Source organism: Homo sapiens, chromosome 10, assembly GCF_000001405.40.
Source record: "Homo sapiens chromosome 10, GRCh38.p14 Primary Assembly".
NCBI lineage: Eukaryota > Metazoa > Chordata > Mammalia > Primates > Hominidae > Homo > Homo sapiens.
Genome location: NC_000010.11, coordinates 95,031,871 through 95,093,504, shown reverse-complemented (window position 1 = coordinate 95,093,504; position 61,634 = coordinate 95,031,871). Strand labels below are relative to the sequence as shown.

The 61,634-nt window shown below is 37.6% G+C and overlaps 1 protein-coding gene across 4 annotated transcripts, besides 12 other annotated features; it reads left to right on the top strand.

The window, feature by feature from the left end:
- Positions 15,216-15,633: an enhancer, noted in NCBI's record as "-8.9 kb to -8.5 kb enhancer fragment". NCBI's record gives the evidence for it as "EXISTENCE:reporter gene assay evidence [ECO:0000049][PMID:15933212]".
- Positions 15,296-15,315: a protein binding site, noted in NCBI's record as "-8806 site". NCBI's record gives the evidence for it as "EXISTENCE:protein binding evidence [ECO:0000024][PMID:15933212]".
- Positions 15,296-15,315: a protein binding site, noted in NCBI's record as "-8806 site". NCBI's record gives the evidence for it as "EXISTENCE:protein binding evidence [ECO:0000024][PMID:15933212]".
- Positions 21,136-24,103: a promoter, noted in NCBI's record as "-3 kb promoter fragment". NCBI's record gives the evidence for it as "EXISTENCE:reporter gene assay evidence [ECO:0000049][PMID:15933212]".
- Positions 21,305-21,325: a protein binding site, noted in NCBI's record as "-2796 site". NCBI's record gives the evidence for it as "EXISTENCE:protein binding evidence [ECO:0000024][PMID:15933212]".
- Positions 21,305-21,325: a protein binding site, noted in NCBI's record as "-2796 site". NCBI's record gives the evidence for it as "EXISTENCE:protein binding evidence [ECO:0000024][PMID:15933212]".
- Positions 21,812-21,829: a protein binding site, noted in NCBI's record as "-2289 RORE". NCBI's record gives the evidence for it as "EXISTENCE:protein binding evidence [ECO:0000024][PMID:19164466]".
- Positions 21,972-22,002: a protein binding site, noted in NCBI's record as "DR1-B". NCBI's record gives its function as "positive regulation of promoter activity" and the evidence as "EXISTENCE:protein binding evidence [ECO:0000024][PMID:26467040]".
- Positions 22,055-22,072: a protein binding site, noted in NCBI's record as "-2045 RORE". NCBI's record gives its function as "positive regulation of promoter activity" and the evidence as "EXISTENCE:protein binding evidence [ECO:0000024][PMID:19164466]".
- Positions 22,173-22,193: a transcriptional cis regulatory region, noted in NCBI's record as "GRE". NCBI's record gives its function as "necessary for induction by glucocorticoids" and the evidence as "EXISTENCE:site-directed mutagenesis evidence [ECO:0005528][PMID:15933212]".
- Positions 23,918-23,937: a protein binding site, noted in NCBI's record as "-181 HRE". NCBI's record gives its function as "positive regulation of promoter activity" and the evidence as "EXISTENCE:protein binding evidence [ECO:0000024][PMID:20086032]".
- Positions 23,948-23,966: a protein binding site, noted in NCBI's record as "-154 HRE". NCBI's record gives its function as "positive regulation of promoter activity" and the evidence as "EXISTENCE:protein binding evidence [ECO:0000024][PMID:15933212]".
- CYP2C8 (cytochrome P450 family 2 subfamily C member 8) lies at positions 24,008-56,733 on the top strand. Of its 4 annotated transcripts, NM_001198855.1 has the most exons (10): positions 24,008-24,308; positions 24,877-24,938; positions 25,814-25,976; positions 26,148-26,297; positions 28,545-28,705; positions 34,994-35,170; positions 47,554-47,695; positions 50,428-50,615; positions 54,467-54,608; positions 56,196-56,733. In NM_001198855.1, exons 3-10 carry the CDS (start codon positions 25,856-25,858, stop codon positions 56,375-56,377), a joined length of 1,263 nt encoding a protein of 420 aa, NP_001185784.1. In that variant the 5' UTR covers positions 24,008-24,308; positions 24,877-24,938; positions 25,814-25,855; the 3' UTR covers positions 56,378-56,733. The 4 variants fall into 4 exon arrangements, with proteins under 4 accessions (NP_001185784.1, NP_000761.3, NP_001185782.1 ...); NM_000770.3 differs by lacking the exon at positions 24,877-24,938 and having other exon boundaries at positions 24,008-24,270; NM_001198853.1 differs by lacking the exon at positions 24,877-24,938.

Here is a 61,634-nt window from a genome sequence, read left to right as displayed (position 1 = left end):
ATATGCACCACATTTTCTTTATCTAGTCCAGCATTGATGGGCATCTGGGTTGACTGCATGTCTTTGCTATCGTGAATAGTGCTGCAATGCATAAAATGCATGCATGTTTTAGAGAGAACAATTTATTTTCCTTTGGGTATATATCCAGTAATGGAATTCCTGGGTTGAATGGTTGTTCAAAGTTCCTTGGGAAATTTCTACACTGCTTTTCAAACTGGCTGAGCTAGTTTATATTTCCACCAACAGTATATAAACATTCCCTTTTGTCCACATCTTCACCAGCATCCCTTGGTTTTGACTTTTTAGTAGGAGCCATTTTAACTGGTGTGAGATGGTATCTCATTGTAGTTTTGATTTGCATTTCTGTAATAATTAATAATGATGAGGAATTTTTCATATATTTGTTGGCTGTATCTATGTCTTCTCTTGAGAAGTATTTATGTCTTTGCCCATTTTATTTTTAAATTATTTATTTTTAATTAAATAAGAATTAGACATATTTATAGGGTACAACATGTTTTCATATATGCATACAATGCAGAATGATGAAATCAAGCAAATTAGCATCTCCATCACCTCACCTACTTTTCTTTTATTGGTGAGAACATTTAAGATCTTTTCTTTTAGCACTTTCAAAACATACAATACTGTTTGCCCTTAGTTTCCCACTCAGGTTTAGAAAAATTCAGTGACAGGCTCAGGAGTAAGGCATGAAGATAATAAACGATCACTGTTATTACTCTCTAGTACTGGGCTGAATATCAGGAATCTAGAAATGGTCTAGATTCTGATCCTGATGCTACTGAGTGGCAGATTGAGAATTATACAGCCACCAGCTGCATTGAATGAATTTAGGCAAGTCTCTTAGGCGACCAGCCCCTTTAAACTTTGAGCATGGAGAGGCAGAGTACAGTGAATGCCCTCTGTAGGCAGAAAGGAGGACAGGGAAGAGAAATTGTGTCAAGATGAACAAGTATCTTCTCTTAGATTCACCAGTAGTTCAGTCCCCTCCCTCTATAGAAGAGCAGAGAAAGACCAGGAATACGGCTTTAATGGACTATGTCCCCAAATGTCAAGCCACATTAGGAGCAATAAATAAGTATTCTTGCTTGACAGTGTCATGAACTAAAAATGCTGTCAGTAATCTGGCCATCACCCAGAAGTTAGAAGATTTAAAATGAGAAATATACCATCTGGAGAAAAGCAAAAACAAAAAAAAAACAAAACTTTTGTACAAGTAATAATGGCAATAATAGCTATTGGCTTTTGAGTGTTTATTACATGCCAGGCTGTGTTCTAATGAAAGTATTTCATTTAACCCTCACATAACCCTATGATATAGGTATATTTATTATCTCCTTTTTACAGATGGGGATAATGATGCAAAGACAGCCTAAGGAACTTGCCCCATGATACATAAGATGGGATGAAATTTGTATCTTTTCTGGCTTGTTTCCATCCAAGAGTAAGAAGTGTATTTTGAGGGATTTATGTAGTTCACATGGATGGATTTGTGTGGTTTGTAGACTTACCCTAGAATGCAATTTGAAACTTCTTCTGTTGGTGATCACTTATTTTTTCTTATTATACAAACACTGACTACCATAAGCTCTAATTTAATTCAGAGATTAGTTCTTTTCTTCCATCTAAGACATTCAATCCAATGCCCTGTTTGATTTTACTGAGATATAGTTTCTAGACAAAAGCTTTCTATTTAACTGTCACTATGGCTCATCCAATCAGTTACATGCTGTTTTACCTATAGTCCCCTTTTCTTTACCCCATTGTAGATAGATAATCAGAACAAAAGCTTGAAAAGTTTGAGGCAACCATTACAGTTTGAAAAATTTGTCAGAAGCAGACTCACCCTAGGATGCAATTTGAAATCTCTTCCTAGATTCTGTTGTCATTTATCTGTTTTTCTTTTCTTTTCTTTTTTTAATTTATTTTATTTTTTATTATACTTTAAGTTCTAGGGTACATGTGCACAACATGCAGATTCGTTACATAGGTACTCATGTGCCATGTTGGTTTGCTGCACCCATCAACTCATCATTTACATTAGGTATTTCTCCTAATGCTATCCCTCCCCCAGCTCCCCACCTCTTGACAAGCTCCAGTGTGTGATGATCCCTGCCCTGTGTCCAAGTGTTCTCATTGTTCAGTTCCCACCTATGAGTGAGAACATGTGGTGTTTGGTTTTCTGTCTTTGTGATAGTTTGCTGAGAATGATGGTTTCCAGCTTCATCCATGTCCCTACAAAGCACATGAACTCATCATTTTTTATAGCTGCATAGTATTCCATGGTGTCTACGTGCCACATTTTCTTAATCCAGTCTATCACTGATGGACATTTGGGTTGGTTCCAAGCCCGCTATTGTGAATAGTGCCACCATAAACATACGTGTGCATGTGTCTTTATAGCAGCATGATTTACAATCCTTTGGGTATATACCCAGTAATGGGATGGCTGGGTCAAATGGCATTTCTAGTTCTAGATGCTTGAGGAATCACCACACTGTCTTCCACAATGGTTGAACTAGTTTACAGTCCCACCAATAGTGTAAAAGTGTTCCTATTTCTCCACATCCTCTCCAGCACCTGTTGTTTCCTGACTTTTTAATGATCACTGTTCTGACTGGCGTGAGATGGTTTCTCATTGTGGTTTTCATTTGCATTTCTCTAATGACCAGTGATAATGAGCATTTTTTCATGTGTCTGTTGGCTGCATAAATGTCTTCTTTTGAGAAGTGTCTGTTCATCTCCTTTGCCCAGTTTTTGATAGGGTTGATTTTTTTTCTTGTAAATTTGTTTAAGTTCTTTGTAGATTCTGGATATTAGCCCTTTGTCAGATGAGCAGATTGTAAAAATTTTCTCCCATTCTTTAGGTTGCCTGTTCACTCTGATGGTAGCTTCTTTTGCTGTGCAGAAGCTCTTTAGTTTAATTAGATCCCATTGGTCAATTTTGGCTTTTGTTGCCATTGCTTTTGGTGTTTTAGTCATGAAGTCCTTGCCCATGCCTATGTCCTGAATGGTATTGCCTAGGTTTTCTTATAAGCTTGTTATGGTTTTGAGTCTAACATTTAAGTCTTTGATCTATCTTGAATTAATTTTTGTATAAGGTGTAAGGAAGGGATCCAGTTTCAGCTTTCTACATATGGCTAGCCAGTTTTCCCAACACGCTTTATTAAATAGGAAATCTTTTCCCCATTTCTTGTTTTTGTCAGATTTATCAAAGATCAGATGGTTACAGGTGTGTGGTGTTATTTCTGAGGGCTCTGTTCTGTTCCATTCATCTATATATCTGTTTTGGTACCAGTACCATGCTGTTGTGGTTACTGTAGGCTTGTAATATAGTTTGAAGTCAGGTAGCCTGATGCCTCCAGCTTTGTTCTTTTTGCTTAGGATTGTCTTGGCAATGCAGGCTCTTTTTTGGTTCCATATGAATTTTAAAGTAGTTTTTTCCAATTCTGTGAAGAAAGTCATTGGTAGCTTGATGGAGATGGCATTGAATCAATAAATTACCTTGGGCAGTATGGCCATTTTCACAATATTGATTCTTCCTATCCATGAGCATGGAATGTTCTTCCATTTGTTTGTGTCCTCTTTTATTTCATTGAGCAGTGGTTTGTAGTTCTCCTTGAAGAGGTCCTTCACATCCCTTGTAAATTGTATTCCTAGGTATTTAATTCTCTTTGTAGCAATTGTGAATGGGAGTTCACTCATGATTTGGCTGTCTGTTTGTCTGTTATTGGTGTATAGGAATGCTTGTGATTTTTGCCCATTGATTTTGTGTCTTCAGACTTTGCTGAAGTTGCTTATCAGCTTAAGAAGATTTTGGGCTGAGACAATGGGGTTTTCTAAATATACAATCATGTCATCTGCAAACAGGGACAATTTGACTTCCTCTTTTCCTAACTGAATACACTTTATTTCTTTCTCTTTCCTGATTGCCCTGGCCAGAACTTCCAACACTATGCTGAATAGCAGTAGAGAGAGAGGGCATTCTTGTCTTGTGCCGGTTTTCAAATATGGTGATTTGGTTTTTGTTGAATTGTTTAATTTCCTTATAGATTTTGGATAACAGGCTTTGTTACACGCATCTTTTGTGAATATATTCTCCTATTCTCTGGTTGTCTGTTTATACTTAGTTTTGTTTTTTTTTTTTCCTCTGCAGAAGCTCCTTAATTTATTCCACTTATCAATTTTGGTTTTTGTTACAATTGCTTTCGGGGTCTTAGTCATAACTTCTTCACCAAAATTGATGTCCAACATGGTATTTCCTAAGTTTTCTTATTTTTTTTTTAGGTCTACATTTAAGTCTTTAGTCCATCTTGAGTTATTTTTTGTATAGGGTGAAAAGAAGGGTGCCAGTTCTAATCTGCTGCATATGGCTAGCCAGTTATTCCAGCATCATTTATTCAACAGGAAATATTTTCCACATTGTTTGTTATTGTTGACTTTGTTGAAGAACATGTGGTTGTACGTGTGTGGCTTTATTTCTGGGTTATATAATACGTTCCATTGGTCTACGTGTCTGTTTTTGTGCCAGTACCATATTATTTTGGTTACTATAGCCTTGTAGCATATTTTAAAGTCAGTTAATATGATGCCCCTAGCTTTGTTCTTTTGCTTAGAGTTCCTTTGGCTATTCATGCCCTTTTTTTGTTCCATATGAATTTTAGAATAATTTTTTTAATTACTGGAAAAATGACATTTTAATTACGGGAAAAATGACATTGGTGGTTTAATAAGAAAAATAGTGAATCTTTAAATTGTAAGGTCATTTTAATGATATTGATTCTTTTTATCCATGAGAATGGAATGTCTTTCCTTTTGTTTTCATTACCGCTAATTTCTTTCAGCAGTGTTTTGTAATTTTCATTGTAGAGACCTTTCACTTCCTTGGTAAGCTGTATTTCTAGGTATTTTATTTTTTGTGGCTTTTGTAAATGGCATTGTATTCTTGATTTGGCTCTCAGCTTGGAATTTATTGTTATATAGAAAAGCTACTAATATTTGTACACTAATTTTTTATCCTTAAATTTTACTGAAATTGTTAGTCAGTTCTACGAGCCCTCTGACAGAGTCTATGAGGTTTTCTAGGTATAGAATCATATTGTCTGTGAAGAGAGTTAGTTTTACTTCCTGTCTTCTTATTTGGATGCTTTTTATTTCTTTCTCTTGCCTGATTGCTCTGGCTAGGACTTTCAATACTATATTGATTAAGAGTGGTGTGAGTGGGAATCCTTGTCTTGTTCTAGTTCTCAAGAGTAATGGTTCCAGCTTTTGCCTGTTCAGTATAATGTTGGCCACGGATTTTCATATATGGCTTTAATATTTTAAGAAGCCACTATGTTAAACTAAATTCATGCACTAGGCCTTAACAAACCAGACCAAACCAAAAAGAGTCACTCATACTAACTACAACATAATCAAACTAAAAGTTAAAAGAAAAAAATATCAAAACAGAACAAGTTTTTTTTTTCTCTCTCTCTTAAAAATACTGGAGGGAAGGTGGAACAATATGACAACATAGAAGGCTCCAATAATCATCCCCCCTGACAGGACACCAATTTAACAACTATCTGTTAGAAAAAAAAACAGTCTTGAATAAACAATACCATCCCTCCCCCATCTCTTGCCCCTACCTCTGCAGCTACTGTGTGCTGCAGAAAGCATTTCCGAGAGCTGGGGGAGAGAACACACAGCAATTGTGAGGCATTGAACTCAGTGCTGTCCTGTTACAGCAGAAAGGAAAGCCAGAACAGACTCAGCTGATACCTGCCCACAAATGGAGCATTTAAACCAGCCCTAGAAAGAGAGAATTGTCAATCCAGGAGATGGAACTTGAGTTCCCGCAAGCCTCTCCCCCATGGGCTAACATGCTCCAGAGTATCTAAATACTCTTAAAAGGCAGCCTAGATCACAAGGACTCCAACTTTTAGGTGAGTCCTAGTGCTGAACTGGGCCCAGAGTCAGTAGACAGGGTGGGTGGGGAACGTGACCTATTGAGACATCAGCTGGTGATGGCTAAGGGAGTGCTGGCACCTCCCCTCCCCAAAACCTCAGGCTGCACAGCTCACAGCTCCAAAAGAGATCCTTTCCTTCCACTTGAGGCAAGGAGAGAGAAGAGTCAAAAAGACTTTGTCTTGCATTTTGGATACCCAGTCACCCACAGCAAGATAGGGCACCAGTCAGAGTCATGAGGCCCTGGTTCTAGTCCCTAGCTCCCTGATGATATTTCTAGACAACTCTGGCCCAGAAAGGCTGTGTTGAAGAGAAGGACCCAGTCCTAGCAGCATCCATCACCTGATGAATAAATAGTCCTTAAGCCCTGAATAATCAACGGTGATACTAAGATACTAAATTGCAAACTTTGAGTGAGACTCTGAGACTTGCAGGCTTCGGGTACCAACCTGGCCACAGAGGTGCAAAGTTCAGGACGAGAGGGGAGCCCACTTCCCTAATAGTGAGTTATAGGCCAGGCAGCATTAAATACAAGCTGCCTGAGGCCCTTAAGCCTTAATGGACCATCAGTGGTAGTCTTGTAGAACTTCCCAGGGGTCTGTCATGGTGGTGGCCATGGAGTGAGACTCTTCTGCCTTTGGAAAGGGTAGGAAGAGTGGGAAGGACTGCATCTTGTAGTTTGAGTGCCATCTCAGCCACAGTACCACAAAACACCAGGTATACTTCTAAAGATTTTGACTCTAGTCCCTGGCTCCTGACAGGACTTTTGGACTCACCTATGGCCTAGAGGACCTCACCATCCTGGAGGGAAGGACACAAGCTCGGCTGGCGTTGCCACCTGCTGAGTGCAGAGCCTTAGGGTTTTGAGCAAACATATGGTATTGTTTATTCAAGACTGTTTTTTTTCTAACAGATAGTTGTTAAACAAAGCATAGTTACAGAAGCCCATGGGTGGGATCAGGTGCTGTGTTGGCTTCAGGTTTGAACCAGTGCAGTCATAGTGGTGGAGGCCACAGGGTTGCTTGTGTCACCCACCTGCAGCTTCAGATGGCTCAAAAGAGAGAGACTTTGTTTGTTTGAGAGAAAGTTTGAAGAAAGAACAAGAGCATCTGTCTGGTAATGCAGAGAATTCTCCAAAATTTTGTCCGAGAACATCACGATGGTAACTCAATGAATCTGCAAGAACTGCAGCATTACTGAGATTTCATTATCACCTAAAGCAGATACAGCTTAGACAACACCCAAATTCTTTCAAATAACTGAAAAACCTACCAAGAAGGACTGGTACATACAAGCTCAGACTGCAAGGACTACAATAAATACCTAATTCATCAATGCCCAGATACAGATGAACAAGTATCAAGAAAATCCAAGAAAACATAACCTCACCAGATACACTAAATAAGGCACCAGAGACCAATCCTAAAGAAACAGAAATATGTAACCTTTAAGACAGAGAATTCAAAATAGCTCTGTTTAGGAAGCTCAAAGAAATTCAAGATAACACAGAAAAAGAATTCAGAATTCTATCAGATAAAGCTAACAAAAAGATTGAAATAATTTTTTAAAAATCAAGAAGACATCTTGGAGTTTAACAATCCAATTGGCATGCTGAAAAATGCATCAAAGTCTTTTAATAACAGAACTGATCAAACTAAAGAAGAATTAGTGAGCTTAAAGATACGCTATTTAAAAATACACAGTCAGAGGAGACAAAAATAAAAATAAAAAGCAATGAAGCACTGCTATAAGATCTAAAAAACAACCCCAAAATGGAAAGTCTAAGAGTTACTGGCCTTAAAGAGGAGGTAGAGAAAGAGATAGGATAGAAAGTTTATTCAAAGGAATAAAAACAGAGAACTTCTCAAACCTAGAGAAAGATATTAGTATCTAAGGTTATGGAACATCAAGCAGATTTAATCCAAAGAAGACTACCTCAAGGCATTTAAGGATAAAACTCCCGAAGGTTAAGGATTTTTTTAAAAAAAGTATTCTAAAAGCAGCAACAGAAAAGAAAGAAATGATATACCATGGAGCTCCAGTATGTATGGCAGCAGACTTTTCAGTGCATACCTTGCATTCCAGAAGAGAGTGGCATGGCATATTTAAACGGCTGAAAGAAAGAAGATTTTACCCTAGAATAGTGTATCTGTGAAAAAAATAAATAAATAAAAATAAAAATAAAAATAAATCCTTCAAAAATGGAGAAATAAAGACTTTCTCAGACAAATGGTGAGGGATTTTGTCAACACAAAGCCTGTCCTACAAGAAATGCTAGAGGGAGTACTTTAATCAGAAAGAAAAAGAAATAAATAAGCAATAAGTAAGCACCTCAAGATACAAATTTCACTGGTAACAGTAAGTACACAGGAAAACACAGAATATTACAACACTCTAATTGTTGTGTATAAACTACTCTTTTTTTATGCTATCCCTCCCTCCTCCCCCACCCCACAACAGTACCCAGAGTGTGATGTTCCCCTTCCTGTGTCCATGTGTTCTCATTGTTCAGTTCCCACCTATGAGTGAGAATTTGCGGTGTTTGGTTTTTTGTTCTTGCAATAGTTTACTGAGAATGATGATTTCCAATTTCATCCATGTCCCTACAAAGGACATGAACTCATCATTTTTTATGGCTGCATAGTATTCCACGGTGTATATGTGCCACATTTTCTTAATCCAGTCTATCATTGTTGGACATTTGGCTTGGTTCCAAGTCTTTGCTATTGTGAATAGTGCCACAATAAACATATGTGTGCATGTGTCTTTATAGCAGCATGATTTATAGTCCTTTGGGTATATACCCAGTAATGGGATGGCTGGACAAATGGTATTTCTAGTTCTAGATCCCTGAGGAATCGCCACACTGACTTCCACAATGGTTGAACTAGTTTACAGTCCATCCAACAGTGTAAACGTGTTCCTATTTCTCCACATCCTCTCCAGAACCTGTTGTTTCATGACTTTTTAATGATTGCCATTTTAACTGGTGTGAAATGGTATCTCATTGTGGTTTTGATTTGCATTTCTCTGATGGCCAGTGATGATGAGCATTTTTTCCTGTGTTTTTTGGCTGCATAAATGTCTTCTTTTGAGAAGTGTCTGTTCATGTCCTTTGCCCACTTTTTGATGGGGCTGTTTGTTTTTTCTTGTAAATTTGTTTGAGTTCAGTGTAGATTCTGGATATTAGCCCTTTGTCAGATGAGTAGGTTGTGAAAATTTTCTCCCATTTTGTAGGTTGCCTGTTCACTCTGATGGTAGTTTCTTTTGCTGTGCAGAAGCTCTTTAGTTTAATTAGATCCCATTTGTCAATTTTGGCTTTTGTTGCCATTGTTTTTGGTGTTTTAGACATGAAGTCCTTGCCCATGCCTATGTCCTGAATGGTATTGCCTAGGTTTTCTTCTAGAGTTTTTATGGTTTTAGGTCTAACGTTTAAGTCTTTAATCCATCTTGAATTGATTTTTGTATAAGGTGTAAGGAAGGGATCCAGTTTCAGCTTTCTACATATGGCTAGCCAGTTTTCCCAGCACCATTTATTAAATAGTGAATCCTTTCCCCATTTCTTGTTTTTGTCAGGTTTGTCAAAGATCAGATAGTTGTAGATAAGCGGCATTATTTCTGAGGGCTCTGTTCTGTTCCATTGATCTATATCTCTGTTTTGGTACCAGTACCATGCTGTTTTGGTTACTGTAGCCTTGTAGTATAGTTTGAAGTCAGGTAGTGTGATGCCTCCAGCTTTGTTCTTTTGGCTTAAGATTGACTTGGTGGTGCAGGCTCTTTTTTGGTTCCATACGAACTTTAAAGTAGTTTTTTCCAATTCTGTGAAGAAAGTCATGTGTAGCTTGATGGGGATGGCATTGAATCTGTAAATTACCTTGGGCAGTATGGCCATTTTCACAATATTGATTCTTCCTACCCATGAGCATGGAATGTTCTTCCATTTGTTTGTATCCTCTTTTATTTCATTGAGCAGTGGTTTGTAGTTCTCCTTGAAGAGGTCCTTCACATCCCTTTTAAGTTGGATTCCTAGGTATTTTATTCTCTTTGAAGCAATTGTGAATGGGAGTTCACTCATGATTTGGCTCTCTGTTTGTCTGTTGTTGGTGTATAAGAATGCTTGTGATTTTTGTCCATTGATTTTGTATCCTGAGACTTTGCTGAAGTTGCTTATCAGCTTAAGGAGATTTTGGGCTGAGGCAATGGGGTTTTCTAGATATACAATCATGTCATCTGCAAACAGGGACAATTTGACTTCCTCTTTTCCTGATTGAATACCCTTTATTTCCTTCTCCTTCCTAATTGCCCTGGCCAGAACTTCCAACACTATGTTGAATAGGAGTGGTGAGAGAGGGCATCCCTGTCTTGTGCCAGTTTTCAAAGGGAATGTTTCCAGTTTTTGCCCATTCAGTATGATATTGGCTGTGGGTTTGTCATAGATAGCTCTTATTATTTTTAGATACGTCCCATCAATACCTAATTTATTGAGAGTTTTTAGCATGAAGGGTTGTTGAATTTTGTCAAAGTCCTTTTCTGCATCTATTGAGATAATCATGTGGTTTTTGTCTTTGGTTCTGTTTATATGCTGGATTACATTTATTGATTTGCGTGTATTGAACCAGCCTTGCATCCCAGGGATGAAGCCCACTTGATCATGGTGGATAAGCTTTTTGATGTGCTGCTTGATTCGGTTTGCCAGTTTTTTATTGAGGATTTTTGCATCAATGTTCATCAAGGATATTGGTCTAAAATTCTCTTTTTTGGTTGTGTCTCTGCCCGGCTTTGGTATCAGGATGATGCTGGCCTCATAAAATGAGTTAGGGAGGATTCCTTCTTTTTCTATTGATTGGAATAGTTTCAGAAGGAATGGTACCAGTTCCTCCTTGTACCTCTGGTAGAATTCGGCTGTGAATCCATCTGGTCCTGGACTCTTTTTGGTTGGTAAGCTATTGATTATTGCCAGAATTTCAGCTCCTGTTATTGGTCTACTCAGAGATTCAACTTCTTCCTGGTTTAGTCTTGGGAGAGTGTATGTGTCGAGGAATGTATCCATTTCTTCTAGATTTTCTAGTTTATTTGCATAGAGGTGTTTGTAGTATTCTCTGATGGTAGTTTGTGTTTCTGTGGGATTGGTGGTGATATCCCCTTTATCATTTTTTATTGCGTCTATTTGATTCTTCTCTCTTTTTTTCTTTATTAGTCTTGCTAGCGGTCTATCAATTTTGTTGATCCTTTCAAAAAACCAGCTCCTGGATTCGTTAATTTTTTGAATGGTTTTTTGTGTCTTCTATTTCCTTCAGTTCTGCTCTGATTTTAGTTATTTCTTGCCTTCTGCTAGCTTTTGAATGTGTTTGCTCTTGCTTTACTAGTTCTTTTAATTGTGATGTTAGGGTGTCAATTTTGGATCTTTCCTGCTTTCTCTTGTGGGTATTTAGTGCTATAAATTTCCCTCTACACACTGCTTTGAATGCATCCCAGAGATTCTGGTATGTTGTGTCTTTGTTCTCGTTGGTTTCAAAGAACATCTTTATTTCTGCCTTCATTTCGTTATGTACCCAGTAGTCATTCAGGAGCAGGCTGTTCAGCTTCCATGTAGTTGAGCGGTTTTGAGTGAGATTCTTAATCCTGAGTTCTAGTTTGATTGTGCTGTGGTCTGAGAGATAGTTTGTTATAATTTCTGTTGTTTTACATTTGCTGAGGAGAGCTTTACTTCCAAGTATGTGGTCAATTTTGGAATAGGTGTGGTGTGGTGCTGAAAAAAATGTATATTCTGTTGATTTGGGGTGGAGAGTTCTGTAGATGTCTATTAGGTCCACTTGATGCAGAGCTGAGTTCAATTCCTGGGTATCCTTGTTGACTTTCTCTCTCGTTGATCTGTCTAATGTTGACAGTGGGGTGTTAAAGTCTCCCATTATTATTGTGTGGGAGTCTAAGTCTCTTTGTAGGTCACTCAGGACTTGCTTTATGAATCTGGGTGCTCCTGTATTGGGTGCATATATATTTAGGATAGTTAGCTCTTCTTGTTGAATTGATCCCTTTACCATTAATTAATGGCCTTCTTTGTCTCTTTTGATCTTTGTTGGTTTAAAGTCTGTTTTATCTGAGACTAGGATTGCAACCCCTGCCTTTTTTTGTTTTCCATTTGCTTGATAGATCTCCCTCCATCCTTTTATTTTGAGCCTATGTGTGTCTCTGCCCATGAGATGGGTTTCCTGAATACAGCACACTGATGGGTCTTGACTCTTTATCCCATTTGCCAGTCTGTGTCTTTTAATTGGAGCATTTAGTCCATTTACATTTAAAGTTAATATTGTTATGTGTGAATTTGATCCTGTCATTATGATGTTAGCTGGTTATTTTGTTCGTTAGTTGATGCAGTTTCTTCCTACTCTCTATGGTCTTTGCATCTTGGCATGATTTTGCAGCGGCTGGTACTGGGTGTTCCTTTCCATGTTTAGTGCTTCCTTCAGGAGCTCTTTTAGGGCAGGCCTGGTGGTGACAAAATCTCTCAGCATTTGCTTGTCTGTGAAGTATTTTATTTCTCCTTCACTTATGAAGCTTAGTTTGGCTGGATATGAAATTCTGGGTTAAAAATTCTTTTCTTTAAGAATGTTGAATATTGGACCCCACTCTCTACTGGCTTGTAGAGTTTCTGCCAAGAGATCCGCTGTTAGTCTGATGGGCTTCCCTTTGAGGGTAACCCGACCTTTCTCTCTGGCTGCCCTTAACATTTTTTCCTTCATTTCAACTTTGGTGAATCTGACAATTATGTGTCTTGGTGTTGCTCTCCTCGAGGAGTATCTTTGTGGCGTTCTCTGTATTTCCTGAATCTGAATGTTGGCCTGACTTGCTAGATTGGGGAAGTTCTCCTGGATAATATCCTGCAGAGTGTTTTCCAATTTGGTTCCATTCTCCCTGTCACTTTCAGGTATACCAATCAGACGCAGATTTGGTCTTTTCACATAGTCCCATATTTCTTGGTGGCTTTGCTCGTTTCTTTTTACTCTTTTTTCTCTAAACTTCCCTTCTCACTTCATTTCATTCATTTCGTCTTCCATCGCTGATACCCTTTCTTCCAGTTGATCGCATTGGCTCCTGAGGCTTCTGCATTCTTCATGTAGTTCTCGAGCCTAGGTTTTCAGCTCCATCAGCTCCCTTAAGCACTTCTCTGTATTGGTTATTCTAGTTATACATTCTTCTAAATTTTTTTCAAAGTTTTCAACTTCTTTGCCTTTGGTTTGAATGTCCTCCTGTAGCTCGGAGTAATTTGATCATCTGAAGCCTTCTTCTCTCAGCTCGTCAAAGTCATTCTCCATCCAGCTTTGTTCTGTTGCTGGTGAGGAACTGCATTCCTTTGGAGGAGGAGAGGTGCTCTGCTTTTTAGAGTTTCCAGTTTTTCTGCTCTGTTTTTTCCCCATCTTTGTCGTTTTATCTACTTTTGGTCTTTGATGATGGTGATGTACAGATGGGTTTTTGGTGTGGATGTCCTTTCTGTTTGTTAGTTTTCCTTCTAACAGACAGGACCCTCAGCTGCAGGTCTGTTGGAGTACCCGGCCGTGTGAGGTGTCAGTCTGCCCCTGCTGGGGGTGCCTCCCAGTTAGGCTGCTCAGGGGTCAGGGATCAGGGACCCACTTGAGGAGGCAGTCTGCGCATTCTCAGATCTCCAGCTGCGTGCTGTGAGAACCACTGCTCTCTTCAAAGCTGTTAGACAGGAACATTTAAGTCTGCAGAGGTTACTGCTGTCTTTTTGTTTGTCTGTGCCCTGCCCCAAGGTGGAGCATACAGAGGCAGGCAGGCCTCCTTGAGCTGTGGTGGGCTCCACCCAGTTGGAGCTTCCTGGCTGCTTTGTTTACCTAAGCAAGCCTGGGCAATGGCAGGCGCCCCTCCCCCAGCCTTGCTGCCACCTTGCAGTTTGATCTCAGACTGCTGTGCTAGCAGTCAGCAAGACTCTGTGGGCGTAGGACCCTCTGAGCCAGGTGCGGAATATAATCTCCTGGTGCGCCGTTTTTTAAGCCCATCGGAAAAGCACAATATTTGGGTGGGAGTGACCCAATTTTCCAGGTGCCGTCTGTCACCACTTTCTTTGACTAGGAAAGGGAACTCCCTGATCCCTTGTGCTTCCCGAGTGAGGCAATGCCTCACCCTGCTTCGGCTCGTGCACGGTGCGTGCACCCACTGACCTGCTCCCACTGTCTGGCACTCCCTAGTGAGATGAACCTGGTACCTCAGATGGAAATGCAGAAATCACCCGTCTTCTGCGTCGCTTACGCTGGGAGCTGTAGACCGGAGCTGTTCCTATTTGGCCATCTTGGCTCCTCCCCCGATTTCTCTTTTTTTTTTTTTTTTTGAGACAGACTCTCACTCTGTCGCCCAGTCTGGAGTGCAGTGGAGCGATTTCGGCTCACTGCAAGCTCTGCCTCCTGGGTTCATGCCATTCTCCTGCCTTTGCCTCCTGAGTAGCTGGGACTACAGGTGCCTGCCAACATGCCCAGCTAATTTTTTGTATGTTTTAGTAGAGATGGGGTTTCACTGTGTTAGCCAGGATGGTTTCGATCTCCTGACCTTGTGATCCACCTGCCTTGGCCTCCAAAGTGCTGGGATTACAGGCATGAGCCACTGTGCCCAGCCATAAACTACTCTTATCTTATGTAGAAAGGCTGAATGATGAGCCAATCAAAAATAATAACTACAACAACTTTTTCAAGAAATAGGCAGTGCTGTAAGATATAAATAGATACTACAAAGAGTTAAAAAGCAGGTGGAGGAAGTTGAGGTGTAGAACTTTTATTAGTTCATTTTTGCTTGTTTGTTTGTTTATCTAAACAGTGTTACATTTTTATCAGGTTAAAATAGTGGGTACTGAGACAGTATTTGCAAGTCCATGTGGGAATCTCAAGTCAAAATACATAAAATGGATACAAAAAAAATAGAAAGCAAGAAACTAAACTGTATCAACAGAGAAAATCACCTTCACTAGAAGGAAGACAGGAAGGAAAGAAGACCACAAAACAACCAGAAAACAAATGAGAAAATGGAAGGAGTAAGTCCTTACTTATCAATAATAACATTGAATGTAAATGGAATAAACCATCCAATCAAAACACAGAGTGGCTGAATGGAGGAAAAAGCAAGATCTATTGACCGTTGCCTGCAAGAAACACACTTCACCTATAGAGACACACATAGACTGAATGTAAAAAAATGGAAAAATATATTCCATGCCATTGGAACCCAAAAAAGAGCAGGTGTAGCCATACTAATATCAGACTAAATAGATTTTAAGACAAAAACTATAAGAAGAAAAAAAAACTGTAAGAAGAAACAAATAAGTCAACTTTGATGACCCCATTTAATGATAATGGAGACAATTGAGACAGATGATATGAGAATTTTTAATATATATGCATCCAACACTGGAGCACCCAGATATGTAAAGCAAATATGATTTTAGATATATAGAAAGGTAAACTTTAATACAATAATAGCTGGAGATTTCAACACTTTACTTTCAACATTGGATAGGTCCACTTGACAGACAGTAAACAAAGAGGCTGGGTACAGTGGCTCACACCTGTAATCCCAGCACTTTGGGAGGCCAGAGTGAACAGATTACTTGAGCTCAGGAGTTTGAGACCAGCCTGGCAACATACTGAGACAATGTTTCTACCCAAAAAAAAAAAAAAGAAGAAGAAAAGAAAAAGAGGGAAGGGAAGGGAAGGGAAAGGAAGGGGGAGGGAGAGGGAGGGGAGGGCAGGGGAGGGGAGGGGAGGGGAGACATCTGACATAATCTGCACTACACATCAAATGGATATAATAGATATTTACAAAAGGTTTTATATAATCACTCTAGAACACATACTCTTTTCCTCAGCACATGGATTATTCTCAATAATAGACCATATCTTAAGTCACATAACAAGTCTTAAAACATTCAAAAATAATTGAAATAATATAAACCAACTTCTATGGCCACAGTAAAGTAAAACTGGAAGTCAATAACAGAGGAATCTTGGAAAATATACAAATATATGAAAATTAAACAGTGTGCTCCTGAATGACCAGTGGGTCAATGAAGAAATTTAGAAGAAAATTGAAAATTTCTTGAAATAAATGATAATAGAAACACAACATAACAAAACCTATGAGATACAGCAAAAGCAGTACTAAGAGGAAGTTTATAGCTGTAAGTGCCTACATCAAAAAAAGAGGAAAACCTTCCTATAAATAATCATAACAATGCATCTTAAAGAACAAGAAAAGCAAGAGCAAATGAAAGCCAAAACTAGAAGAAAAGAAATAATAAAGATCAAAACAGAAATAAATTAAATTGAAAAGAAAATAATATAGAAGATGAATTAGCAAAACATTGATTTTGGAAGGTTAAACAAAACTGAAAAACCTCTAGCAAGATTAATTTTAAAAAGAGAAGACCCAAATAAATGAAATCAGAGATGAAAAAAGAGACCTAACAACTGATACTGCAGAAATTTAAAGGATCATTAGTGGTTACTGTGAGCAACTATAAGTCAATAAATTGAAAAACTTAGAAAAAGTGGACAAATTCCTAGACATATACAATCTATCAAGATTGAAACATGAAGAAATCTAAAGCCTGACATGTCAATAACAAGTAATGAGATCAAAGTTGTATTAAAAATCTTCCTGTAAAGAGAAGCCCTGGACCCGAAAGCTTCACCACTGCATCCCACCAAACATTTAAAAAACAACTAATACCAATTCTACTCAAACTATGCCCCCCCAAAAAAAATAGAGCAGGAGGGAATACTTCCAAGCTCATTCTACAAAGCCAGTGTAACCCTGACAATAAAACCAGGCAAAAACATATCAAAAAGAAAAAACTATAGGCCAATTTTGCTGATGAATATTGATGCAAAAATTCTCAACAAAATGCTAGCAAGCTGAATTCAGCAATATTTTAAAAGGACCATTCATCGTGATCAAGTGGGATTTATCCCTGGGATGGAAAGATAGTTTAACTTATGCAAGTCAATTAATGTGATACATCCTGTCAACAGAATGAAAACTATGTGATCATTTCAATTGATGCTGGAAAATCATTTGATAAAGTTCAACATCCTTTCATGATAAAAACCCTCAAAAAACGGGGAATAAAGGAAATAAAACTCAACACAGTAAAACTCATATATGATGGAACTATTAATTATGATAGCTATTATCTTACTTAAAGAGGAAAAATTGATAGGTTTTTCTCTAAGATCTAGAGTTTAAAAACAATGCCTATTTTTATTTTCACCACTGTTATTCAACATAATATTGGAAGTCCTAGCTAGAGTAATCAGACAAATGAAAGAAATAAAGGGCATTTGAATGGAAAAGGACAAATTCAAATTACCCTTGTTGCAGATGGTATAATCTTATAGTTGGAAATACCAAAAGATTCCACCTAAAAAAGCTATTAGAACTGATTTAGAAATTTAGTAAAGTTGCATGATACAAAATCAACATACAAAAATAAGTAGTCTTTTTATATGTCAACAGTGAACAACCTGAAAAAAAATTAAAAAGTAACCTCATTTACAATAGTCACAAACAAAATTAAAGATCTAGGAATTAACTTAATAGTATGAGAGAAAGATCTCTATAAAAAAACTGTAAAACTCTAATTTAAAAAATTGAAGAGAACAGGGAACAAATGAAAAGATATTTCATGTTCATGGAATGGAAGAATCAATATTGTTAAAATATTCTTGCTACCCAAAGAAATCTACAGATTCAATGCTATCACTACCAAAAAAAATGTCATTCTTCACAGAAATAGACAAAAAAACTATCCTAAAGTTTATAAGGAATTACAAAAGACCTAGAATAGCAAAAGCTATTCTAAACAAAAATAATAAAATCAGAAGAACCACATTACCTGACTTCAAATTTTACTACAAGGTTAGAGTAACCCAAACAACATGGTACCGGCATAAAAAAAGGACACATAAACCAATAGAACAGAATAGAGAATCCAGAGACAAATTTACACAACTACAGTGAAGTCACTTTTGACAAATGTGCTAAGAACATACACTGGGGAAGAGACAGTTTTTTCAATAAATGGTGCTAGGAAAACTGGATATCCATATGCAGAAGAATGAAACTAGACCTCTATCTATAATCATATACAAATATCAAATCTAAATGGATTAAAGACTTAAATCTAAGACCTCGAACTATGAAAATACTACAAGAGAACAATGAGGAAAATCTCCAACACATTGGTCTGGGCAAAGATTTCTTGAGCTATACCCCACAAGCACAGACAACCAAAGCAAAAGTGGACAAATTAGATCACATCAAGTTAAAACACTTTTGCATAATAAATAAAACAATCAACAAAGTGAAGACACAGCCCACAGAATGGGAGAAAATATTTGCAAACTACCCATCTGACACAAGATTAGTAACCAGAATATATAAGGAGCTTGAACATTTCTGTAGAAAAATATTTAATAATCTGATCAAAAAATGGGCAAAACACTCGAATAGATATTTCTCAAAAGAAGATGTATGAATGGCAAATAGGCATATAAAAATGTGCTTAACATTGATCATCAGAGAAATGCAAATTAAAACTACAATGAGATATCATCTCACTTCAGTGAAAATGGCTTATATCCAAATGACAGGCAATAACAAATAAAGAGAATGTGGAGAAAAGGGAGCCCTCATACACTGTTGGTGGGAAGGTAAATTACTACAACCACTATGAGAGAACAGTTTAGAGGTTTCTTGGAAACTAAAAATAGAGCTACCATATGATCCAGCAATCCCATTGCTGGGTGTATACCCTAAAGAAAGGGAATCAGTGTGTCAAAGAGATAACTGCATTCCTATGTTTGTCACAGTACTGCTCACAATAGCCGAGATTTGGAATCAACCTAAGTGTCCATCAACAGACGAATGGATAAAGAAAATGTGGCATATATACACAAAGAAGTTCTATTCAGCCATAAAAAAAGAATGAGATCCAGTCATTTGCAACAACTTAGATGCAACTGGAGATCACTATGTTAAGTGAAATAAGCCAGACACAGAAAGATGAACATTGCTTGTTTTCACTTATTTGTGGGTTCTAAAAATCAAAGAAATTTAACTCATTTCATACCCCCCATTCTCCCACTACCCTTCCCATCCTCTGGTAACTCTACTGTCTATTAGAGAAGTTACTCTCTCATAGTTACAAAAGGCTGGGAAGGGTAGTGGGAGGGTGGGGGTATCTGGGGTGCTTAATGAATGCAAAAAAATAGTTAAAATAAAAGACCTACTATTTGATAGAAAACCAGAGTGATTATAGTCATTAATAATTGAATTGTACCTTTTAAAATAACTAAAAGAGCATAATTATATTGTAACTCAAAGGATAAATGCTTGAGGGGATGGATATTCTATTTTTTGTGATGTGATTTTTACACATTACATGCCTGTATCAACACATCTCATATACTCCATAAATAAGTACACTGACTATGTACCCACAGAAATTAAAAATTAAAGAAAAAAATTAAATGAATTCAAAAACAAAGAGAGTCTCTCTACTGTAAACCTTACAAAAAATAATGTGAAATCCTTACTCCTATATTAGAACAGAATAGAAAACCCATAGATAAAGCCACATACCTATGGCCAACAGATCTTTGGCAAAGTTAACAAAGATATACACTGTGGAAAGGACACCCTATTCAATAAATGGTGCTGGGAAAATTAGCTCGCCATAAACAGAAGAATGAAATTGGGCCCCTAATTCTTACTACATATCAAAATTAACTTAAGATGGATTAAAGACAAATATGAGACCTAAAACCATAAAAATCATAGAAGAAAACCTAGGAAAAATTCTGACATTGGCCTAGGCAAATAATTCATAACTAAGACCTCTAAAACAAATGCAACAATATCCTGTGACAATTGGAACTTTGCCCAGTTTTTAATGGGGTTATTTGTTTTGTCTTATTGACTTGTTTGAGTTCCTTATAAATTCTGGATATTAGCTCTTTTTTGAATGCACAGTTTGCAAATATTTTACTCTATTTTGTAGGTTGTCTGTTTACTCTGTTAATTATTTCTTTGCTGTGCAGAAGCTTTTTAGTTTAATTAAGTCCCATTTGTCTTAAAATGTTTTAGCAAAAATAAGAATCTAGATGTAAATCTTACACTTTTCACAAAAGTTAACTCCAAATTGTTTATAGAACTAAATGTGAAACACAAAACTATAAAACTCTGAGAAGATAACATAGGAGAAAATATAGAAGACCTTGGCAATGGTTTTTCAAATACAACAACAAGTGCACAATCCATGAAAGAACAAATCAATAATCCGAACTTTGTTAAAACAAAAAAAAAGTTTTACTCTGTAAAAGACACTATCAAGGGAGGGAGAAGTCCAGCTAAAAGAGGAATAATAGTTCCAAAAGATACAAGAATATATCTTTATAAGAATAAAACACTGTCATCCAAAATACCCAAAGAACTCTTAAAGCTCAGCAACAAAAAAGTGGACACCCTCAATAGAAACATGGGCAAAAGATTTGAACAGACACCCCACCCATGAAGATAAACAGATGTCAAATAAGCATGAAAACTGTTCAACATTACACATAATTAGGGGCCTGCAAACGAAGACAACAATGACACATACCTTTATAATAATGAACATCTAAGGCACTGATAAAACCAAATGTTGGCAAGGATTTGAAGCAATGGGAACTATTAGTTATTGCTGATATGAATGCAAAATGTCACAGACACTCTGGAAGAGAGTTTGGTGGCTTTTACAAAACTAAAATATGCTTACCATATGATCCAGCAGTTGTGCTCCTTGATATTTGCCAAATGAGTTGAAAACATATGTCCACACAAAACTTGCACAAGGACATTTATAGCATCTTTATTCATTATTGCCAAAATTGGAAGCAACCAAGATATCCTTCACTAGATGAACAGATAAACTGTGGTACATCAATGCAAGGGAATATTATTATATTACTATTTGGTGGTAAGAAGAAATGAGCTTTCAAGCCATGAGACGACATGGAGAAACCTTCTGCATATTAATAAGTGATGGAAACCTGCCTGAAAAGGCTACATACTGTGTGATTCCAACTATATAACAATCTCTTATAGTAAAGGCAAAACCATGGCAACACTAAAGTGAACTGTGGTTCACTTGTTACCAAGGACTTGCATGGAAGGGAGAGAATACGCAGAGCATGGGGGGTTTTTAGGACAGCAAATCTATTCTGTATGATGCTACGATGGTGGATATATGGCATTATACATCAGTCAAATTTATAGAATGTACAACACAAACAGTAAACCCTATGTGAACTTCGAACTTTGGTTGATGATTATGTCTTATTGTTGGCTCACTGACTGTAACTAATGAACCCCACTGATGGGGGTTGTTGATTGTGGGAAAGACTATTTGTAGGTGTGGTGAAGGGGTTTGTGGGAACTGTTGCTCGGAGCCTAAAATTGCTATAAAAATAAATTCTATTAATTAAAAAAAAACCCCGCTCTAATTCACAACCCTATCCAAGCTGAGGTGGGTGTCAATCTGTGACTGTAGAGGGCTTAATTAATGCTAATACACTCTTGATCATTTGGACTTAGGTGGGAATTCTATAGGATAGGGTATTTCACTGAACCACCAAGCAGGAAAACTGGGATTCTAATACAAAATCTTTTACTGGTGCATTGATAATGCTCTAACTCACTGAGTCACCAATTGCTCATTCCTGAAAAACAAAGCAAAATTAAATTAGTAGATCTCAGAGATCCCGTCTGTCTTTAAATTATCTATGTTCCTTTTATTCTATAAAAAGAAAGGTCAAGGCAGGAGCCTCAGCTCAGGAGAAGAAACAAGGAGCAGAGCAAGGGCAACTGTTTCTCAAGGAATAAAATTATTGCTCTAAAGAGAGAAAGTGAACTTATTTTATCCAAATAAACTAGCTTATACCTACGTGAGTGAGGCAGCAAATTACTACTTCCCTTTGCCCTGGATAAAGGGTTCACCAGGACCTGGACTCACTCACCTTTTAAAGGTTATAAAACCAAACACGTCTGACCCACATTTTACTCAACTGGTGCTAGAATTATTAACTAAATTAATGTTTATTTTGAAAGTCACTGATTAGATTAATCCACAAGTATTGAATTTTAGTCAATCTTGGTGGCCCGGTTTAACTGGATGTTTTGCTTAAAAGGAAGGCAGCAAGATGCAGGGGTTATGGTTTCCAGCCCCAGCTTGGTCACTTGCATTCTGTGTGTCCTTAGCTAAAGTACTGAATCTCCATGGTCTAACTTTCTCCTCTCTAAACTGGGAATAATTTTACAGTGGGCAAAGATAATTGAGAGAATAAAAAGAGATGTGATGAGTGTGAAAATTCTCTGTAAATTTGTCATAATGTCTATAAACATAATCGATAAAACATTGTATAACTGGGTCTTAATATTTTCTTAATGAAAGAGCTGGAAATAACTGTACTGGTCAATTTAGAATAAAGGTAATCTTTTCAGAGCATGCCTTTGTATACACACTTTGTTATTAGTGATCTAGTAATGTTCATAAATCCAGTTGTATTTAGATCTTCATGACCATTGACTATCAGTTCCCATTTCAGGTCTGCACATTGCAGTGGTTCTGTGCCCTGGGTCCATTCAGTGATTTCCCTGTGTTCCATCTTCTGTTGAATCCACAACTGTTGTTCTGTGTATAATTTCTCTTCCTTGCTGTGTATGATTACATTCTATTATTTGTAACAATAACAGACCAAAAACAATAGAAGCAGCCATGTCTGGAGGTGACTGGAAGGTGGAGAAGCCATAGATTTTCAAGCCCTGTGCCATAAATTATGTGAGATTGGCCCTTTCCTTAATAGTGCTGAACAACTTTCACTTGTGAGGTGATGCAGAGGGGAGAACTCTAATTTTTATTTCTTCTTTTGAGCGTCTCCGGTCCTCTTATCCTTATAAACAAATAACGGACTTCTATTTAATGTGAAGCCTGTTGCTTTCTGAACAGAGTCAAGGTGGCGTATCTTCAGAGTAACTAATGTCTGGGGTTTGTTTTGTTTTTCTAAAATTGTTCTTGAGCCAGCTGTGGTGTAAGTGGTAATGAACCCCAATGGGTATCAGAAGATCTCTGCTCAAATCCCGGTTTTACCGGCAATGAGCTGTGTGGCACTGACAGGTGTCCTGTTCTCCCAGAGTTTCTTTCCCAATTTGAAAAATAAAAAATGATAATCTTTATACTCCAGTCTCTTTTAATGATGAATATACATTTATATATATACTTTTATATATTTAATATAATATTTAATAGTATAAATATGTATTTATGTTATTATTATGTAATAATGTATGTAACACTCCCTGCTAATTCAGTTTGTCTCTTTGACATGTAAAGTAAATAATCACCTATTATTATAATAATGTAATAATAACACAAATATTATTATGTAATAACATATATATTTATGTATATTGTTTATATACATTTAAATATATATAAATATACATTTATTAGCTAATAATTTGATATATGTATGGTAATTCAACATGTATGAGTTATATTCACTATTTCATGTTTAGGCAGCTGTATTTTAAGTGAACTATACTAAATATTTGAAAGGCTTTTGTTATCAAGGGCTAAGTCTCCTATTTTTTGATATAGCATTACAATGTACATTTTTTATACACAAAATATAGAATACACTGATTTCCCTCAAGGTCATAAATTCCCAACTGGTCATTAATCTGAGAATATTGAATTTTGAGTATATTCTAACATAGAATCATTTACTTCAGTGTTTCTCCATCATCACAGCACATTGGAACAACCAGGGACTTTTAATTAAAAATACCTGGGCTCCAATCCAATACAATTAAACCAGAATCTCCTAGATTGGCACTGGAAAGAAGGAGTAGGACAAAAGAACATTTTATTTCTATCCATGGGCCAAAGTCCACTCAGAAAAAAAGTATAAATTGGATCTAGGTGATTGTTTACTTTACATGTCAAAGAGACACACACTAAATTAGCAGGGAGTGTTATAAAAACTTTGGAGTGCAAGCTCACAGCTGTCTTAATAAGAAGAGAAGGCTTCAATGGAACCTTTTGTGGTCCTGGTGCTGTGTCTCTCTTTTATGCTTCTCTTTTCACTCTGGAGACAGAGCTGTAGGAGAAGGAAGCTCCCTCCTGGCCCCACTCCTCTTCCTATTATTGGAAATATGCTACAGATAGATGTTAAGGACATCTGCAAATCTTTCACCAATGTAAGTCTGCCTTATGTTCCTCCAGCCAATTGCAAAGGGTAAGTTATTTGACTGCTATTTTTAGACAAAATATATTCCTGGAAGCACACTATTATAATAGATCATTGTAAAGCAAAATACTCCCTCTGAACTTCTTTGATGTTTCTTTTGTCTTCCTATTTTTTTTTTTTTTGAGACGGAGTCTCGCTCTATTGCCCAGGCTGGAGTGCAGTGGCACTATCTCCACTCACTGCAAGCTCTGCCTCCCAGGTTCACACCATTCTCCTGCCTCAGCCTCCCCCGAGTAACTGGGACTACAGGTGCCCTCCACCATGCCCGGCTAATTTTTTGTATGTTTTAGTAGAGACAGGGTTTCACCGTGTTAGCCAGAATGGTCTCAGTCTCCTGACCTCATGATCTGCCTGCCTTGGCCTCCCAAAGTGCTGGGATTACATGTGTGAGCCACCGTACCTGGCCTCTTTTGTCTTTCTAAGTCTGTCATTGTCAGAAATAGCGGAGTGAGTTGATGCATTTTGTGAATACAGAAACATTGGGGTCATTGTATTATATAATCATTTAATACAGTGGCAAAAGTTTAAAGTGCTGTTTCTCCTCTTTGTTTCACAGTGTTTTGCTATGATTTTTGACTGAAGGTGAAGGGAAGTGTGTGTGATTAGAAATTTCATCCAATAAGTTCTCTACTATAGTAGTCATGTGTTTTATTCAGAATGGTCATGAAAATTGAACTTCTCTGAAGATTCATTTGATGGCTGATGTGAAATAAATATCTGTGGGTTCAGGGCAAACATAAGTGCATGAAAGAAAGAAGTAATCAGTCAGGGCCCAATAGGTAGTTAACAGAATTCTTTTGGATTCTGAAGAAAGCCACTGTCTGTGGCCAAGGTTGCTGGAGAATGGAAGAAATTGTTCTTCCAGGAGATGCTGAATGTCCTGATTCTAACTTTGTGGTGCTTCATCGTTCCATATTGGTAATACCAGCAGTTACAAACTGGACTGGGCATTAGAATCACCTGGGGTGACACTGTAAATACAGATTTCTAGGGTTCATCACAGGACTGCTGTATCAGAATCCTCATGTTAAGAGCTTTACAAGTGACCCTGAAGTCTTTAGCTGGGTAGTGGCCTCAAGGTGGACATGGGGGATTGATTAATTGCTCAAGCATCAGTTTAAATTAGCAGAGATTCCAGTTTGGAGCTTCTACATATTACCTGTGGGACTCTGAGAATGAATCTGCAATTCTCTGGCCTCAGTTTCTTCATTTTTAAAACAGGTCAAATGAATGTGCTGAATGTGTTGAAGTGAGGATGAACTGTGTGATTTGTGTACCAATTGCCTGGGTCATTGCGTGGCACATCACAGGCCATCTATAAGTGGCAGCTATAACAATCACCATCACATTTATGTACAAAATTCAGAAATATCGAATCTATGTGTGGCAAATATGAACATTAAAAAATACAATGAAAATGTCAGTCTGAATCATACATAGTATTTGGAGCAAATAGCGACTTATTTTGCTGCTATTTGCATTTCCTTTCCCAGTTCTCAAAAGTCTATGGTCCTGTGTTCACCGTGTATTTTGGCATGAATCCCATAGTGGTGTTTCATGGATATGAGGCAGTGAAGGAAGCCCTGATTGATAATGGAGAGGAGTTTTCTGGAAGAGGCAATTCCCCAATATCTCAAAGAATTACTAAAGGACTTGGTAGGTGCACATATTTCTGTGTCAGCTTTGGTAACTGGGGTGAGGGGGATGGAAAACAGAGCCCTAAAAAGCTTCTCAGCAGAGCTTAGCCTATCTGCATGGCTGCCAAGTGTTGCAGCACTTTCTTCCTTGGCTGTGAATTCTCCCAGTTTCTGCCCCTTTTTTTATTAGGAATCATTTCCAGCAATGGAAAGAGATGGAAGGAGATCCGGCGTTTCTCCCTCACAACCTTGCGGAATTTTGGGATGGGGAAGAGGAGCATTGAGGACCGTGTTCAAGAGGAAGCTCACTGCCTTGTGGAGGAGTTGAGAAAAACCAAGGGTGGGTGACTCTACTCTGCGTCATTGACCTTAACAGTTACCTGTCTTCACTAGTGACGTCCTTGGAAACATTTCAGGGGTGGCCAGGTCTTCATTGCGCATCCTGGTTGTCAGCCCTCAGGTGGTGGAGGGAGATTTGAAGCACAGAGACAAGGGAGGTTTTGTGTATCTGTGCTTTGCCTGTATAAATGTGTTGGTTCATAGGGTGTAGGAATAAAAGGTCATTTAATCCTATTTTCTGCTCAATTTTGTTTCCTTGTTTTCAAATCAGAAATTATAAATAAGGGTCTTGAGTTCATTTTTGAAGAGTTAAAGAAGGTTTCCCCCATAGCATAAATCTGCATTACCTCCACCAGAACATTTCACCAGAGAACACTTGGAAAGTGGACATGGTGAAAGTGACCTCATCACACTTCATGAAATATGAACCAAGTTATATGTGCTTTCATTTAATTCGAGTTTTTTCATATGGTCATACTCACATGTCTGGAAATTCCTTCCAGGTCCATGCCTACAGCTCTGGCCAGCAATGACACTATGTATGGTTTTACTTGCTTAGGTATATCTCAGTACAGTTTTCATCAGTTCTTATTTCTCGGGAAACACAGTACTATTTGAAAACTGTCAGGATTAATTATTTCTTGTTAACCACTACTTACTGTAGCAATTAATATATTTTAAGTAAATATAATCTATAGTATAACTCAGCAAATACACAAACACTAATTTGTAAATAATTTGTTTAACTAGATTTTAACTATTATGAAAAACTCTTTATCCTGTCTTCTTTAAATGTAATTTGGCTATGTTTTCAGTTTTGTCATCTTTTTTCCCCTGTATTGGTTCTTAGCTTTGAAATTTGTGCTAATCATTTTTCTCCCACTGCCAATTTACTCACCTATGAAGTGCTTGTTATAATCAATCTGATTATCAGCTGGGATATAAAATTACCTTTTTAAATTCACTCTCCCAAATGCAGTAAAAAAAAAAAAACCTGGATATCAGATTGTACCTGAGAAACACACACACACACACACACACACACACACACACACTCTCTCTCTCTCTCTCTCTCTCTCTCTCTCTCTCACCAAGGCTTCCCAAATTACCTTTCACCCCCTTGGCTAAAACAACAGTTTTTCTGAAACTTTAGAGCCCTGTAATGTTTAAAGGAGTCTGGCATAGAAGCAGCTAACTCAGCAGGTTTCTTGTTGTTCAATGTTCCAACTTTATTCACAACCCTTTCATTTCGTGTCACTCTTATTTAGGACCTATAGATGTGAATTTGGGCACCCTTTCCATTTATGTTCACTAGTCACTTGGTTACAGCAATTTCATTTTAGAGATTCCTTCACCGAATAAAAGCCTTTTTAATAATTTCTTTACCTGTAAAATTACAGATTTGGCCTAACTTATGGTCAAATTTAAAACTTTATTAAAACATACTTATCTTGATGACTATACTGAATAATATCCCAGAATCCACAAGAGTAGTTTTGCCCAAATGAATTAAATTTGGAAGATGATTGGAAATGATAAACATTATTTCCAAAGGAAGGAAATTCATTTTTTACAAATTGAAAAAATAAATAAAAAGATTCCATTTATCAATTTACTTTTTGGTTAGCTTTACTGGGATTTAGATTTGAAATAAAAAGTTAGCATTTTACTTATTTAGATAAACAAATCTGTTATACTTAATGCTCATTTATATTAGTTTTTCTTCTCATATCATATGGATGTACTTGCTTTTCACATTTGTTCCCTAAAACACATGAATTCACCCACAATCTCCCTAACTTTATTCCCATTGGTTCAGCACATTATACTTTCAGCTATATGACATTTCTAGGTCCCCAACTTTTCTCTTCCTATCTCTGTGTTTTATTGTCCAGAGGCTTTGCAAACAGACATGATTCTGCTCTAAAAACTTGAATTATTAGGATTTCAAAAAAGTCTTCTTTTTCCTTCCAAAATAAAAGACACTTGGGGTTAAAAGAGTTTAAATAAAGGCAGTGGATGTGAATAACCACATGCGAAATGACATTGTTTAGCTAGCCTGTAATGCTCAACTCATATTTAAGGTAAAAGTAATGTGTTTATTTCATCCATGCTGATTTTTTTTGGACACATGGGGAATTTGTAAGATATTGTTTAAAATTTCTAAATTTCCTTTATGTCTTAACAAATGCAAATCTTTTAAATATTTATTTTTTAATAATTTTTTTAAAAATTTTTAAATCTTTAGCTTCACCCTGTGATCCCACTTTCATCCTGGGCTGTGCTCCCTGCAATGTGATCTGCTCCGTTGTTTTCCAGAAACGATTTGATTATAAAGATCAGAATTTTCTCACCCTGATGAAAAGATTCAATGAAAACTTCAGGATTCTGAACTCCCCATGGATCCAGGTAAGGCCAAGATTTTATTTTCCTTGGAAACCATTTATTCAAGGTTGTAGGGAAGACTTGGTTTAAAAATGAGAAAATTGATACTAAAATGCTTTTATACAATAAAAATGATGTATGAGTGAAGAAAATAATTACCACCTTTGATTTCCTGTTCAAAATTTTCAGCCTCCAATCTTTAGGTACAGAAAATTGCTATATGTGCACAATAAAAATTTCCCCATCAGAAGTGCAAGGGGTCAGGGAATTCCCTTTCCTAGCCAAGCAAAGCTGTGAACAGATGGCACCTGGAAAATTGGGTCACTCCCACCCTAATACTGTGCTTTTCTAGTGGTCTTAGTAAATGGCACACCAGGAGATTATATCCTGCACCTGGCTTGGAGGGTCCCATGCCCACGAAGCCTCACTCATTGCCAGCACAGCAGTCTGAGATCCAACTGCAAGGCAGCAGCGAGGCTGGGGGAGGGGTGTCCACCATTGCTGAGGCTTGAGTAGGTAAACAAAACCACCAGGAAGCTCGATCTGGGTGGAGCCTACTGCAGCTCAAGGAGGCCTGCCTGCCTCTGTAGAATCCACTTCTCGGGGCAGGGCATAGCTGAACAAAAGGCAGCAGAAACCTCTGCACACTTAAATGTCCCTGTCTGACAGCTTTAAAGAGAGTAGTGGTTCTCCCAGCATGGAGTATGAGATCTGAGAATGGACAGACGGTCTCCTCAAGTGGGTCCCTGACCCCTGAATAGCCTAACTGGGAGGCACCCCCTAGTAGGGGCAGACTGACACCTCACAGGGCTGGGTACCCCTCTGAGACAAAACTTCCAGAGGAACGATCGGGCAGCAACATTTGCTGTTCAGCAATATTTGCTGTTCTGCAGCCTCTGCTGCTGATACCCAGGCAAACAGGGTCTGGAGTGGACCTCCAGCAGACTCGCGGCTGAGGATCCTGACTGTTAGAAGGAAATCTAACAAACAGAAAGGACATCCACACCAAAACCCCATCTGTACATCACCATCATCAAAGACCAAAGGTAGATAAAAGCACAAAGATGGGGGAAAAACACAACAGAAAAACTGAAAATTCTAAAAATCAGAGTGCCTCTCCTCCTCCAAAGGAATGCAGCTCCTCACCAGCAACGGAACAAAGCTGGATGGGGAATGACTTTGACGAGCTGAGAGAAGAAGGCTTCAGATGATCAAATTTCTCCAACCTAAAGGAGGAAGCTCAAACCCATCGCAAAGAAGTTAAAAACCTTAAAAAAAGATTAGATGAATGGCTAACTAGAATAACCAATGCAGAGAAGTCCTTAAAGGACCTGATGGAGCTGAAAACCATGGCAGGAGAACTACGTGACACATGCACAAGCTTCAGTAGTTGATTCAATCAAATGGAAGAAAGGGTATCAGTGATTGAAGATCAAACAAATGAAATGAAGCGAGAAGAGAAGTTTGGAGAAAAAAGAATAAAAAGAAATGCACAAAGCCTCCAAGAAATATGGGACTATGTGAAAAGACCAAATCTACGTCTGATTGGTGTATCTGAAAGTGACGGGGAGAATGGAACTGAGTTGGAAAACACTCTGCAGGGTATTATCCAGGAGAACTTCCCCAACCTAGGAAGGCAGGCTAACATTCAAATTCAGGAAATACAGAGAACGCCACAAAGATACTCCTTGAGAAGAGCAACTCCAAGACACATAATTGTCAGATTCACCAAAGTTGAAATGAAGGAAAAAATGTTAAGGGTAGCCATTGAGAAAGGGCGGGTTACCCACAAAGGGAAGCCCATCAGACTAACAGCGGATCTCTCGGCAGAAACTCTACAAGCCAGAAGAGAGTGGTGGCCAATATTCAACATTCTTAAAGAAAAGAATTTTCAACCCAGAATTTCATATCCAGCCAAACTAAGCTTCATAAGTGAAGGAGAAATAAAATCCTTTACATACAAGCAAATGCTGAGAGATTTTGTCACTACCAGGCCTGCCCTAAAAGAGCTCCTGAAGGAAGCACTAAACATGGAAAGGAACAACCGGTACCAGCCACTGCAAAAACATCAGATTGTAAAGACCATCAAGGCTCGGAAGAAACTGCATCAACTAACGAGCAAAATAACCAGCTAACATCATAATGACAGGATCAAATTCAAGCATAACAATATTAACCTTAAATGTAAATGGGTTAAACGCTCCAATTAAAAGACACAGACTGGGAAACTGGATAAAGAGTCAAGACCCATCAGTGTGCTGTATTGAGGAAACCCATCTCATGTGCAGAGACGCACATAGGCTCAAAATAAAGGGAAGGAGGAAGATCTATCAAGCAAATGGAAAACAAAAAAAGGCAGGGGTTGCAATCCTAATCTCTGATAAAACAGACTTTAAACCAACAAAGATTAAAAGAGACAAAGAAGGCCATTACATAATGGTAAAGGGATCAATTCAATAAGAAGAGCTAACTATCCTAAATATATATGCACCCAATACAGGAGCACCCAGACTCATCAAGCAAGTCCTTAGAGACCTATAAAGAGACTTAGACTCCCACACAACAATAATGGGAGACTTTAACACCCCACTGTCAACATTAGACAGATCAACGAGACAGAAAGTTAACAAGGATATCCAGGAATTGAACTCAGCTCTGCACCAAGCGGACCTAATAGACATCTACAGAACTCTCCACCCCTAATCAACAGAATATACATTCTTCTCAGCACCACACCACACTTATTCCAAAATTGACCACATAGTTGGAAGTAAAGCACTCCTCAGCAGATGTAAAAGAACAGAAATTACAACAAATTGTCTCTCAGACCACAGCGCAATCAAACTAGAACTCAGGATTAAGAAACTCACTCAAAACCACTCAACTACATGGACACTGAACAACCTGCTCCTGAATGACTACTGGGTACCTAAAGAAATGAAGGCAGAAATAAAGATGTTCTTTGAAACCAATGAGAACAAAGACACAACATACCAGAATCTCTGGGACACATTTAATGCAGTGTGTAGAGGGAAATTTATAGCACTAAATACCCACAAGAGAAAGCAGGAAAGATCTAAAATTGACACCCTAACATCACAATTGAAAGAACTAGAGAAGCAAGAACAAACACATTCAAAAGCTAGCAGAAGGCAAGAAATAACTAAGATCAGAGCAGAACTGAAGGAAATAGAGACACAAAAAACCCTTCAAAAAATCAATGAATCCAGGAGCTAGTTTTTTGAAGATCAACAAAATTGATAGACCATTAGGAAGACTAATAAAGAAGAAAAGAGAGAAAACTCAAATAGATACAATAAAAAATGATAAAGGGGATATCACAACCGATCCCACAGAAATACAAATTACCATCAGAGCATACTATAAACACCTCTACACAAGTAAATTAGAAAATCTAGAAGAAATGGATAAATTTCTCCACACATACACCCTCCCAAGACTAAACCAGGAAGAAGTTGAATCTCTGAATAGACCAATAACAGGCTCTGAAATTGAGGCAATAATTAACAGCTTACCAACCAAAAAAAGTCCAGGACCAGGTGGATTCACAGCCAAATTCTATCAGAGGTACAAGGAGGAGCTGGTACCATTCCTTCTGAAATTATTCCAATCAATAGAAAAAGAGGGAATCCTCCCTAACTCATTTTATGAGGCCAGCATCATCCTGATAACAAAGCCTGGCAGAGACACAACAAAAAACGAGAATTTTAGACCAATATCCCTGATGAACATCAATGCAAGAATCCTCAATAAATTACGGCAAACTGAATCCAGCAGCACATAAAAAGCTTATCCACCACGATCAAGTGGGCATCATCCCTGGGATGCAAGGCTGGTTCAATATACGCAAATCAGTAAATGTAATCCAGCATATAAACAGAACCAAGACAAAAACCACATGATTATCTCAATAGATGCAGAAAAGGCCTTTTAAAAAATTCAACAGCACTTCAGTCTAAAAACACTCAATAAATTAGGTATTGATGGGACGTATCTAAAAATAATAAGAGCTATTTATGACAAACCCACAGCCAGTATCATACTGAATGGGCAAAAACTGGAAGCATTCCCTTTGAAAACTGGCACAAGACAGGGATGCCCTCTCTCACCACTCCTATTCAACATAGTGTTGGAGGTTCTGGCCAAGGCAATCAGGCAGGGGAAAGAAATAAAAGGTATTCAGTTAGAAAAAGAGGAACTCAAATTGTCCCTGTTTGCAGATGACATGACTGTATATCTAGAAAACCCCATCATCTCAGCCCAAAATCTCCTTAAGCTGATAAGCAACTTCAGCAATGTCTCGGGATACAAAATCAATGTGCAAAAATCACAAACATTCCTCTACACCAATAACAGACAAACAGAGAGCCAAATCATGAGTGAACTTCCATTCACAATTGCTTCAAAGAGAATAAAATACCTAGGAATCCAACTTACAAGGGACGTGAAGGACCTCTTCAAGGAGAACTACAAACAACTGCTCAACAAAATAAAAGAGGCTACAAACAAATGGAAGAACATTCCATGCTCATGGGTAGGAAAAATCAATATCATGAAAATGGCCATACTGCCCAAGGTAATTTATAGATTCAATGCCATCCCCATCAAGCACCAATGACTTTCTTCACAGAATTGGAAAAAACTACTTTAAAGTTCATATGGAACCAAAAAAGAGCCCGCATTGTCAAGTCAATCCTAAGCCAAAAGAACAAAGCTGGAGGCATCAGGCTACCTGACTTCAAACTATTCTACAAGGCTGCATTAACCAAAACAGCTTGGTACTGGTACCAAAACAGAGATATAGACCAATGGAACAAAACAGAGCCCTCAGAAATAATACCACAGATCTACAACTATCTGATCTTTGACAAACCTGACAAAAACAAGAAATGGGGAAAGGATTCCCTATTCAACAAATGTTGCTGGGAAAACTGGCTAGCCACATGTAGAAAGCTGAAACTGGATCCCTTCCTTACACCTTATACAAAAATTAATTCAAGATGGATCAAAGACTTAAATGTTAGACCTAAAACCATAAAAATTCTAGAAGAAAACCTAGGCAATACCATTCAGGACATAGGCATGGGCAAGGACTTCATGTCTAAAACACCAAAAGCAATGGCAACAAAAGCCAAAATTGACAAATGGGACCTAATAAAACTAAAGAGCTTCTGCAAAGCAAAAGAAACTACCATCAGAGTGAATAGGCATCCTACAGAATGGGAGAAAAATTTTGCTATCTACTCATCTGACAAAGGGCTAATATCCAGAATCTACAATGAACTCAAACAAATTTACAAGAAAAAAACCAAACAACCCCATCAACAAGTGGGCAAAGGATACGAACAGACACTTCTCAAAAGGACATTTATGCAGCCAAAAAACACATGAAAAAATGCTCATCATCACTGGCCATCAGAGAAATGCAAATCAAAACCACAATGAGATACCATTTCACACCAGTTAGAATGGCAATCATTAAAAAGTCAGGAAACAACAGGTTCTGGAGAGGATGTGGAGAAATAGGAGCACTTTTACACTGTTGGTGGGACTGTAAACTAGTTCAACCATTATGAAAGACAGTGTGGTGATTCCTCAGGGATCTAGAACTAGAAATACCATTTGACCCAGCCATCCCATTACTGGGTATATACCCTAAGGATTATAAGTCATGCTGCTTTAAAGACACATGCACACGTATGTTTATTGTGGCACTATTCACAATAGCAAAGACTTGGAACCAAGCCAAATGTGCAACAATGATAGACTGGATTAAGAAAATGTGGCACATAGACACCATGGAATCTATGCAGCCATAAAAAAGGATGAGTTCATGTTCTTTGTAGGGACATGGATGAAGCTAGAAACCATCGTTCTCAGCATACTATCACAAGGACAAAAAAACCAAACACTGCATATTCTCATTCATAGGTGGGAATTGAACAATGAGAACACTTGAACACAGGAAGGGGAACATTACACACTGGGGTCTGTTGTGTGGTGGGGGGAGGGGGAAGGGATAGCATTGGGAGATATACCTAATGTATATGACGAGTTATTGGGTGCAGTACACCAACCTGGCACATGTATACATATGTGACAAACCTGCACTTTGTGCACATATACCCTAGAACTTAAAGTGTAATAAAAAATGTATATATGTATAAAAATTTCCCTTCAAAATGGACATGATGTCTTATTCATATTTATAGTTATAATTTCAATCAGGGCTTGGTGTAAGATACATATATCTTATGACATGTTTATATTTAATATTCTTTTCTCTTTTAGGTCTGCAATAATTTCCCTCTACTCATTGATTGTTTCCCAGGAACTCACAACAAAGTGCTTAAAAATGTTGCTCTTACACGAAGTTACATTAGGGAGAAAGTAAAAGAACACCAAGCATCACTGGATGTTAACAATCCTCGGGACTTTATCGATTGCTTCCTGATCAAAATGGAGCAGGTAAGATATTAGCAACAGATCAGTATTTTGATTTCTTGTCCATTTTGTGATTCATCGAATCCTTCTGTAATTTACTAAGGATGTTTAAATGATCAGGCCAGTAATGCTTGACAAGCATCTTAATTACTTATTGTATTTATGGGCCTGCACTAAACATCATGGAAAATACAAAATTGTCCAATGGCTAGAATGCATAGACCCTCTTCTTGAAATAAAAATAATCTACATGAGTAGAATAATATAGACACTGCAGTCAAATGGAAACAATTATAAATAAGTAGAAAATACAAAATATCCTACCACAAACTGAAGATGAATATCAATATTGCACATAGATTATGTGACAATGGAAAAGAATGGCTTATCATAAATGGGCTTCCTGTATGCCCTGCACATTGACATAGCCCTTAATATATTTTCAGTGTGGAACAGAAGAAAGGTTTCAGATGGAATGAGTAGTTTGTGGAGAGGTGAGTGGTGGGAAAGAGTTGGTGGATGGAAGAGAGAAGGTTTAATTTAGTGTAACCTAAAATGAATTTGCACAAAGGAGTTGGAGGTTGATGTTTATCAGGTAACCTGTGAGAGTGAATCCTGTTTTCATTGAACTATTTATTGAAAAAGTATATTTTTTCCTATTGAATTGTCTTGACAACCTCATTAAAAACCAGTTGAGTATAAATGTGAGGATTTGTTTGTGGGCTCTCAATTCTACTCCATTGGTCTGTCTGTCCTTATGTCAGTAGTACCTCATTTTGAAGTCTTAATTACTGTAGTTTTGTGTCAAGTTTTCAAATCAAAAAGTATGAGTCCTCAAAGCTTTTTTCAAGACTATTTGGGCTTTTTTGTGTTCATTCAGTCGCAACAAAAATTTAAGAATAAACTTGTCAATTTCTGCAAACAAGCCCATAGGAATTTTAAGATTGCATTAAATCTATAGATTAATTCAGAAAATTATGACATTTTAAATATTGAGATGAAATTCATATACCATATATCACCCAATTTAAAGTGTACACTTTAATGGTATTTTGTTTAATTACAATACTGTGCAACTGAGGTAGGAGGTGGGAGTCAACTCCAGAGGTGGGTCTTGGACATGGGACCAGATTGATGGCTAGCTAAAACAGGGCCAGGATGAAAGCAGCTTTCAATCATTCCTGCCCACCAGTATGCCGTGTCAATTTACTATTCCCATGGCAACACCCAGGAGTTACCTCCCCTTTCCATGGCACCCAATGATCCAAAAGATAGGACCCCTTCCTTGCACAAACTGTCCCTTAATATGCATGCAATTAAAAGTGGGTATAAAAATGACCACAAAACTGCCCTGAGCTTCTACTCTCTGCCTATATCATAGCCCTGCTCTGCAGGAGCCCTCGCAGAGCTGTACCACTGCCTGTTCAACAAAGCTGTTTTCTTCTACCTCTGAGTTGCCTTTGAATTCTTTTCTGGGCAAAGCCAGGAACCCTCCCAGGCTAAGCTCCACATTGGGACTCGCCTGCCCTGCATCACAACTACCATTCCTCTCTACTTTCAAAACTTTTTTATCACTCCACAGAAACATACTATATCATTAAATAGTTACACCTCATTCCCAACTCCATCATGTAGTAAACATTAATCAACTATCTTTATGGATTTGCCTATAATGAGTATAACATTTGACCCATGGCATATGTGATCTTTTTTCCTGGCTTCTTTCACTTAGCATAATGATATGGAGGGTCAACTAAGATTTAGCATGTGATAGTACTTTGTTGTTTTGTGTGGTTCAATAATATTCCATTTTCATGTACACATATGACAATTTGCTTATCATTCATCTGTTGATGATCATTTGTGTTATTTTCACCTTTTGGCTCTTATAAATAATGTTGCTATGAACATTTGTATACAAGTTACTTCATGAATATATTTTCATTTTTCCAGGGTATAGTCCTAGGAGTGTTATTTCTGGGTCATATGGTAATTTTATGTTTAACTTTTTGAGAAACAACTAAACATTTCTACAGTAAATGCACCATTTTAAAATCCCATCAGCAATGTTTGAGGGTTCCTCTTTTCCATATTATAGCCAATATTTGTAATTTTCTGTTTTTTGTGTCAGTGCAAAGTGGTATTTCATTGTGGTTTTGACTTGACCTATGATATTAATTAGCTTTTTACCATTTTTACATGTTCTTTAGAGAAATGTTATTCAAGGCCCTTGTTCATTTTTATTTTATTTTATTTATTTATTTTGGAGACAAGGCCTCTCTGTGTTGCTCAGGTTGGAGTACAGTGCTGTCATCTTGGCTCACTGCAACCTCTGACTCTTGGTCTCAAGTGATTCTCCTACCTCAGCCTCCCAAGTAGCTAGGAGCACAGGCACAAACCCCCACACCCAGCTAATTTTTGTATTTTTTTTGTACAAACTTGGTTTCACCATGTTTCCTAGGCTGGTCTCAAACTCCTGAGCTCAAGCAGTCCACCCATGTTGGCCCTCCCAAAGCACTGGGATTGCAGTTGTGAGGCACCACACCTGGCCCTTTGCTTATTTCTATACTGGGTTGCTTGTCATTTGTTGTTGAACTGTAGGTAATTGTTTATGGATTCTGGGCATTAAACCCTTACTAAATACGTATGAAATACAAATATTTTCTCCCATTCTACAGGTTGTCATTTCACATTTTTAATTTTGTCCTTTGATGAACAAACATTTTAATTTGGTGAGGCCCAGTTTATCTCTCTTATTTTAGTTGTTTTGGTGTCAAATCTATGCATCCACTTCCAATTCTGAAGGCATTAATATTTAACCGATGTTTTATTCTAAGAATTGTATAGTTTTAGTTCACATTTAAGTTTTTCGTTCACTTTCAGTTATATTTTGCATAAGAGTGAGATAGGGGTTCAACTTCATTCTTTTGTATGTGGCTACCCAGTTGTCCCAGCACTGTTTGTTGAAGAAACGCTTCCTTTATTTATTTATTTTTTTTTGAAACTCTTCCTTTAGATTAAATGATCTTGGTACATTTGTTGAAAATGAACCGGGCATAGATGATTAGGTTTATGTTTGGATTTCAATTTTATTCCACTGGTCTTTATTTCTTTCCTTTTGCCAGTACCATGCTGTTTTGACTACTATAGTTTTGTTTTGAAGTCTGGAAATTTGGAAATTGAGTCCTCTCCCTGTAGTTGCATATAAATTCAGGATTGGCTTTTCCATTTTTGCACAAATAAAAATTTTAAAAAGGACATTGGAATTGTGACAGTGATTACATTCAATCTTTAGATTACTTTTGGAAGCATTGCCATCTTAACAATTTTAAGTCTTTCATTATTATTATTATTATACTTTAAGTTTTAGGGTACATGTGCACAATGTGCACATTTGTTACATATGTATACGTGTGCCATTTCAATCCTTTAAAATGACATGGTTTGCCATTTATTTAGATACTCCTTATTTTTCTAAGCAACATTTCATAGTTTTCAGTCTTTTATCTTCTTGATTATAGGTTCTCAGGGCTTTTGGCCCTTTTGATGCTATTGCAAATGTAACTATTTCCTTGATTTTATTTTCATATTGCTCATTGCTGATATAAACAGACACAACTGATATCTGGACCAATCTTACATCCTAAAATTAAGCTGAAAACATTTATCAGCTCTAGTTGTTTTTTGTGGGTTATATGGACTTTTCTTTATATATAATTGTGTTATCTTAAAATAGAAATAGTTTTACGTCTTCCTTTCTTACCTAAATGCCTTTTATTTCTCTTTCTTGTCTAATTGTTTTGGCTAGGACCTTAAGTGCTATGCTGAATAGCAGTAGTGAAATTGGATATACTTGGATCTTTTCCCCCTGATTTTGGGGTATAAGCTTTTAGATTTTCACAATTTGATATAAAATACCTTTGGAATTTTTATAAATACATTTTCTCATAAGAAATTTCCCTTCTATTCATATCTTTGAGTGATTTTATCAGGAAAAGTATTGAATTTTGTCTTATGCTTTCTCAGCTTCTATTCAGATGGTCTATCTTGTTAGATTTTTCCTTTCTTTCTAATATGGTGGTGTATTACATTGATTGATTTTCTTATTGAAGCACTCTTGCACTCCTCATATAGATCCCATTTAGTTATGGCACATAATCCTTAATTTTTTTTAAAAAAATCCATAATATACAAGTTGCTACATTATTTCTCTTTCTTGTCTAATTGTTTTGGCTGGGACCTTAAGAACGATGCTGAATAGCAGTAGTAAAAGTAGATATACTTGGGTTTTTTTACCCCCTGATTTTAGGGCATAAGCTTTTAGATTTTCACAATTTGATATAAAACATCTTTGGAATTTTTATAAATACATTTTATTATGATAAGGAATTTTCCCTTCTATTCATATTTTTGAGTGATTTTTTATATTATACTTTAGGTTCTGGGATACATGTGCAGAATGTGCAGGTTTGTTACATAGGTATACATGTGCCATGGTGGTTTGCTGCACCCATCAACCTGTCATCTAGGTTTTAAGCCCCGCATGAATTAAGTATTTGTCCCAGTGCTCTCCCTCCCCTTGCTCCCCACCCCCCAACAGGCCCTGGTGTGTCATGTTTCCCTCCCTGTGTCCATGTGTTCTCATTGTTCAACTCCCACTTTTGAGTGAGAACATGCAGTGTTTGGTTTTCTGTTCCTGTGTTAGTTTGCTGAGAACGATGTTTCCAGCTTCATCCATGTCCCTGAAAAGGACATGAATTCATTCTTTTTTATGGCTGCATAGTACTCCATGGTGCATATGTGCCATATTTTCTTTATCTAGTCTATCACTGATGGGCATTTGGGTTGGTTCCAAGTCTTTGCTATTGTAAATAGTGCTGCAATAAACACACTTGTACATGTGTCTTTAGAGTAGAATGATTTATAATCCTTTGAGTATATACACAGTAATGGGATTGCTGGGTCAAATGGTATTTCTGGTTTTAGATTCTTGAGGAATTGCCACACTGTCTTCCACAATGACTGAAGTAATTTACACTCCCACCAACAGTGTAAAAGTGTTTCTATTTCTCTGCATCATCGCCAGCATCTGTTGTTTCCTGACTTTTTAATGATCACCATTCTAACTGGTGTGAGATGGTATCTCATTGTTAATTTTATGTGTGGATATTGTAAATGGGATTACTTTTTAAAATTATTTTTTAAATTGTTCGCTGTAGGAATATAGAAATACTACCGATTTTTGTATATTATTTTGTATCTTGCAACTTTACGGAATTTGTTTATTATTTCTCATAGTTTTTTAGTGGAGTCTTTATGTTTTTTTAAATATAAGATTATATTCTCTGCAAATGAGTATAATTTGACTTCTTCCATTCTAATTGGGATCCCCTTTGTATCTTTCTCTGATTGCTCTAGCTAGGTATTCCAGTACAATGTTGAATAACAGTGGTGAAAGTAAGCATCCTTGTTGTTTTCCAGACCTTAGAGGAAAGGCTTTTAGTTTTTCCCTATTTAGTATGTTACTAGCTGTTGGTCTTTTGTAGATAGCTTTTACTATGGTGAGGTATGTTCCTTCTATACCCTGTTTTTTTTAGGGCTTTTACCATGAAGGGGTGTTGAATTTTATCGAATAATTTTTCAGTATCAATTGAAGTGACCATATGCTTTCGTTCTTTATTCTGTTGATATGATGTACCACATCAATTAATTGGCATATGTTAAAGCACCCTTGCATACAGGGATAAATCCCACTTGGTTGTGATGAGTGAGCTCTTTAATGTATTCATTAATTTGGTTTGCAGCTATTTTCTTGAGGATTTTTGCATGAATATTCCTCAGAGACATTGGCCTATAACTTTTTTTTTTAATGTGTCTTTGGTTTTGTTATCAGAGTAATACTGGCCTTATAGAATTAATTTGGAAGTATTCCCTCCTTCACTATTTTGTGGAATAGTTTGAGTAGGATTGGTATTAGTTCTTTAAATATTTGCTAGAATTCATCATTGAAGTCATTGGGTCTTGAGCTTTTCTCTACTAGGATGCTTTCTCTTGAGTTCAATCTGATTATTTGCTATAATTTTGTTCAGGTTTTGGATTTCTTCATGGTTCAATTTCAGTAGGTTGTATGTATCTAGGAATTTGTTCATTACTTCTAAGTTTTCCAATTTATTGGTATATAGTTGTTCATGGTAGCCACCAATGATCCTTTGAATACCTGTGATATCAGTTGTAATGCCTTCTTTTTCATCTCTGACTTATTTGGATCATGTCATATTTTTCCTTAGTCTGGCTAAAGGTTTGTCAGCTTTCTTTAATGCTTCTAAAGAACAACTTTTTGCTTTGTTAATATTTTGTATTGTTTTCTTTATTTCAATTTATTTCTGCTCTGAGTTTATTATTTCTTTTCTCCTACTAATTTTGGGTTTGGTTTGCTCCAGCTTTCGTAGTTTTTTAAAGTATATTGTTAGGTTGTTTATTTGATGTTTTTCTTCTATTTTGATAGTTGACACTTACAGCTATTAACTTTATTCTTAGTACCACTTTTGCTGAATCCCATAGGTTTTGATATGCTGTGTTTTCTCATCATTTGTTTCAAGAAATTTTTCAATTTTCTTCTTAATTTCTTCATTGTCCCACTGTTCACTCAGAAGCATATTGTTTAATTTTCATGTATTTGAACTTATACAAAATTGACTTAAGCTGGATTAATGACTTAAATGTAAGCTCCAAAACTATAAAAACCCTAGCAGAAAATCTGGGCAATACAATTCAGGACATCTTTGGGAGTTTTATTATTAAATTCCTGGAAGTAGTCTTCATTGGGTTTAATCTGCTTGGTGTTCTATCAGCTTCTTGTACTTAGATAGTGATACCTTTCTCTAGTTTTGGAAAGTTCTCTGTTATTTTCCCTTAAATAAATTTTCTACTCCCTTCTCTTTCTCTACCTCCTCTTTAAGGCCAATAACTCTTAGATTTGCATTTTGAGACTATTTTCTAGATCCTGTAGGTGTGCTTCATTGTTTTTTATTCTTTTTTCTTTTGTCTCTTCTAACAGTATTTTCAAATAGCTTGTGTTAAAGCTCACTAATTCTTTCTTCTGCTGAATCAATTCTATTCTATTATTCTACTAAAGACTCCAATGCATTCTTCAGTATGCCAATTGCATGTTTCAGCTCCACAATCTCTGCTTGACTCTTGTAAATTATTTCAGTCTCTTCGTTATGTTTATCTGATAGAATTGTGAATTTCTTCTCTGTGTTATTTTGAATATCTTTAGGTTTCCTCAAAACAACTATCTTATATTCTCTGGCTGAAAGATCACACATCTCTGTTTCTCCAGGATTGGTCCCTGGTGCCTTATTTAGTTCGTGTGGTGAGGTCATGTTTTCCTGGATTTTCTTTATACTTGTAGATATTCATCGGGGGCTGGGCATTCTAGAGTTAGGTATTTTTGTTGTCTTTGTAGTCTGGGGTTTTTTTTGTACACATCCTTCTTGTTAGGCTTTCCAGATATTAAAAAGGACTTAACCTATTTTCGATTTGCCCCTAGAATACTGCACCAGCAGTGAACTGCACTTTTTTTAATAAATGGGAAATGAGTTAAGTGTTGTGATCTAAGCTGTATCTGCTTTAGGGGCACTCCAAGCCCAATAATGCAGTGGTTCTTGAAGACTTGTAGAGGTACTGCCTTGATGGTCTTGGACAAGATCCAAGAGAATTCTCTGGATTACCAGAAACTCTTGTTCCCTTCCCTTAATTTCTCCCAAATAAACAAAGTCTCTCTCTCTGTTCTGAGTCAATTGAAACTGGGGATGGAATGACACAAGCACTCATGTATCCACCACCACTGTGACTGCACTGGGTGAGACTTAAAACAAGCAGAGCACTGGGTCTTGCCCAAAGCTTGCTGCAACCATTCCCTGGCTACTGCCTATGTTTCCAAGGATCTGGGGCCCTACAATCAGTTGGTGGTGAATCCAGCCAGGCCTGTGTCCTTCCCTTCAGTGAAGCAAATTCTTCCAGTACCCAGGCATGTCCAGAGGTACCACCCAGAAGCCAGGGACTAGAGTCAAAAACCTTAGAAGTCTATTTGGTGTTCTATTGTACTGCAGCTGAGCTGACACTCAAACCACAAAATGCAGTCCTTCTCACTCTTCCCTTTCCTTTCCAAAGGCAGTGGAATCTCACCCCCTGAGCAGTGCTACCACAGGCCCATGCAGAATACAGACCCTGTACAAGAGCCAAGTCCTGGTTTTGGAGAGTCCAGGAGTGCACTTGGTGCTCTACCCTCCTGTGATCAAGCTAGTACCTAGTTGCAAGACAAAGTCGACTTTATATTTCACTCTGATTTCTCAAGTAGAAGGAGTCTTTCCTGATAGCCAGCTAGCTGGGAATGTGTTGAGTCTTACCTGAAGCCGGTAAGCCTCAGAGACTTACCCAAAGCCCTCAACATAGTACCTGGGTATTGCTGCTAGCTATTCAAGCCCCCCACTCCTCAAGCAGAAGAAAGCAGTTTCTTTTGGAAGTGAAAACTGTGCAGCTTGGGATTAGGAGAGGGGGGATGTCAGCACTCCCTTACCCATCCCCAGCTGCTGTCTCAGTAGGTTGCACCTCCCACCCCAGTCTACTGTCTCTGGGCCCAGTTCAGCACCAGGACTCACATAAAAGTTACAGTACTTGTAGCCAACACTGCCTTTCAGGTTTATTTACCATCCCAGAGCCCTATAGTCCACAGTGATGAGGCTTGTAGAAACTCGGTTCCAACCACTGGTATCAGAGATTCACCTCTGGCCAGGGCTGGTTTAAATGCTCCCTCTGTGAGTGGGCATCAGCTGATTTTGGGCCTGTTTTCCTTTCTGCCTTAACAGAACTGCACTAATTTTATGCTCTATAATTGCTGTGCTCTCCCTCCCTCAGTACTCAGAAATACTCTCTGAACCATGCCACTGCTGCCAGGGGAAGAGAGGATGTCAGTAATTCAATAGTATTTTTTCTATCTCTTCATTTCCTCTTTCAGTGATATATATTTAAATCAAGGTGCATGCTCATCTGATTTTGGTTCTTATGAAGGTACATTTTGTGTAGATAGCTGTTAAACTGATGTCTTTGCTTGGGGAATAATCAATGAAGCATTCAATTCTGTCATCTTGCTCCACTCTCCCATTTGTATATCTTCTTTTGAGAAATTTCTGTTCATGTTGTTTGCCCACTTTCTAATGGGATTATTCGGATTTTTTTCTTGCTGTTTTGAGTTTCTTGTAGACTCTGGAAAATAGTCCTTTGTTGAAGGTATATTTTGCAAATATTTTCTCCCATTCTGTAGGTTGTATGTTTACTCTGCTTGTCATTTCTTTTACTGTGCAGAAGCTCTTTAGTTTAATTAGGTCCCATTGTCAACTGTTTTTGTTGAAATTGCTTTTAAACATTGAGTCATAAATCCTTAGCCTACACCAATGCTCAGAAGAGTTTTTTATAGGTTTTTTCTAGAATTTTTATGATTTCAAGTCTCATATTTAAGTCTTTAGTCCATCTTGAGTTAATTTTTGTATGTGGTGAGATATAAGAATCATATTTCATTCTTCTACATGTTCCCCTGGGTAATATCAGCCAAGCACAAATCCCACAGCTACCAGCGTAGGTGGCTCTTTCCTGCAAGAACCACCTCCTAGCTGGAAGCCAATAGGCACAGCCTATTACAACATCTGCTGGCAAAATAACATAGCATTTGGGAAGGAGAAAACTTTTATCGTATCTCAGCTAACACCATACCCACATCACCCCAGCTAATCGGAAGGTCTTGAGTGTGTTCACAAACCCAATACATTGCTAGTACAGCTGGCATTTGAGAAAATTACCACACTAAACCTATTTATAACCAAGTAAATCTTACAAAGTCTATGTCACTCTCTTGCCACCTCGATCAGAGGTGGTGCTTGCACCTGCTGCTAGGAGACCAGAGGACAGTTAGGCCCAGTTAAGCCCCATTCAACATTGCCCTCCTTTGTAGCAAAGAGTGGAACCCAAGCACTGTACATCTCTCAAACCTTTCCACAGCCTGAGGCATCAGAGATTTCCAGTTGGCTGACAAAGATGTCAATGTTCAATTATCCTCAGAAGGAAGAGCCAATATTACAGGTGAATAATCATAAGCCAAATGGACTGTTAAAGAGAGAGCAATGGAGCTTATTGGTCAATTCATAAGAAGAAAGAATCTACAACTCACAAACACGCACACACACATACACACAAATAAAGTAAAAAGAAGCTGGCAGAGGTGAAACCCTGAGAGACTTAGTAATCCATGGAAAGGGCAGGTAGGAGTGTTCTCAGCCTCCCTACCCAATTTGGCAGACTGCTGGGATCTGAACTCAAGGTGACCTTCCTTGCCTTCATGAGCACAAGTACTGGAGTAGGCTGTGGTTTTGAGACTTCTCGAGGATATTACCTTGTTCACACAAGGTCCCTTTCCTTTTCCTTGGATCTGAGCTGTTTTTAACTATTTTGGTAGAATTCACTAGTGAAGTAATCTTGAGCTGGAACTTTTTTTGAGGGGGGTGGAGTTCTTGATTACTAATTCAAATAATTTTCTTATTGTAGGTGTATTCACACTTTCAATTTATGAGAACTTTATTCGATTAGTCCCTTGGCCTTGGCATTTGCATTGCCCCTACTCTTCTTTATCCAATATAGGCAGTTAATGCCTCAAGTTTTTGTATTAATAATTGCCATTTCTCTTCACTTTGTATTTTCCTATTTATTCCTGAACTTATTCCTAAGAATAAGTTGCCTGTTGCCTATCTGGATTACAACTTTGTTAGACCTGTCTTGTCTTTGTGAACTCATTCTCTTTCACTATATTTCATTCTTGGTTTTGTTGACATATTTGTTTTACACATTTCAGCTTTGTAATGAATATGTAGGTGATACTGAGTCTTTGTAAATTTTTGACAGAAGAAAATTGCAAACTCTTGATTCAAGAGTGTAACACTTTTCATGATATAGCCCTAATTTACCTATATCTATAAACTAAAATTGTGTTCACTTACAAATAATAAAAAAATCATAAAAATGAATGTGTTAGGCTGTTCTTGCATTTCTATAAAGAAATATCTGAGGCCAGATAATTTATAAGAACATGAGGCCCAATTGGCTCACGGTTCTGCAGGCTGTACAAGCATGATGCTTGCATCTGCTCAGCTTTTGGAGAGTCCTCAGGGAGTATTTGCTCATAGCAGAAGGCAAAGCAGGAACAGGCACGTCACATGGCAAGAGGAGAAGCAAGTTGGGGAAACAGTTTTAAAAAACCAGATCTTATGTGAACTCACTTATTATCAGGATAACATCAAGGGAAATAATGCTCATGAGAAATCTACCCCCATGACCCAATCACCTCTCACCAGATTCCACCTATAACAATGGGGATTAAGTTTCAACAAAAGATTTGGGAGAGATAAATATTTATTATCCAAACTATATCAAGAGCTTAATCAAATAGTTGGCTTATATATCTCAAATACAAGAAGTCTTATAGTGGGCTAGACTAGAAATAATATGGTAGCCCTGAAGCATGAGAGAGTCAAGTGCCTTCTTTTTTTTTTTTTTTTTTTTACCATATTTAGTATAGAAGTCTTCATTACTATGATCAAATGCTCATGTCCCAAGATGATGTCAATCCTACCTCCCCCTTCACATTTGTGTTTTGAGTAATGAGGAGAAAAGAGAAGAAGATTCATGTTCTGGTTTGAATGTGTCCTCTACAGTTCATGTGCTAAAAGTGAATGCCCAATGCAACAGTGTTTGTGGGTGCAGCCTAACAAAACATGACTAGGTCATCAGTGTTCTGACCTCATAAATATACTCATGTTGTTATTGCAAGAGTGGGGTAGTTCTTGATAGCTTGTTATAAATGTGAGTGTGCCCCCCCCAATTGCTCTCACTCTTACCCTTTCTTGCCCTTCTACTTTTTGCCATGCAATGAAATAGGATGAAGGCCATTGCCAGAAGCCAGTGCCATGCTCTTGGACTTCCCAGCCTTCAGAATCATCAGAAATAAATTTCTTTTCTTTATAAATTACCAAGTCTATAGTATTCTGTTTTATAACACAAATTGAAGTAAGACAGGGCATCAGTATACTTCTGCTTTTATTTCTGGGGAAAGAAATATTCTGTGTGACTAACCTAAGCAGCGAATGATTTCATGAATGGAACTTGTAGGTCTGTCAGGAAATAAAGTTTGAGTCAACTGATCTGCAGTTTCTGCCATACCACACAGTTGCTTTTTCTAATACTGTACTGTCCAGTATCTCTTTTGGCTAACTTTAAAAAATAGTATGTTTTTTAAAATTTAGTGTATTTAGATATACTGGCACATAATTTGTCAGATAATTGCATGAAATCACTTCTAGGAAAAGGACAACCAAAAGTCAGAATTCAATATTGAAAACTTGGTTGGCACTGTAGCTGATCTATTTGTTGCTGGAACAGAGACAACAAGCACCACTCTGAGATATGGACTCCTGCTCCTGCTGAAGCACCCAGAGGTCACAGGTAGGACCACAGATGATGAACAAAGTGAATTTCAGAACAATGCTGAGAAGATGGTGCCAGTATCCTCCACCTTGTTTCTCTCAGAGAAGGCTCATTCTTTAAATTTCTGTGTCATCAGCTGTAATCTGTCTAAATTTGATGACACAATTTAAAATGACATCTTTGTACAATGGAGGAGGATGACAGAGATCAGTAGAAACAGTATGGCAGTAGCAAAATAAGTAAAGCACTGATGAAGTGTCTGGATTTCAGCAAAGGTAATTTGTGGTAAGGAGAGCCAGCATAAATTGCCCTAGTATTGAATGTTGGTTTTATTATGAAAAGTCCACTTTGAACAGTAGGTTCATTTCTCATTTTAAAAATTCCATGCTCTAATGCTGTGGTGGGGAGATGAAAACAATCTTTATTGAAGCATAAGTGGAAATTCTAGAATTGTACTGAGGCATCCTGACATAAATTCCAGTCTGGGAAGTAATCTAAAAGTTAGTCTCTTACAAAGGTGTTTCTATTTAAGCAGAGGCCATACCTAAAGGAATTTTATTATTCTAGGAGTGTGTTTCATAAAAATGCTATTTGACCAAATAGGGACATTTGGAAGGGGGTTTAATAATTGCATCTTTCACATACAACTTTTCTTTAGAATTTACAATTTACCCTTAGAGTAAACTCTACATTTCCTTAGAATTTACATTTAAATAGTTCCTGCTTTGCAGCAGATAACATACCTTTTTCCCTGTGTCAGGATCCCACTGAAATTTCAATAACTAAATTACAAATTAAAATTATCCTGCTGAAGTGAAAAGAGAGGAGAATAGAAAATAGCCAATAAGTCTTTGGCAAATTTCTAAAACATGGAGAGACAATGGAGGGCTGACAATTGACACAGCATAGAGGATGGAGTTGTAAGTATTAGCAGAGGAAGATTTATCAAGAGGAGAAGCTAATCTGTGTCACTGTGATTCTCATAAGGTTCAGTATTTGGAGGCACCAAGAGCCAAAGACAGTAGGGAATGAGACTGAAAAGGGAGGCTCTCCTGCCCAAGTTTCCTCCATAACTCCTTTTATCAGGTACCTGATTTTTTCCCACTGGGAAAGGGAAGCATACTCTCCAGAGAGACTGAGCCTAAGAACCCCTGTACTCGGCGACACTTTACAGGGCCAGGAAACTGTGAGATGTGAAGACAGAAAAAAAAAAGGTTTGAGAAAGATCTATTCCTCAGATTCAAAGACTCAGCATTTTTCTTCATCTTGCTTCCTGACATTCAGCAGCCAGCTAGATACTCTCCAGAGAAGAAACAAGTCTGGAGAAAAGACCTCCGTATTTTGCCAACTTAATAGAAAGTTATCTATAAATGTCCAGCAGAGTGAATGAAATTAAAACATCCATCACAGGACACAAAGTCATGGAATTTCAGAGCACCAGAAGTAAAGGGAAAATTAAAATCTTTCAGAGAGTTATATCAGGTCATATATAAAATATCAGCATTCAAACAGCATCAGAATTCTCAAGCATACTATCTTGTGTATTCATAGAAAAAAAGTATTTGGGACCTACATGGTTGCTACAAATTTTACCCTCTATACTAAGTTTCTCCAATACTGGGGGTTGTGCTCCATCTCATGTCTGAAACTAAGTCAGAAGAAATAATGGGTGCCAGGAATCAGGAGACCTCATGTAAGAGAATGAGAGTGTCAGAGAGGCTGCTGTGCTCCTAGGAAACAACCACTTCAGAAGGGACCAGGTGAATAATACATGTAGAGGAGACTTCAAGAATCAAAGAGATGTGATTGATAGTCTGAGATTTCCCTATAATTGGGAAATTATTACTAGGAGTTTCAAACATGTGCAAATACTCTAACTTGAAGAATAGAAAATTGTGATTTAACTAAAGAACCAAGGAAGAATGTGTATGTGTGTATATGTGTGTGTGTGTGTGTGTGTGTGCTTCTGTGAGTATATTTAGAATGATGTAAACAATGAATAGTGATATAACCAGAAATTGTGGTCTAAATATATTCTGGTAAGTAGAAGGAGGAGAATTGTGTGTGTGTACGTGTGTGGGTGTGTCTGTGTGTACACATATAACTTTGTGGGCGTGTGTCTATATATGGAATAGAGATGGAGATGAAAATTCTCATCTCTCATACCAGAAAATCATTAAATATTGTCTAAAAATTGTTAAGTAAAAAATAGAAAGAAATAGTGGTTATTTAGAAATACAAATATAAATTTCAGAAGAAACTGCTAGCATGCTCAAAGTGGCCACAATTGGAAATGGAAGAATGAAGACAGTACCATTGCTAATTGCATCACTGCCCCTGCTCCACCACCGCACACACAAATATATTTATAAAACCATTACAATTTAACATTATACCCCATATATTATTTTGATAATACATATTTGATTGTTTTTCTGTTTGCAAGCACTGTAATTTATTGACTTATTATGTTCTGTTTATTTTTTAAATAATGTATTACTTAAATTTGTATTGTCATATATGCTAATTTATAGAAATGTACTTATGCACTGTAATGACTAGTTTGTAGGAGAGTGGTATGTATCTATATTATGGTAATTCTTTTTATATGGCTGGTTGTACTTCTGGACATGTAACTCATGTTTGTAATGTTGCTGGGATTTTTATATCATGTTAATGTGGCCATGAATTGCTATGACAAATGTTCCATATATCTTCGTTTCCATCAGTTCTTTCTTGTGTCTTGTCAGCTAAAGTCCAGGAAGAGATTGATCATGTAATTGGCAGACACAGGAGCCCCTGCATGCAGGATAGGAGCCACATGCCTTACACTGATGCTGTAGTGCACGAGATCCAGAGATACAGTGACCTTGTCCCCACCGGTGTGCCCCATGCAGTGACCACTGATACTAAGTTCAGAAACTACCTCATCCCCAAGGTAAGCTTGTTTCTCTTACACTATATTTCTGTACTTCTGAAATTTCCATAGTGCTGGTTTGGTTCCAACCCTCTAACAACACAAGATGAGAGAAGTGCAAAACTCATACATGTGGCAGCTTGATGGACTTTCTGCTATTTTGTTTGGGGCTATAAAGATTTATAAAGCTAGGTCTCCTTAATAGGCTGCTCTTAGGTGTTACACTTTCAAATAATTGTTGAAAATATCAGTGTGTCAATTTCCCAAAACACTCTTCTGAGATTTTTATCAAAGTGACATTCATTGTGTAGTTCGATATGGAAAGACTTAACATGTTCATGCATTGAATTTTTTAATTCATGAATATGGTTATGCTCCCAACTTATTGAGCTTTATTCTATTTTCTCAGTAATGTCTTATTTTCAGTGCAGTGGTTTACAACTCTTTTATTAGGTTTTTCCTAGATAATTAATATTTTGTTGTGTTATAATTTTTTAATTTTTTTTTATTTCTTTGTAATTGGTATAAGTAATTGTATTCAATTATACTATTCTGATGACCTTATATCTAACAACTTTCCTAAATTTACTGATCATTGCTGATAATTTATCTGTAGATATACTTGGAATTTCTATGTATATTATTTTGCTATCTGGGTTAATATGTATTTTATATCTTATTTTCCAATGATTTTGTCTTCAATTTATCTTTATTGCATTATTGTGCTGGCTAGGATTTTCAGGTTAGCATTGAACAGAATTGGTGATAGAGGGCATCCTTATTTCATTTCTGATCTGCTGGGGGGTAGAGTATAAGAATATTAATATTTCACTACTGAGAATGATGTTTTAAGTATTTTTTTAAAATAATTGACTTTTATTTAACTTCATTTATAAAAGAATTTTCACGAATATGGTTTGAAATGATACTCTACATTTGTTATGAAACAGATAGTTGGTATTTTCATAAAATCCCAGCCCCCAGAAGGCTCATGTCATTCCAAGTGATCAGACTCCTGTACCTTCCCTAAATAAGGCTAGCAAACTGGGGATGGCAGGGAGCAGAGCCCAGAGCACCTTGGTAGTTTTGCACAGATTTTTTTTTTTTTTTTTTTTTTTTTTTTGAGACGGAGTCTCGCTCTGTCGCCCAGGCTGGACTGCGGACTGCAGTGGCGCAATCTCGGCTCACTGCAAGCTCCGCTTCCCGGGTTCACGCCATTCTCCTGCCTCAGCCTCCCGAGTAGCTGGGACTACAGGCGCCCGCCACCGCGCCCGGCTAATTTTTTGTATTTTTAGTAGAGACGGGGTTTCACCTTGTTAGCCAGGATGGTCTCGATCTCCTGACCTCATGATCCACCCGCCTCGGCCTCCCAAAGTGCTGGGACTACAGGCGTGAGCCACCGCGCCCGGCCTTGCACAGATTTTTTAAAAGCCAGTAACTTCCTTCTGGCTGTTCTAAAAGACAAACACTTTGGAGAAAAGTTGTGCAGTAAGGGAAACTATCAAAAATCATTCTCATAGAACAGTAAGGCAGTGAGGCAAACACGATCTCCCTCATGATTTTAAAGTCTGTAATAGAAATTAACAGTGTCATCTGCAGCCCAATTATGCACTTTAAGATCCCAAAAAATTGCTGCTGTTTTAAGTATTTTAGTAGATATTCTTTATCAGAAATCTTTAAGATTTTAGTAGATATCCTTTATCAGATTAGGGAAGTTTTTTCTCTTCTCTCATTTTTATATAAATTTGTGTCATGAATGTGTGTGCAATTTTATCAAATTGATTCTCTGCATCTATTTATATGATTGTATATACTGGCCTCACATCCCTCACTAAATATACATAAGTATACACAAACAGCTGGATTTGTTCTGTTACTTATTGTTCAGGACTTCTGTATTCATAAGATATTTTGGTCTGCAATTTTTCTTCCTCAAAATTTTCTTTTCAGAGCTTTGATAACAAGATAATGCTGGCTGCATAAAACTAGGTGAGAAACGTTCCCTAATGTGGGTCTGTTTTTATTGCTTTCCCTTCCTTCCACTTTTCTTCGTGTGACTGCTTAGTTGTATCCTTGAAATGCCTAAAAACCTATGGCTCAGTACCAGATATTATATATGAAAAAATGCAGAATTTCAGAGAACATTTATCTTTTTCCAGAATGTATTCATTCCCCTCTCATAGGCAATTATAATGACAACACCTCCTGTCCTGATTCAGAATTGAATATGACATGAACACAGTCAAAAATTGACTGTAGGTATGAGCTTACCTCTCTGAAGTTCTTCCGTCACTGGGGCCAATTATTGTCTTTATAATCTGGAGGCCAATTTTGGTCTTTGCAGCTTTACAATGCTGTCTATCACATGGTTTCTGTATTCATCCAGATGTTTTAGTTGCTATGCTATAAACTACACAATTCCACTTATTATTTTTCAATTAAAAATAATAAAGGTTATATCTTCATGAAGGAAAACAATGAGACTGATAAGGTTTCAATTACTAATGTCATCCTCTGGAGAAGACAGAATTGATAACTTATCAAGATGTGATGGGGTTTTCCCTAATTATCACTGATTTTTTTACAAGGATTAGGACTACAATCCACAGTTTTCATCAAAGCACACAACCAGAAGAGGTTTTTCTTTCTCAATACAAGGGTCTATCTACACCTCAATACTGCAGTATGTAATGCCCCAAAACAAAGATTTTTCTTTTACACAATAATAGTCACACTCAGTAGCTATTGTTCAAATAATAATACAGCCTAAATTTAAATTTTCACAATTTTTCTAGAATATTTTTATGGCTTTTTTCTCCTGCAGTTTACTATACAGGCAAGGAACAAGCATATAGTTCATTTATGTTGACCTTTTCACCTCCTGTAATCAAGGAAAGTTCCTTTCCTGGTTTGTTTCTTTTCAATCAGTTGACCTTTTTGAGACCAGCAGTCATTTAAAATGTTCCTCAGGCTGGTTTTGTATGACTGTTTTCTAGAGGCAGATTCCAGCTACAATTTTGGCAAGAAAACTACATAGGTGCTTTAAATATCCTGCTGAATCACATTGATGAGGTGGGAGCATGAAATGTCACATATGTCATTATTGGTCATGCTAAGTTCCCCACATAATAAGGTTGTATCCTCCAGATCTTACCATTGTAGGGGTTCTGCTTTTTATATGCAACTAGTAAAAATCTATGGGAGTGCATTAAGATTATCCGAAACTCCTGCTTCCAGAATCACACACCCAACGGTTCTAGCTTTAATTGATGATCCTTACCTGACCTGATGATCCTGACTTGAATTGTTGCAAAGTGATAATCTTTGTAATTTCATCATCTTTTCAGTGTTTTAAGCTAAAATTAATCTGTAGCATGGCAGTAATAAACACACAATAGTTTTTACTTCTTATTGCACTTGTGGTTGTCATCCCAGATGACATCATATTAAAATAGATTACATGTTTATTTACAAAAGTTCTATGAACAGATACTCTGGACATTTCAAGTGTCAACAGAGACTTCCATTTTAAACCATAATCTACATAATCAAAATACAAGATGTGTCAAATTTGAAGTGATGAAATAGAGCGGCAAATGAGGCCAGAAAAGGGCATCCAAACTTGATGATCTGGAGAACACATTCAGAAGGTTGCACACAAGTATCCAAGATGTAAGACTTCAAATGTGATTGGAAAGCTCTTTAGCAAGCTTCCACCACTGGCCTTAAGCTCATCCATGTAAATTACTGTGTCTGGCTGGACCTGAGTTTCCTCATCTATAGATCAACGTTATGGCGCTACGTGATGTCCACTACTTCTCCTCACTTCTGGACTTCTTTATAAATCAGATTATCTGTTTTGTTACTTCCAGGGCACAACCATAATGGCATTACTGACTTCCGTGCTACATGATGACAAAGAATTTCCTAATCCAAATATCTTTGACCCTGGCCACTTTCTAGATAAGAATGGCAACTTTAAGAAAAGTGACTACTTCATGCCTTTCTCAGCAGGTAATAGAAACTCGTTTCCATTTGTATTTAAAGGAAAGAGAGAACTTTTTGGAATTAGTTGGAATTTACATGGCACCTCCTCTGGGGCTGGTAGAATTGCTATTTGTCCATGATCAAGAGCACCACTCTTAACACCCATGTGCTCCACCCTCACAATACACCATCATTATTGGGCCAGATAGCGGGGCTTGCAGGAGTTAACTCTGTTGTTCCCAATTGAGAAAATGAACATCTTGGTTTGACTGAACTCTGCCACTAGATACATCACTAAGGCACCCAAGAGCTCCTCCTAGAAGGTAAAATTCATCTGATCTTTCCTTACCTGCCTTGACAAATGTATCTAAGTCCACAACTGCATTGAGTGTCTTCTACATGGTGTCTGTCACCTCCCAGGCTGAGCTCCAAGGGCACAACTTTCAATGAGAACAGAGGCTCACTCTTGAGTTAGGGAAGAAGAGTAAACAGGTCATTGTAATTTAGTCAGACCAGGACTGTGAGAGAGGAAAGCACAGGCCCTTGGGTAGCGGCTAGAGGGGGACTCTGCATGCTTCTTGCTCTCTCATATAACACAGTGAGGCATAAAATGGAGTAAGCAACTCAGAGGATGTTTCATGTGCTTCAAAGGAGGTGATAAAATTTAAGGGAAGCTAAGAGGTTACATAAGCTAAGAGGTTATTTTGCAGTGATTCCAGAGCACCCTGTCTTCTTCCAATCATGATCATATATCCTGGATACTTGCTTTTCACACCTGTGTTTTGTGTGCTAAGTCTCTGGCCATGGAATCTCCTTCCTTTATTCTTTGATCTTTTATGTCTGCTTTATATTTGGCACTGTAGATACCAACATGACAAGGACAGAGACCTTCCTTCAAGAATTCACATTTTACCACAATAGATAAATAAATACAGAATTACGATTCCTGGTAATCTGTGCTTTAATGAAAGCATGAGTATGCTGTTGAGGAAAACCAGAGAGCATAGGATTTGATTACTTGAGGGGATTGTAAAGAGTGTGAAGATGAAATGAAATTGAACCTATGTCCTGAATGTAGCCTAATAAAGATGTATCTTAGCCAAAATGAACAACAGGATATGAAACTTGAAACTTCATGGTGTGTTCAAGATTGATGAAGAGAGTGTATGACCAGAGCTGAGAACAGATTATGTGAAAAGTGGAAGGAAAAGTCATGGAATATCAGGCTTGGAACAGGAAACAAGAATGTGCATGTATTTCCATAATGACAGATGGAAACTCAAAATGGCAAAAGAGCTGTTTTAATGTGGGAATAAATAAAGAAATGACTGTTATGGAGCTGATAATCAATGAATATTTGTTGAATGAAGGGTGCCTATTGAGATTAGATGTTAGACAGATAGCAAATATATCTCTTTTTGTACATTTGTTTGTCCCACCATCCATTAATCAATCCATCATGTCATCCATCCATTCATCCACATGTTCATTCATCTACCCAATCATTAATCAATTATTTACTGCATATTCTGTTTGTGCAAGTCACAAATGACTGTTTGTCACAGTCACAGTTAAACACAAGGAGTAACTACTTCCTTTCTTTGTTATCTTCAGGAAAACGAATTTGTGCAGGAGAAGGACTTGCCCGCATGGAGCTATTTTTATTTCTAACCACAATTTTACAGAACTTTAACCTGAAATCTGTTGATGATTTAAAGAACCTCAATACTACTGCAGTTACCAAAGGGATTGTTTCTCTGCCACCCTCATACCAGATCTGCTTCATCCCTGTCTGAAGAATGCTAGCCCATCTGGCTGCCGATCTGCTATCACCTGCAACTCTTTTTTTATCAAGGACATTCCCACTATTATGTCTTCTCTGACCTCTCATCAAATCTTCCCATTCACTCAATATCCCATAAGCATCCAAACTCCATTAAGGAGAGTTGTTCAGGTCACTGCACAAATATATCTGCAATTATTCATACTCTGTAACACTTGTATTAATTGCTGCATATGCTAATACTTTTCTAATGCTGACTTTTTAATATGTTATCACTGTAAAACACAGAAAAGTGATTAATGAATGATAATTTAGATCCATTTCTTTTGTGAATGTGCTAAATAAAAAGTGTTATTAATTGCTGGTTCAGTTCTCAGACTTTCCCTCTTTTGTGCATAATGCAAGAAATAAAGAAAAGAGAGTGCCAGGAGGCCAGGCTTGTCCTCATAATAATAAGCAGATAGTGACAAAGGAGAAGAGGGTGAGGAAGGTCTCTGGATGTTTGTCATCTAGAGTTACTGAAGGTTTGGCTTTATAACAGAGAAAGTCTGTCCAAGGGAAGAAACAACCTTCAGGGAAATATTGAGAAAATCAGTTCAGTTGTGTATTATTTGGAGATAAAATGAGGCTAATTACTTCAGGGCCATAGAATCAAATTACCAATGCATTTATGTTAAGTGTAAAACAAGAAATATAAATTAGAAAAATAATGTAATCTGTTGAGACTTTCCAAGGATTTTGTTCTTGTTTGGAGACAGAAGAATAAAACCCAGAACATATGATTAGCAATATGAAAGTATATATTCATACTTGACTCTAAGTTGAAAACATAAAGTGAAAAAAATTCAAATATTATTAGTGTTCACAATAATACCAAAACAGAGGCATGAATTTAGACACTTAATCTCCATTTCTACTTCACTGATCCACTCATCTTTAACCCCATAGGCGAAAAAATGGAGCAGGGACATGAGGGCACTCAAGCACAAAGCCTCTATAAACAGTCAGAACCAGTACAGCAGGTTCAGTGGTCCTCTTATCAGAATAAAGTTACTGAAATCAGTCTCTTGTCCAATGAAAGCTGTAGCTATGGCTTGTGGAACAGTGGGAAGGGGTGAGCATCTGGTGGAGGCCCGTGCTTGTATAGTTGCTAGAGAAAAATTAAAACCTTGTGCCAGTTAGAACACAGTTTATTCTTTAAGTGTAGAGGTGAATGACCTAACTCTTGCCTGCCATGACCTTAGGTCCTATTTATAAGTTGGTATCTTATTGCCACAAAAAGTCCACCCCATCAGTCTTACGACCTCTATTTTAACACTAATGTTGATGAGTTGTTTTGTGTAAACCACAAAAGAGAGGGGGTCTAAAGAGGCATGTCTGACCTCCCATCCTCTCGTGGCCAGGAATAGTTTTTAAGGTTTTTGCTGAGGTTCCCTTGTCCAAGCAGGCTTAGGATTTATTTTTAGTTTACAATAATTACAAAATTTCAAAGAATCTACCCACAGAATACATCTAAGTTACATAGTTGAGAAGAACCTAGTTACAATGGAGAAGACAGCCACAAACTATCTAAACCTAGTAATCAAATGACATCATTCTGATGAAACACATTGAAATTGTCTATCACTCAAAAATGAAAAGTATCCTCTGTGATATTCCTAGCAGAGATTCCTCTGCTGAATTTAGTCATCAAAAAACATCAGACAGGCCTAAATTGAGGGACATTTTATAAGTATTCAGCCTATACTCTCAAAGAGTGGCAATGTCTTGGAAGTCAAATAATAACTGAAGAACTGCTCCACACTGAAGTTGATGAAAGAGACATGACAGCTAGTTGTGGCATGCGATTCTGGATTCTGAACTAAATTATGAGAGGGACAAAAAGCATATATTTTGGGACTTTTGGTAAAACACCAACAGGAACAAGAATTAGAAAGTTCCAGTGCATTAACATTAATTTTCTGATCCTGATGGTTTTACTATAGTTATATAAGAGAAGCACAAGCACATTGTTTTGAGTAAATACATACTAAAATACCTCAAGTATCTGGAATCAGGTTAGTATTTACTTTCAAAAGGTTCCATGTGAAACAATTATTTGCATGAACAAGCAGTTCTTCTATATACCAGTGATTGTTTTTTTAAAAAATAAAGCCAACAGTGCGCTTATGTATGCAAAATAAACTAGGCTTTCACAAATGAAGGATCACTGTTGACAATGCAAACTTGAATTGCTCAGCATCATTAAGCTTTATGGAAATACAAACTAAAACTTCAATTAGATATTATTATATAATTCATCAGAATGGTTCAAATGAAAAAAGGACACATTATGTTGTCTGTTGATGAGAAAGCGAAACAATCACAGTCTCATGGAAAAATTAGTAAAATAGTTCAACCATTTGGATAGTCCTTTGGCAGAATTTATCTAAAGTAAATACACGCATATCTAGCAATTGCGGTTGTAGGTATGTACTGAACAGAAATGCAACAATACCTTGTGATAGCAAAAAGACATGTATAGGAATGTATATAATAGTGCTATTCACAATAGCCCCACACTGGAAGCAAGGCAAATGTTTGAAGCAATATCATAAAACAATTGTAAAATGCTCATAAAGTGAAACACTAAGAAAAAGATAACAGCTATTTCTGCCTGCAACAACTTGATTGAATGTCACGACACATTAAATGAAAGTACTGGACAGTAAATAAGTACTATTGGATGATTCCATTGATATAAATTCACAAATAAATAAAACTATCATTTTGTTTCTTTTTTAAAAAATGTGTGTTTTTTTTCTCAAGATGGCAGATTAGAGGCTTTAACATACCTCAGCCACTTGGAAATAGAAAAATAGTATATAAAGATCAATTGTGTGAGCTTTAATTCAAGAAAAAATGTGGGAATTCGCTGAAATAGTGAAACACACTTCAGATCCCAAGTGAAGGAGGTGGGAATGCAGGCCCCATGATGGTGTTCAGCTTATCAAAATGGGTGAAGCCCCCAGTATGTGAGAGGGCCAGAGAGTCTCCCTCTCTGAATCTCCTTTCTGCTAGAGATCCAGGCCCCAAACGCTGGAACTAACTTAGAGAGAGGCTGGAAGGTGATGAAAGGGAAAGACATCAGGAAAATCTGCAGGTGTTTTCCCAGACCTGGAACTGAGAAGACAATGCCATTTTAAATCTGCGCTCCTGCAAAGTCAGTCATTGTTTGGTGACCTGGCAGCAGCAGTCACTGCAGGCATTTTAGTCTCAGGCCAGAGACTGAAGCGCTTGCTCTGGAGCAGGGAAAGGGCACCCACAGTCAGAATTGAGCAGTGAGTGTGGTGAGCACCCCAACAGTAAGCACTGGAGTTGAGCTCTCTCCCATCACAGGACTGGAGTGGAAGGAGAGTTGCTGAAATCAAGGTTTCTCTTGGGCATCACGCCTTGCAGTCAGGGACAGCTTTATGACCTGGAACTGGGCTGCCTGTGTCATTGCTGGATGCCCATCCTGCTCCCTTGTTCAGTCATGAGAGAGTGTCCCACCAGTTCTGAGAAACAGGAGACAAGCAAACCACACTCCTGCTTACCTGTATTGGGAGCCTGAGCCAAGCTACCCTTTCCTTACTAAGATCTTGGCAAGGTGGTAGGTGCACCCTCCCCTCCATTCCTGGTCATTTTTCCAAGCATTTGGAGCACCCACTCAGCTGGATTAGCAGCCTGAGCTTCCCCTTCCTTCCCATGAAGAGACCTTGGTGCAGAGGCACACTCTTTGCTCCATGCCTACACATATCACCAAGCTTTGGGTGTACCTGCTCACTGGAATAGGAGCTTGAGCCACCACTTCTTCCCACACAAAGACCTTAGTGCAGTAGCGCTTCCTCTGCTGCACACCCAGACATAACTGCAGGCATTCTGCAAACCCATCCTCAATGATTAGGAGTTTGAACAGCCTCTACCTTCCCATGCAAAGACCTTGTTGTGGTGATTTCTGTGCTCATTCCCTAGTCATGTCACATGCAGCTTGAGGTGCACATACTCCCCGGGATTAGGAGCTTGACTTGCCCCTCTTATCCCCTACAAAGATGTTTTGGCAGCAGTAGTTTTTTTTGCTACATCCCCAGGCATATTTCCAGGCATTTGGTACACTGCTTCCCTGGATAAGGATCCTGAAGTACCCTTCCCTTCAGGTGAAGAGATATTGGTGCAGCCATGGTCTCTGCTTGATGGCCAGAAATATCTCCAGGCACTTGAAGCACCCACTATTCTAAATTAGAAGTTTAGGCCACTCCACCCATGCAGAGGACTTGGGGCAGCCAGGATTTCCTGACAATATGAGTTAGCACACCTCCAGATACCTGACTATGGCCCACTAGACCTGCTTTCAAAGCTGATACTTGTTCCTGACACTAGGAGACCTGTAGGCAGGCCTGTCTCATCTAGCTCCACCTGTCTTGGTCCTCCATTTGAGGGCTAAGCTGGGAGCTCACACAAGTGTGCTTGCCAGTGATCAGCCCATTGCTTGAGGTAACAGAGAGCTTCTACAAGTAAACAAGGATCAAGTATATACACATATGCATTAACCTTAGCCAGCTCTTACCTATAAGTACCACCAGCTGTTCCAGAGTTAGAAATGCATAACACAATAGAAAATCTGATGACACAACCTCACAGCACTGGGGAACAAGATATGCTTTCTGAGACCTCCACACTATAGCCCCAGAGGAGGAAATGAACCTGCTCACATACCCTGTACAGCACTATTTCAACCAGCATTTGGGAAAGCCATTATACAAAGCCTATTTATAACCAAGGAACTTTTACAAACACTTTGCCACTGAAAGCACCCAGAAACAAAGCCAAAGGACCCTAAATAGCATACATAATACACACCTTCTTAAATCTTTTCCCATTAGACAAAAAAAGTGCAGCTTACTTCCAGCATTTATTTAATTTTATGTAAACACTCTCTTTGAGGCTGAAGCAAAGGTGACTGATTTTGAATGTGAAAATAAAATATAAAAACTTTCCTTGGAGTTGTTTCCAAATAGAACTTGTCTCTAATCCTAATGTAACAAAAATGTATGTAAAGATCAGTATTTAATAGTTTTTTTGTGTGGTACATTTCAAAACATAGAACAACATAAAGTGGAACATCACATTCCACAAAAATATACTGCATTTCTTTCTGAATCTTCTTGTCATCCTTGTCATTGTGTGAGCAGCAAATGATGCAGCAACCAGCCAATTCTGTTTCCCTGATGTTGGTGGTATGCTTTTGAGGA

Coding starts and splice junctions, on each gene's coding strand:
- CYP2C8 (NM_000770.3), top strand. CDS start 24,103: ATGGAACCTTTTGTGGTCCTGGTGCTGTGTCTCTCTTTTATGCTTCTC. Junction 24,271..25,813: donor TCTGCAAATCTTTCACCAAT/GTAAGTCTGCCT, acceptor TTCCTTTCCCAG/TTCTCAAAAGTCTATGGTCC. Junction 47,696..50,427: donor GAAGCACCCAGAGGTCACAG/GTAGGACCACAG, acceptor GTGTCTTGTCAG/CTAAAGTCCAGGAAGAGATT.